This window comes from Vicugna pacos, chromosome 8 (assembly GCF_048564905.1).
Source record: "Vicugna pacos chromosome 8, VicPac4, whole genome shotgun sequence".
Lineage (NCBI taxonomy): Eukaryota > Metazoa > Chordata > Mammalia > Artiodactyla > Camelidae > Vicugna > Vicugna pacos.
In genome coordinates this window covers 79,103,418-79,173,773 of record NC_132994.1, presented here as the reverse complement: position 1 = coordinate 79,173,773, position 70,356 = coordinate 79,103,418, and the positions used below count along the sequence as shown (strand labels likewise).

General features: G+C 42.0%; 3 protein-coding genes across 10 annotated transcripts; 2 read left to right on the top strand and 1 right to left on the bottom strand.

Moving 5' to 3' along the window:
* The first annotated feature begins 20,434 nt into the window (after window positions 1-20,434).
* PDCD2 (programmed cell death 2) lies at window positions 20,435-28,559 on the top strand. Of its 3 annotated transcripts, XM_072966269.1 has the most exons (6): window positions 20,706-21,048; window positions 21,478-21,720; window positions 22,093-22,224; window positions 23,520-23,623; window positions 24,847-24,960; window positions 26,196-28,559. In XM_072966269.1, the coding sequence occupies exons 1-6, from the start codon at window positions 20,766-20,768 to the stop codon at window positions 26,352-26,354; spliced, it is 1,035 nt and encodes a 344-aa protein (XP_072822370.1). In that variant the 5' UTR covers window positions 20,706-20,765; the 3' UTR covers window positions 26,355-28,559. The 3 variants fall into 3 exon arrangements, 2 of the variants coding, with proteins under 2 accessions (XP_072822370.1, XP_072822371.1); XR_012075153.1 differs by lacking the exon at window positions 26,196-28,559 and having other exon boundaries at window positions 20,435-21,048; window positions 21,478-21,716; window positions 24,847-24,905; XM_072966270.1 differs by lacking the exon at window positions 21,478-21,720 and having other exon boundaries at window positions 20,707-21,048.
* Window positions 28,560-30,382: 1,823 nt separating this feature from the next.
* On the bottom strand, window positions 30,383-49,506 carry TBP (TATA-box binding protein). Of its 6 annotated transcripts, XM_072966266.1 has the most exons (9): window positions 47,380-47,717; window positions 45,001-45,055; window positions 44,673-44,891; window positions 41,340-41,716; window positions 38,838-38,925; window positions 34,031-34,122; window positions 33,077-33,244; window positions 31,735-31,829; window positions 30,383-31,048 (listed from the first exon to the last, which is right to left on the bottom strand). In XM_072966266.1, the coding sequence occupies exons 3-9, from the start codon at window positions 44,724-44,726 to the stop codon at window positions 30,969-30,971; spliced, it is 954 nt and encodes a 317-aa protein (XP_072822367.1). In that variant the 5' UTR covers window positions 44,727-44,891; window positions 45,001-45,055; window positions 47,380-47,717; the 3' UTR covers window positions 30,383-30,968. The 6 variants fall into 6 exon arrangements, with proteins under 6 accessions (XP_072822367.1, XP_072822369.1, XP_072822368.1 ...); XM_072966268.1 differs by lacking the exons at window positions 45,001-45,055; window positions 47,380-47,717 and adding an exon at window positions 49,223-49,506 and having other exon boundaries at window positions 44,673-44,878; XM_072966267.1 differs by lacking the exons at window positions 45,001-45,055; window positions 47,380-47,717 and adding an exon at window positions 49,223-49,506 and having other exon boundaries at window positions 44,673-44,875.
* Window positions 49,507-49,554: 48 nt separating this feature from the next.
* Window positions 49,555-64,177, top strand: PSMB1 (proteasome 20S subunit beta 1). The gene is made up of 6 exons (XM_006213789.3): window positions 49,555-49,738; window positions 53,049-53,156; window positions 55,985-56,066; window positions 58,355-58,484; window positions 62,785-62,891; window positions 63,894-64,177. The coding sequence occupies exons 1-6, from the start codon at window positions 49,626-49,628 to the stop codon at window positions 64,077-64,079; spliced, it is 726 nt and encodes a 241-aa protein (XP_006213851.1). The 5' UTR covers window positions 49,555-49,625; the 3' UTR covers window positions 64,080-64,177.
* Window positions 64,178-70,356: the final 6,179 nt, after the last annotated feature.

The following is a 70,356-nucleotide window of genomic DNA, read 5'->3' as shown; positions in this document are numbered from 1 at the left end:
CTCCTAATGGTCAAATGCCAAGAAGACGTAACAAAAACACATTAACTAGCCTATGAAGTAGAATCCTCCACTTTCGTGTATATTACTACTTACCTGAAATTAACAGCACAATACGAATGAGTATGCATCTCCTGCAAATGTCTCCAAAGCAGATAATCCACTTTAAACATTGTAAACCAAGCAATGTCATAAATTATTACATAAAGCTAAGCAATGTGATAAACAACAATTGTACAATACAGAAAAATCACATCATCCCATCCACTTGATTCACCACAGGCTTTAAACAAATTCCACTCCTACTTCATGGCATAAACACTCGTGAAAACAGGACTAGGAACAAATTATTCGGTATGATACAAAGCAGAATAAAAAATGCACAGTCAATGTAAATCATCTGGAACAAGGCCCAGAGATTTCCTTTCACCTCTGTTATTCACTATTGCACAGGAAATTCCAGGCAAATCCAGGATGAAAGAGAATAAACATAAAATTGTTACATTTAAAGGACGTCTATTCACAGACGCAGTTGACATCATTTTACATATACATCTTGAAAGCATGAGCAATTCATTGACTAGCTCAATTTTTAAACTGTGAGCAACTGAAATACTTCAGCAAGTAGACAATACAAAGTATCAATGAATCAAAATTTGTCTACATGGACACATTAACAATGAACAATCTCAAGAATTTAAGAGAATTGCATTTTACATGATGTCAATATTACTAAAATAGTTAACAGTCACTTTAATCAAGGTGCAAGACCAGTAAATGAAAATGGAAATGACACCACTAAAAGAAGTGAAATAAAATCTTAGGAATAAAGAGGAAGCCATCCCATGTTGATAACAAAACTAAATATGGCATGAGTGCCCAAAGCGATCTAGGGAGACAACGTAATTTCTATGACAATTTTGGAACAAACAAAAAAGTTGATTTTAACATTCGTATATAATCTTAGAGACCCCAAAAAGACAAAACAAACTTGAAAAGAGAAAGCCAAAGATAGAGCTTCATGTTTTCAAATTTCATATGAACACAAAGCAATATAAAAATATGATATTGCCATAAAAATATAAATATAGATAAATGGCAGTACATAAGAAGCCCGAACATAATCCCATTCACTTAGGATCAATACATTTTTGACAAGTGTGAATATTTAGGTTTTTTTTTTTTTTTCACTACTCTTTTCCACAAATGGTGCTGGGTAACTGGCTATCCACATGCAGGGGAATAAACCACATATACAATTAACTCAAACTACATACATTGGGATATGGCTGATGGTTTTATATTACTGATTGTAGTTTAAAAAAATTAAAATCACCAAGAATGAAAGAGACACCTCCTAAATACATGGAGGACATGGCTAGGTCGGCAGAGGCTCCTATATGGCCAGACTGCCACCTAGAGGTGGATGTACACATGGTTCAACAAGTGCTGGCACTTATTAAAGGTCAGCAAAGGTTCAAAGTGGTGTCCGTGTGTTAGTATGGGGGTAGATATCCAACTATACTTATCTTTAAATCAAAGTAAAATAATTATAATTACTTTACACATTTAAACAGGATTCAGCCTTTAAAATGAAGGTAATTCTTGACACATGCTACAATGTGGATGAACCTTGAAGTCATTCAAGGGAAACAAAACAAATCAAACCAAAAAAGGACACACATTCTATGATTCTAAGATGAGGTACTCGTGTAAGTCTAATTCAACAACAAGACGTACAATGTACTTGCCAGGGGGTTAGGAGTTGGTGTCTCATGGATACATTCTCACTTGGGGAAACTGAAAAAGTACTGGAGATGAGTGCTGAGAATATTTCTACAACAATGTAAATGTAGTCAATATCCAAAAACTACATGACATGAATGTAATGAAACTGTATACTTAAAGCAGTAAGTGGTCAATGCCATATGGAATAGATTTAATCACAATGAAAAACATGAAGTGCTGATATTTGTTACAACATGGATGAAAAATGAAAACATCCTAAGGAAAAGGCCATCCAGATCATACTCATCGTGTGCCCTTTAATTCGATCAAAGTTGGGGAAATAAGGGAAAGTCTCGAGAACAGTTCCAGGAAAAAACAAAACAAAACAAAACAAAACACTGGATCAGATTGGGAAAACCCATTGCCGTACAGCTGGAGCAGGTGCCAACAGTGGAACTGAGTCTGTGGACTGCGTTATGAAGTGAGAACCATAATGAATCCTCATTTGGATGTTATGTGGTGACACAGAGTGTCTCTACTCAAAGCAAAAACACACTAGAGATTGTCATGAGAAGTGGCATACATGCTACATCAATGATGAGTGAGAAACCTGAGCTTACAGATGAAGAGTACACTGTACTGCTACTGCACACATTCTGTATGTTTAAAATTATTGGAAAGTAATTTTTTTTAAATCAACCATATCAAAATCATAACAGGAAAGCAGAGAAAACGTCAAACTTCACTATAGAGCCCAAGCCTTCTTTCTCCATTTCCAGTTGATCCAAAATGGTTAAGCTAATCACCCTTGCAGGAATCTACATATTATTGAGACACCATAAGATAATTTCATAAGCCACTGTGTCTTGGTTGTTGTGAAGGACTTGGATGTGATAAAAAAAAAAGTGGCAATTTTGAATTCTACTTTTCCACATCAACATACCAAAAAAAACCTGTTAAAAAGTAATAAATAACTTTAGTAAAGTTACATGATACAATATCAATATACAAAAATCAATTGACTTTCTACACAATAATAAAGAAGTTTCAGAAAGATAAATTAATAAAGCAATTCCATTTAACAATTGTACCAAAAATAAAATAAAATAAAACCCAGGAATAAAATGAACCAAGGATGTGAAAGGCCTGCACATGGAAAGTTAGAAAACACTGATAGAGAAATTGAAGAAGACGCACACAAAATAAAAGCTGTGCTCGTGCCCTAGAAGAACATTACTATAACATTCACGAAGCCTAAGCAGTGTACACATTAACTGCAAACTCTACCAAACTCTACCAAATGGCATTTTCTTTCACAGAAACAAAAAACAAGAAATCCTGACATTTGTATGGAACAAAAAAGAACCTGGAATAGCCTAAGCAACCTTGAGAAGGGAGAACTCAGTTGGAGGCGTCTCCCTCCCTGGCTTCACATGATGTTAGGAAGCCACAGTCCCCAGCAGAGATACAGTAAGGTATTGGCACAAAAACAGGCACATGGACCAGAGGAACAGAACAGGGAGCACAGAAATAAACCCATCTTTATGTTGTCAGTTAGTTTATGGCAAAAGAGCCAAGAACACAAAGTGGGAAAAGGACAGTCCCCTCCATAAACGGTGCCAAGAACATGGGACACCATACCCCCAAAAATGACACCAGACACTATCAACACTAGACAAAAAATCAAGTAAATTTGAAAATTTTCCACATTAAGTCCCTCCTCTGCTGGATCTTCTGAAAATGGACCTCCTTAGGTGCAATCACACACAGGAAGCCTCTCCCCACTTTTCCCTCACCTTTTACTCCCACAGTGATGCCTCCTGGTGATTCTTGGAGACGTCTGGCTCCTGTCTGGGTGGACTTGGTTGGTCAAGTGTTGTCCTGAAGCTGAAGCCACAGTGGGTCCTGAAGAGACCCAGCCTCCACCAGCCCCGCAAGGAGCCAAGTTCCCACAGGAGCCAAACCCCCCAGGGAGACACGTGCACCTTGAGGGTCAGAGGACAGGCGTGGTGCCACCCACTGGCGAGCTGGGAACTGCAGGCCACAACCACTCAGGTTTTACCACTCACACCAAAATGTACTCTAAATTGTTCATAGACAATTATAAAATGAACATCTGGGATTATTCTAAAAGAAAACATGTAAGGAAATCGACATAACCTTGTCTAGGTGATGAACTTTTACAAAAATCCCCAAGTCTATCCACAGAAGTAAAATTTATGCCATGGAATTTAAAAAATTAAAAATTTAAACTCTGTTTATGACCTTATTCAGAAAACCTAAAGACAAGACACATACTGAGAAACATAAATTTACAAAACACATAACTGATTAAGGATTTGGACTCAAATTACACCAAGAACTTTACAACAAACAACCCCAATAGAAATAGGTAAAGATCTTAACAAACACCGCTCCAAAGAAAACACAGATAATAAATATGCATACAAAAATGTTCTCAAAAATCATAAACCAGTAGGAAATAGCAAACTAAAACAACGATGATATAACACTGCACACTCATTAGAACCACTAAACTCCAAAATAATGACATTACTTGTGATCGATGGAAGATGAAGAAAACCAGGAACTCTCCCTCACTGCAGGTGGAATGCATGTGTGGCTACTTTGAAAGACAGTTGGGCAGTTTTTTCCAAAGCTACTCAATGCTCACCTGAGAATCCAACATTCCACCTCTAGTATTTAGACAATTGCTTTGATAAAGTGTCCAAACAAAAACTAGCACGCAATTATGCACAGCAACTCTACTCACAATGGCTAAAATCTTTAAAATATGAGAATGTCCTTCCGTGCATGAATACACAAGCATTTTGGGGTACACCCATGGAAAGAGGACAAATGACACCCTAAAATACATCTCTTTGGCATGAAGATTACAATGGGCAGATTTCTTGAAAAAATAAGACACATGAGACTCTATGAAACCCAAGTCAACTTTGCCTTTTGTGAGGCAAATTTACATTTATAAGGGAACTCTCCATTTGAAAAGTAACCTCCCTTTCTGTACCGGGAATAAAAGAAAGACCAAATCTCAAAAAAAAAAAATTATCAATAGAGAAGGCTAAGACTTAAATCTATATGATGAACATAACCTTCCTTTCTCTTGCTGTTAGAGAAAGATGGTATTTCAGGTGAAGTCGTGGGTCATTTCAGGGAATTACTCAATTTCCTGGGCATCTCCCATGCTTCAAGTAGGCACACAAGTTCTTGAACTTGTTCGTACCATTATGTAAAGGTAGTTAATACCACAAAAATGTGTACTTGAAGTGATTTCAGTTAAAAGTGTCATATGTATTTTTAATCACAGTGCAAATCATGTACGGATGTAGAACTGATACAATTTACACCATTACCAAACACTGAAAAGATCCCTAGTGAAAAGAGCCATAAAGAAAAGTTTCCCCAGATCACATGGTCACTGTGTGTGCTTTACACCCATCAAGGCTGTCACAGTGAGAGTCTCAGCAACAAACCCAGAAACAGAGAACAAGCAGCTGGACCAAGTGGTGACAGCTGAAGGGGCCGGCAGGTCACACAATAATGTGGAAGCCACACGGCTTCTTCACTGGTGGGTTATATGACGGCTCCTTGGGAGACTGCCCCTGTTTGGGGTAAAACGCCCTACGGTATTTTGTATAAAGTGGCAACTGTGAGTAGTTTTTACCAGCATAGAAATCACTGGAAAGTCCATCACTTTTCAAAACAACCATATCAATCCCACAGCAGAGAAGTTGATAAGACAGAAATCAAACCTTGCTATAGAAGCCAAGACTCACCCAGACCGAGGTCAGCCAGAGGTGTGATGCTCATTGCCCTTGTCGGAATCCACTTGTTATTAAGAGGCACTGTGGGAGGAGTACACCCGTGGCCAGCAAGTCTTGGATCCTGTGCATGACCTGGGATGCAGGAGAAACAGTGAGATTTTAACATTACAATTTTCCACAACACTTAACAAACAGTTGTTAAAATAAATAAATTCAGTAAAGTTCAATTTGAAATCAATGTACAAAAATCAGCTGCATTTCTATACACTAATAATAACCCATCAGAAGGAAAATTTAAGGAAACAATCACATTTATAATTGTATCAAAAAGAAGAAAATAACTAGGAACAAATTTAACCAAGCATGTGAAAGACCTGTACTCAAAAAACTATATAGCATTGAGTAAAAAGTTAAAGACACAAATAAACAAAAAAATACTCTGTACTCATGGATTGGAAGAATTCCTAGGATTAAATTATTGGTTCTACCCAAAACTAGCAACAAATTCACTGCAACATCAATATAGTGTTCAATGATATGTTTCATTGAAATGGAAATAACAACCCTGCTATTAATACAGAACAACTAAGGACCCTGAACAGCCAGGGAAGTTCTGAGAAAGAAGGACACAGCTGGAGGCTTCTCCCTCCCTAGCATCAAACTGTATCAGGGAGCTGTAGTAACCACAACAGTGAGGAACCAGCACAAACACAGACACACAGACGAGCGTAACAGCATAAAGAGCCCAGAGATAAACCAGCATGACTGTGGTCAGTTAATTCATGAAAATGGGGCCAAGGATATACAAAGAGGGAGGGACACCCCCCTCCATAAACATCGCCAGGAAAATGGGACACCACACACCCAAGAACATCACTGGTCACTGTCTCCACTGCACATAAAACCAACTAAAACCCCACAGCTTTCCCATCAACCTCTTTCTGAGGTTCCTCTGAAGACAGAACTCCCCTGAGCAGTCAGCTGCACACAGGAAGCTTCTCCCCACTTTGTTTTTGTCTGTTTGTTTGTTTGTTTTCACTCTTATGGCACCTTTTCACAGTGATGCCCAAGAAAACTCAGCCCATGATAGCATGGACACAGCCCCACTGTCTAGAAGATGAACCCCTGATGGTCCTGAAGAGACCAAGCCCCAGCCAGCTGTGCAAAGGGCCAAGTTCATGGGGAGAATGCACCTGTGCCCTGTGGGTCAGTGGTGGATCTGGCGCCCCGCTGTAGACCATCAGAAAAGTTCAGGAAATGCTGAGTTCACAAAGCCCAGAGACCTCATCCTGAATGCAGTTCTGCTCTATGTAGTGCCTTTGGAAATCCAAACTGAAACACAGCCAAGTAGCTCACTATGTTGTCTCAAAAACTGGTTAAGGAGCAATTAATTAAAAAACGTATAGAATGAAATGAACATAGACACAAACTTTACCAATGATAGCAAAATTCACTCAAGATTGCCCATAGACAAATGTAAATGAAAAAACTATAAAGATCTTAAAGTGAAAATGGAAAAAATCTATAAGACCTTGGGTCTGGTGATGAGTTTAAACTCACAATAACAAATGCCTATCTACACATCAACACAAAATTAATGACATGGACTTTATAGAACTATAGACATCTACTCTGTGAGAGGTCTTATTCATAAAGGCAAAACGCAAACTAGGAGAAAGTATTTGCAAAATGGGCATCTGATAAAGGATTTATACTCAAATTATACCAATAAAATCTAGAACAAACAACCCCATTAAAAATGCGTGAAGACAGAAGCAAACATCTGGCTGAAGAAGGTACACAGACAGAAAACAATTACACAAAAATATATTCAAGGTCCTAGTGGAAGACAGGTGAGGCCAGCTTTGGAAGACAGTGTGGCAGTTTCTTCCAAAGCTAAATAGTCTCTAAATGTAGAATCCAAAAATATCATCTCTTGAATTTAGTCAACTGCTTTGAAAAACTGTTCCAATAAAAACTAACATCAAGTAATGCACAGGAGGTCTATTCATAATGGCTTAGAAACTCAAGTGGTCAGTGTGCCCATCTGTAGATGAACTCATAAGCAAAGTAGTGCACATTCATGCCACAGGGAGCAGAATGTGCCACCCCCCAAATAGGTCTGTAGCCTAATGACTACTACAAACTGAGTAAGTAAAAAAAAAAAAAAAGACTCTCAGAAAACTGAGTAGAGGTTGCCATTTTGTGAGGGACATTTCCATTTCTTACAGAAATCTTACAGAAAAAAAGTTAATTACGTGATCAAGTAAGTGGTAGTGTCACACGAAGGAATACAGGATGTAACACAGGCTCTGTATTAAAAATGTATGAAAACACTCACTGATGCTGGTGGAGCAAAAGGTGCCAGCCTCAGTAACTGCAGGAATGAATTGAACGTGTAGACTACAGGGAAAGCATACTGCACGTAAACAGTGGGATCTGTCAGATCCATCCCACAGGGGCAGGAGCTAAGAATGCTGAAACCACTTGTCTGGAGTAGAATAAGAAATGAATTGAATGGATGGAAGATGGTGGGAACAGGATTCTACTGCCTGACTGGGAGTTACAGATAAGCAGGGGGCGAGATGTACACTGTCCATATGATAATGGATCAAGTTGGAGGCATCAGTATAAACCCGTCTTCTGCTTAATATGAATACAGACATTTCCACATAGAAATCTTTATAATTAGGAGTGTATACCATTGGGGAGGAGGAAATTTCACTCTCTCTCCCTCTTGACTTCTTGTGGCTGAACTACTAATAAAACTAACACAAGACAGAGCCACAGGAGAAAAAGAAATTTTAATTCCTACACACAAAAGTCTCATAGAATTGAGAAGTAAGAAGTAGTTAAAACAGGGAGAGCTTATACATCTAGAAAACTAAATTTGTTAGGAACTGACAGCATAAAGAAATGTCGCTTTTGGGAATTCAGTGAAGAATCTGAACATAGTTTGGGCTTGGGGTGGTAAATTAAAGAAGCTACAAGTTATGTTTATAAGCACCTCTGAACCTTTCACGTGACAGACTTATTTCCCGCTTTTAGGGAGACAGAGCGGGGGTCAGAGTGTCCCTCTTGCTTTGGCCATTTCTAAGTAACTTAAATTTAAAACACTATGTGGCTGTGGCAGATGGGTAGGGGATGGTGGTCCCTGAGCAACAACAATACACTAAGGTGGGAACATATGCACACATTTCCTTGCATTGTCAGCTGAGAACATTTTCCTTCCATGTGTAAGTTCTTAATACCATTCTCTAATTAAAGGAATCAGGACTCTTTGAAGAAATGGCTTCTACTAGGACTGAGACAGTCAATATATGAGCCAGGATAACCTTGAATCTTGTATCAGAAAGTAAGGAAGTACCAGGGGGGAAAAAAAAACCGAAAATATGGAATGATCTCAAAGGACACAGGAGCCAATGAAAGAGTTCTCAATAGCCAAAGCAGGAATAAACTGAGCAACCAAACCTGTAGTGCTGGATTATAACCAAAGGATTAAAATAAATTTCTAGGTGTCCACAATGGTGAAGTTAAATGATGACATGGTTTTGTTTTGTTTTTAATAAATGGGATTGAATAGAAAACTCCTACGCAGGAGAATTCCTAATAATCCATGACATCCATTAAGGAGGTGGAGCTAAAGCCCCCTATCCTGAAGTGTCCGTTCCACATAGTGACCTCCTCCTGGTTAGGTCAGAAGCAAGAAAAGTCTGAGATCCCACTACTGCGCATGTATCCAGAGCAACACTTTAATGTGAAAAGAAAGACACGTGCACTGACTGATTTTTTACCACAGTGGGCAACATTAAATAGCGGGGGAAATTGTGTTTTCAACAAATGGTGCTAGGCAATTGTCTATCCAGTGAAATTTTTTTCATTTCCAAGAGAAATGAAACTGGATCTTTGCTTCATACCACATGCAAAATCAACTCAAGATACATAAAAAGCTTAAATTTAAAGAGTGTTAAAGTGACAATCAGCCCTCATCTGCTGATTCCACATTTGCAGAATCAGTCACCTTCAGATAAAAAACTAATAATAATTTGAGAAAGTTCCATAAAGAAAAAGTCAAATTTGTGGCATGCCAGAAACGATTTAAATAACGTTCCATTTTCTTCACAATTGTTCATATACCATTTACATTGTATTATTTATTATAAGTGATCTAGAGATGATTTTAAGTATACAGGAAGCTGTGCTTAGATTATTTGCCAATACTACACCACTTTATATAGTGGATTTGAGCACCAACAGATATTTAGTATCCACAGGGCATCCTGGAACCAATACCTCACAGATAGGGAGGGAAGCTGTATAAACTCTCAAAGAAACAACGGGGATGAATCATCATGACCTCGGACTTAGCAATTTTTTTAGATCTGATAGCAAACATAAGCAAGGAAAGAAAATAATTAATTGCTTTTCCTCAAAATTAAAGACATTTATACATTAAAGATGCTATCCAGAAACTGAAAAGACAGCACACAAAATCAAAGAAAATATTTGCACATGATATACTTGAAAAAAAATTTATCAAGAACATATCAAGAACTTTTACAACTCATAAAAAGACAAAACAAACCCAATTTTTAACATGGTAAAAGGACTTAAATACACCCTTCTCTATATGTAAACTAAAAAAAAAAGTACAGTATATTGTATATATGTATTTATATGCAATATAATGTATATGTGCAGTCAAACAGTAATAATCTACCTAATAAAAGTGGAAAAGATGAAAAACCAATAAATAAATAAAATTAAATATTTTTAAATAGACCCTTCTCCAGACAAGATAAATAGTCAACAAGCACATGAAAAAATGTTTAAACTCAGTCATGATGGAAATGTAAATTAATACCATAAAGCCATACCCTTTCAAGCACACTAGAAGCCCTATGATCAAGGGGAAAAAAAAGGCAAAAATGTAGAGAAATTGAAACGTTTAAACATTACTTGAAAATTTGGAAAATGGTACAGCCCATGTTTCCAGTTTGTCGTTTCCTCAAAAAGATAAAAACATACAGTTACCTTATGATTCAACAACTCCACTCCTAGATATAGACCCCAAAACATTAAAAATAGGTGTTCAAACAAAAAAAAGGTACACAAATATTCATAGCAGCACTACTCACAATGGCCCCAAAGATAGAACAATTGAAATGTCCATCAAAGGCTAAATAGATAAACAAGTAGGGTGTATCCATAAACTGCCCTATTATTCTGCCATATAAAGGACTAAAATGGTGCAGTCACGGTGGAGAACCATTCAGGAGTTCCTCAAAAACTTACACATGGAACTGATGTGTGATCCATCAATTCCACTTCAGGATATATCTTCAAAATATTTGAAAGCAGGAACTGGAATAGAAATGGGTACACCCATATCCATGGCAGCACTAATCACAACAGCAAAAGTGGAAATAACTCACCTGTCCACCAACAGATGAATGGATAAACTAAATGTAGTGTATACACAATGGGATACTACACAGCCTTAAAAACTAAGGAAATTATGACTCGCACTGCAATGTGGATAAATCTTGAAGTCAATATGCTAAGTGAAATAAGCCAGACACAGAAGGACAAATATTACATGGGTCCCCTTATACAAGGCATCCAGAGAAGTCAGATGCAGAGACAGAAAGAATGTCACTGCCAGGGGCTGAGGGGAGTCAGTGTTCACTGGACACAGGGCTTCACTTGGGGAAAATGAGTAAGTTCTGGAGATGGATGGTGAGGCATCTGTACAACAATGTGAATCTAGTTAATACCATAGAACTGCATAGTTAAGTGGTTTAAATGGTAAATGTTATGTTCTGTATTTTTAATGACAATGAAAAATGTGAATGAATCACTAATGACTCAAATTGGATAAAGATTGAAAACATTCTAAGTGAAAGGAGACACGCAGAAGATGCCACCCAGATCGTATTCACCTTGTGCGCCTTAAATCCATTAAGATTTTGAAAGAGAGGGAAACTCTCAGTAATAGTTTCAGAAAAAGAAAACTGGCACAGAATGGAAAAAAAGATTTCCATAAGTTGGGGCAAAGGGGAAGGCTGAAGTGGGCCTGTGGATGGGATTACAAGGTGAACCATACAATCTCTTCATCTGGCGTTTATGTGCTGGTTCCCTGGGGGAGTATCCCAGAGTTAGGTAAAACCCACAGGAGTACTTTATGTGAAGTGGCAAATGTGAGTACTGCGAAGTGCTATTTAAAGTATTTTATAAAGAACTTTATAAGAAAACTGTATAAGAAACTTTATTAAAAACTAAATTACTTTTGAAAACAACCATGTCAATACCACACCAAAAAAGCAGAGAAGACATCAGATTTCCTCATAGAGGCCCACCCTTAGATGGGATCCAGTTCACCCAAAGTGCTGATGCTCGTCCCCCTTGCAGGAGTCCACATGTAACTTAGAGGCACTGTGGGACGATTAGGAGCCACGGTGTCTTTAGGTGCTGTGGGAGATCTGGATGGAGTCCAAACAGGGTGAATTCTGATTTTTAGTTTTCCACATCAAACCATCAAAAACCTGTTAGAACTAATAAATCATGTCAGTAAAGCTACAAGGTACAAAATCAATACACAAAAATCAGTTGCCTTTCTATACATTAATAATGAAACACCAGAAAGAGACTTTTTTTAAATTCCCATTTACAATTGCATCCAAAAAAATACCTAGCAATAAATTGAATCAAGGATGTGAAAGACCTGCACACTGAAAATTCTAAGACACTGAGGAAGGAAACTGAACAGATGCAAATAAATGGAAGGATACCCTGTGCTCATGGACAGAAAGAATTAATATTGTTAAAATGTCCGTTCTACCCAAAGCAGTGTTCAAATTCAAAGCAGGCACGTCAAATCACTGTGCCCTACACCAGAAAATAACAGAACATCGTGAATTGACTACAGTTCAATAAAATAAAATAAACTTCAGTGGTATTTTTCACAGAAACAGAACAAACATTCCTAACATTCACGTGGAAACACAAAGGACCCTGAACAGCCAGAGAGATTCTACAAAAGGGAAAAGGGCTGGAGGCATCTCCTTCCCTGACTTCACATGGCATTACAAAAGCACAGTCACCAAAAAGGTGTGGAATTGGCACAACGACAGGGACATGGACCAGAGAGAGTCTGCAAACAAACCTACGGGGATGTGGTCAGTTAACTCACAAGAAAGGAGCCTGGAGCCTGCACCGGGGAAGGACAGTCCCCTCGATGAACAGTGCTGGGGAAACTGGACACCACACGCCAGAGAAGGACATGGCACACTGCACCACACACAGAATCTGACTAAACCCCACCGCGTCCCACATCCAGCCCTTCCTCTCCCAGGGCCTCTGAGGAGGGATTCCCCTCAGCAGTCAGCCCCTCACGGGAAGCTTCTCCTCACTTTCCCTCACTTTTCCTTCCTCCTCACCTTCCCTCAGTGCAGCACCTCCTGTTGGGTCCTGAGGAGACTGGGCATCTGTCAGTGGGGACATAACCCCCTGTTGTCCCGAAGCCCCAGCAGGTCCACAGGAGGTGCGGCTCCAGGCAGCTGCGCAGGACGCCAGATCCTCAGGCAGAACGCACGCGAGTTCCCGCCACAGCTGGGGGAGGCGGGCTCTGGGCCCCGCCAGCCAATGGGAAAGCGCAGGCCCAGCCGCCCTCACAGCCAGCGGAGGCCCCGCCCTGACAGCGGCTCTGCTCAGTCCTTTAAACTGGAAATCCAAACTGAAATAGAGCCAAATATCTGAAACTTCTCCAAATACTTAAGAAACAATTCATTGGAAGCCATATAGAATGAAGTGAACAGAGACAAACTTTAAGCCTTACACCCTTGTTTGCTGAGCTTTCATGATAATCTGCCATAAATGACTTCCTCCCTCCCTTAGGCCTTGTTTTTGTTTTCAGCTGAAGGTTATACTTCAGGTGATGCCTCTGGCCATTTCAGGGAGTGAGTCAGTGTTCCTGGGTGTCTCCCCTGTATACAGGAGGTATACACGTTATTAAACTTGCTTCTTTTTCTCCCTATAATCTGTCTTTTTAGGGGGTGGGGGGTGTCAACCAAGAGCCTAGAAGGGGAGAGGGAGAACTGGTTTTCCTCCCACACACACACACACGCAGTGGAATACTCCTCAGCAATAGAAATTAAACCCTCAACCCGCAGAAAGGCACGGGTAAATCTCACTTGTATGTTACTAAGTGAAGGAATCCAGTCTGAGGAGGCTGCACACAGTCGGACCCTATTTAGGACAGTTGTGGAAAAGGCAAAACTACATACATGAGCAGATCATGGGGTGGCGGTGGGGGTTGAAGTGTTCCATGAGTTACTTTAGCTTGGTGTCACTATGATTGTGTCTAAGCCCATACATTTGCACAGCCCAAAGGTCAATCATAATCTACTCAAATTTAGTGGGTTAGGGTGTAGCAGCATCGCAGGGTGGAACACATAATGTGACAGAACCTAACTGTATTAGAAATGGGTGTAAAAACTCACAGTCTGAGGTGGGCAAGAGGTGCTGACCTAAGTGAACTTTGGAAATGCACAGAGTCGTTCTGCAAAGGCAGAATGGACCACTGTTAAACTGTGGGCTTTGTATTATAAAGTTCTTTCCGGGGTGTAGTGGCTAACGATTCTGAAACCACTGTGAACGAAACCTGGAAAAGACAAATGAGTTGATAAAGGGCAGATGGTGGGATCAAGGCTCCTCGCTGTGGGAATGGGAAGTCACAGATGAGCAAGGGGAGAGCCTTGGTCCTCATATTCCTGGATCTGAGTTTCCTAGTTGGGATGGCATGGGGAGTGGACTGGCCAGGGTAAGGCACAGCTCTTTACCCTGGGAAGGTCCTGCAGATGTAGGAACCTCACACCCCTTCCTTACCCTCATACCTGCTGGAAACATCCAGACCTTTGAAATCAGCCAATGCAGCTTTTCAGACATTCTCACCCTAAGGCAGATAAAGGAGACTGAGGGTCTTGCACTGCTACCTAGCTGTCCCAGAATCCAGGCCCTGGAGGGTGGAGTCAGGACGGGGTACCTGGATCTCTGACCAGCACGTCAGAGCAAGGAAGAAGACCAGTCCTGACAGCAGGGGTCTCCTAAAGTCTGTGAGCCCAGTGCCCTGATGGGGTTCATTCCTTGTGGGGACATTGGCGGGACCTGCAGTGGTTCTGTTTTCCACCTGAGCTCATTGAATGAAGCCAGGGCTGCAATGGGCTCAGGAATCCCCTGGCAGTGTTTCAAACTCTGACACAGTGGCTTTACAAAGGAACAGGAGAGTGAAGCTGAGAACCTGACCGCCAATCCTCTCACTCTGAGCTGCTTCCATCAGGACCAGAGTCCCCTGCATGGAGTCTGCTGTAACTCACCTGCCCCTACCTGGGCTCTCTCCTTCCTCCCTGGACCCATCCCCCAGTTCCGGCCATCTCTCCAAACCCTGCATCCCCCTCTCACCTTAGGGCTAACAGGCCCCTCACAAAACTGTGACCCTGTTCCTCCCCACACCCCAGGAGGCAGCCCCGCCTCCCCTGGTTGCTGAGTCCAGACACCTGGGGCCTCCCAGTCCCCCACTTTCTTTGTGCCCCAGTGACTGTCAGCTCCTCCTCTGGAGTCTATGGCCAGTCCTCACAATAATGGCACTCTACAGCCACAGGCTTGATGGTGGCCCAAACCAATCTTGTGCCCGGCTCCTCCATCAGACCCTGACAAAGCTCCTGCCCTCATGGTGCATCTCACATCCCATCCCAAAGTGGATTTCATAAACCAGAAATGAGACTGTGACTCTCTCCCACCTGTAATTCCCCAAAGATTCCCTCACTTTGGCTGGGCTGTCTTCTGGAAGGGATGTCCGCTGGGGCCCTGAGAGTCCCCAGCACCCTCGCTAGGCTGCTAGCTCCCATTCCTGGGAGGGGCCTGCCCTCATGAGCCCCATGGGCTGCTGGGTGCCTGCCCAGGTGAGCTCCATATCCTGGGAAGGGCCTGCCCACCTAAGCCCCATGCTCTGGGAGGGGTGTGTGAACAAGCGTCCTCTTTTTGCTGCCGGCACAGAGTTGTTTAGCAACTCTCCCATGGGCAGTGCTGGGATGAGGTGAGAACCAGGAGATGCTGCAGGTCCCTGAACCCCGCATGGGCCCACCCAGCAGCTGGGTGCTGGCTGCTGTGCTGTACGAGGGTGACTTCACAGGTACCTCCTGTTTCTTCTACCAGATGCCACAGAGGCCTCCTCAGGACAGAGCAGACAGACTGACTCAGGTGGGTGGGGTTCCTGGTGACCCTGCAGGGGACACAGGAGAGAGGGACCAGGCAGAAAGGGAGTGTGTGCCCAGGCAGAGCCGTGGGTCTTGTGGCCCATGGGGCCCTTTCTGGGCCTGAGCTGGAAGTGGACAAGCAGGTGGTGGGTGTGGGTAGTGACCTAGGAAAGCCTTCCTGGTGAACCCATAACTTTAACCTGAGTGCAGGCTCTGACCACATCCATGCACTTGCCCAATTTCTGTCCAGGGGACAGTCAGCCTCAATTATGCTGGAATAAATTGGGGTTCCTTGGAGGCCCTGAGTGGGCTGTCCAAAGCTGCAGTCCTTGGAATGCAAAGAATCACTTTCCCTCTCATCTTTTTAAAAAAAATTTTTTCATTGAGGTTACTTTGGTTTATAACACCTTATGTCTTCATGTGTACGACACTATAGTTGTACTTTGGTATACACTACAGCGAGCACACCACCAGAAGTATATTTTCCTTCATCAACATTTAGCCCCCTTCACCCATATCTCCTTTTTCCCACCCCTTCCCCTCTGATAACCACTGCTCTGTATCTACCTGTTTGTTTTCATTTGGTTTGGTTTGTTCATTATTTTGTTTGTATTCCACATGTGAGTGAAATCACTCAGTATTTGTCTTTCTCAGTCTGACTTATTTCACTTAGCATAATGTCCTCATGGTCCATTCATGTTGTCACAAATGGAAAGATTTCATTCTTTTTTATGGGTGAATGGTATTCCATTGTGTGTATGTATACATACAACACATCTTTATCAGTTCGTCTATTCATGGGCACTCAGGTTGCTTCCATATCTTGGCTGTTGTACACAATGCTGCAGTGAACATATGGGTACATATATCTTTTCTAGTTAGTGTTATTGTTTTCTTTGGATAAATACTGAGGAGTGGAATTACTGGATGGTATGATAGTTTTATTCTTAAAGTTTTGCGGAATCTCCATACTGTTTTCCGTAGCAGCTGCACCAATTTACATTCCCACCAATAGTGTACGAGGGTTCCCTTTTCTCCACATTCTTACCAATGCTTGTTATTTCTTGTCTCTTTGATAAGAACCATTCTGACAGGTGTGAGGTGATATCTCATTGTGGTTTTGACTTGCATTCCTTAATAATTACTGATGTTAAATGTCTTTTCCTGTGCCTGTTGGCCACATGTATGTCTTCTTTGGGAAAATGTCTATTCAGATCCTCTGCATGTTTTTTAATTGGGTTGTTTGCTTTTTTGTTGTTGAGTTGTATGCATTCTTTTTATTTTAGGTATTAACCCCTTATCAGACATATGACTTGCAAATGTCTTTTCCCATTCTGTAGGTTGTCTTTTCATTTTGTTGATTATTTTCTTTGCTGTGCAGAACTTTTTAGTCTGATGTAGTCCCATTCATTTATTTTTGTTTTTGAAGTGTTGGTTTCCTTCAAAGGCTGAGATTCTACTTTCATTTCTTCTCTTTAGAGGATCTAATCTAAGTTTGTGGATCCCAGTGCACCATCAGACTCGCCTCTCTGGGGTGCTGGTAAGACATTCAGAAGCAAACCGGTAAGTCCAGCTCCATCAGTGATGGGAGGCCCACGTGCTCCTGGAGTGGTGCCCTGTGAGGACCATCTGCATCTAGTGGGTGGGCGTGACAGGCAAGGCCCCAAGTCACAGCACAGTGGGAGTGAGGCCTCCAGAAGGGAGGCCTAAGCTCCTGCTCACAGTGGCTGTGCCTCCTGCTCTGGGTTTCCCCGCCCTCTGCTCCCAGCCTCTCTGCTGATGAGTTCTGCTGGACCTCATTTTCATCTCATTAGGTCCCTCCAGACCCACAGGGTGATTCCAACTGAGGGGTGTGTGGCTCAGAGGTTCAGACACCTGCCCAGCCTGCTGTGGTCCCGGCCGACCAGGGCCCATCCAGCCAGGGTGCTGTAGCCTCGCCTCCCCGCCTATCTGGGGGCTGTCCTCTGCCTGCATGATCCAGCCAATGTGTGATTTCCTGGTGATCGTGCAGGGTTCCTGTGGAGCCTGTGAGATGACACTGAGCTAAGGGAGAGGAGACACTATCCAACCTGCACCCAGCAGCCAGCTCTGCTCTCAGCTGCCTAACACCTGGATCATACCAGCCCTAACCCCTAGCCCTGACCCAAGCCCTGACCCTGACCCTACCCCTAAACCCCTAACACTTAACCCTAACACCCTAACCCTCTAACCCTAACCCTCTAACCATAACCCTGACTCAGCCCCTGACACAAACCCTGAACCCTAAACCGAACCCAAACCTTGAACCCTATCAAACCAGAAACTCGAACCCTATTGAACCAAAATGTCAAACCCTATCAAACCTGAACCCAAACCAGAATCCGAACCCTAGCCCAAGCCCTACCCTGAGACCAATCCCGAACCCTGAACCCTCTAAACCTAACCCTCTAATCCGAACCCTGAACATGACCCTTAACCCTGACCATGATCCTTTACCCTGACCCTTACCCTCACACTGACTCTCACCCTTAACCCTGACCTTAATCCTCACCCTCACCCTTGTCCTCACCCTGACCATGACCATCACATTCACCCTTGTCCTAACCCTGACCCTACCCTAACTCCCACCCTAGCCCTAACCCTATTCCTAACCAAAGCCCTAATGCCAGCACTAACCACAGCCCTAAACCTCAGTCTAACTCTTGCCCTCAACCTATACCTAAACCTAACATTAATGAAAACCCTAACCCTAAATCTAAGCCTAGACCTCCCCCTAGCCATCACTGTAGTCCTAACCCTAAACCTAGCCCTAACCCTAGCTCTCAACCTAGCCCTCACCCAAGCCCTAACCCTAATGCTATTTTTAACCCTAACCCTAAGCTTAAACCTAACCCTAACCTAACCATAGCCTTCCTGCTAGGCCTCACACTAGTCCTCACACTAGTACTCAATCTAACCCTCAACTTAGACCTCACTCTAGCCCTAAACCTAGCCCTAGCCCTTACCCTAACCCTAGTCCTAAACCTAGCCCTAACCCTTGCCCTCACCTTAGCCGCCAACCTAGCCCTCATTGTAGCCGTAGCACTAAGCCTAACCCTCACCCTAACACTAACCCCTGACCCCTCCCCAATTTCTCTGTTTATTAATTTCTTAGTGTGGGACATTTATTACAGCTAAAGCCTGTAATTTGCCTCAGGGTTCAATCCTAGGGTTGTACATACTGTGGGTTTGGACAAATGTTGGTTACATCCACCATTAGTGTCTCACAGAGTCGTTTTGAGATGGGAAGGGTGCAGGGCACAGCCATTCAAGGAATGCTACAGCAATTAACATCAAAATGGTGAAAATATTCAACCCCCAGTAGGTCTTGAGGCTCAAGATGAAGAGAGATTTAACTTCTAGCAGATCTTGAGCTTCATTATACGCCCATTGTTTTCTTTTTTTTTAACATTTTTTATTGATTTATAATCACTTTACAATGTTGTGTCAAATTCCAGTGTTCGGCACAATTTTTCAGTGAGTCATGGACATATACACACTCATTGTCACGTTTTTTTCTCTGTGATTTATCATAACATTTTGTGTATATTTCCCTGTGCTATACAGTGTAATCTTGTATTATACGCCCATTGTAATGTATTAACATGGTGAATAACATGCCCACAGGCACCATGGCAGTCCCAAGGCTAGCCACAAAAGGTCAAAGAGTGGGAAGTGGCCAACTTCCTGGGAATCCCAGCCCCATCCCCAGGCTAGTTAGACTGATCCTTCCACTTATAAGCATATGAAGCCACCAAGCCCATAAAAAACAGCAACATGGCGCCTCGTGGCCGCCCGTCTCTCTCCCTCTTTAGAGAGGCCCACATACTATCTATGGAGTGTGTACCTACTTTTAGTCTGAGCACCCAACCCCCACACCTTGTGGCCTTTCTCTTGCTTTTCAATGTATCTCTCTGAATAAATCTACTTTCACTCAACTGTGGCTTGCTCTTGAATTCTTTCCTGCCCGAAGTCCCAGGGGCTCAACCGAGACCTGGGACACAGCCCTCCTCATGCCCCGCATTTGTTTTCCTGCATCATTTCCATGGGCTTCGGCCAGCTCATGAGTTACTCAGTTTTTCCATTGTTGGCCTGAAACAGATAGCCAGATATTTCTCCAGTAAAGACGGATTTATTCAGGACCTGGAGAAACTCAAAGCTTGTTCTGCAACCATGGCAACCCAGCTGCCAGTCCCCACAGTCAAGGGAAGGCAAATACTTTTTCAGGAAGGAAAAGGAATTTGCGAGGGTTATAGTAAACAAGAGTACACAGCTTTTCATCCGCTGCGTCCTTGCCAGGAAAGAAGAGGAGTCTTTCCACTTACTGTTGGGCTCTGCTATTGCAGCAAGGAATGAGAGCTCCCCTTTATGATCTCCCAATCCTATTCAATTGAGGTTTCTATTAATTTTTACAACTCTAAACTCTTAACCCTCAGCCCCTAGCCCAATCCCTAAGCCCAACCCTAACCCCTAAGCTTATCCCTTCCCCCTCATCCTAAACCCTCTCCCTAACTGTGCCCTTCATGCCACCCGCCACTCACTTCCTGAACCAACTGGGTCAGTGACTTTTAGGAAACCTCAGCATCTCCGCCCTGCTTCTTCCGGCCCCTTACAGCCCCGCCTCCAGAGACCAGACACGGCTGAAATCATCGGCCCATAGATGAGCAGAAGGGTGCTCCCGGGTCAAAAGCGTCCAGAGTGTCCGCAGGACATACCCAGACTGTCCCAACGTCAGAGACCCGGCGGTCCACAGCACTTCGCTCACCTAAACGACCACCCCTGGGAGCCACGCGAGCGCGCGCCCGCGCCCCCACACGCACTACAAGCCGGGACAACGGGTTGGGCCCACGCCAGGCCTTCCCGTGGCCCCGCCCCCTCGGCCCTGCTGTCCAACCATTTCTGGCCCGTCGTCCTCCGCGCTTCAGGCACCGACTTCCGCTTTCGGCGGCGCTTCCGGAGTCCGGGGGCCCCGCTACCTGCGCCCATGGCTGCCGCCAGCGCTGGGCTGGCAGAGCTGGGCTTCGTGGAAGCGGCACCGGCGTGGCGGCTGCGCAGTGAGCAGTTCCCCAGCAAAGTGGGCGGCCGGCCGGCGTGGCTGAGCGCTGCCGGGCTGCCGGGGCCAGCGGAGCTGGCCTGCGCGCTGTGCGGCCGCCCGCTGGCCTTCCTGCTGCAGCTGTACGCGCCGCTGCCAGGCCGCGCCGACGCCTTCCACCGCGGCCTCTTCCTCTTCTGCTGCCGGACGCCGCCGTGCTGCGCCGGCCTGCGCGGTGAGCGGGCCCGGGCCTGCGGGGGTGGGGCGCGCGGTTCCCCCGGGCCGCGTGGTCGCGCAGTCCTAGGCCCCCGTTTATGGTTAACCAGTAGTGTTAGGTACAGCTGGTTACAGTCAGGTAATAAAAATCATCACATATCGGAAAGCCGGGTCCCAACAGATTTTTCATATTTCCGTTGTGTGACTTAAGCTATTACTCTTGTTACTAATTTTAAAAAGCTCTAAGAGCCTACTTAGTTATGTGGACTTGAAAAATTTCTCGTTTTCACCTCCGTTTTTTCCTCCCAGAAAATACACTCTCTAAAAGCAAAAACTTCCTTCTATCTTTTTTAAGAACTGAGCGTCTTTTCGGTCTATGTGAAGGCTCAAATATTTAAATCGCTGTATTGTTTTTTAAGTCATAACGTTTCCCCTCGTCTTCCCTTAGTTTTTAGAAATCAGCTGCCCAGGAGAAATGACTTCTACTCCTATGAGCCACCTTCCGAGGATCCTCCTCCAGAGACAGGAGAATCCGTGTGCCTCCAGCTCAAGTCTGGTGTTCATCTCTGCAGGGTTTGTGGCTGTGTAGGCCCCAAAACATGCTCGCGATGTCACAAGGCACATTACTGCAGTAAGGAGCACCAGACTTTGGACTGGAGATCGGGACATAAGCAGGCTTGTACACAAGTAGGTCAGTCCGTCCTTTTTTTTAAATTTTAAAATCTCAACTCAGTTTCTTAGCGTCTGGCAACCCAAATCTTTCGTTTCGAGGATAAAGGTTAACATTGGAAAAACTGTAATGCTTTTCAAAATCTTGGTTAACTGATAACATGAACACATTCATGAAGGAGGAGCTGTGAGCTCTTGCCCAGCCACGTATGTTCCAGACCTGCTTAATGTAGTCATTTAATTTATGACCCATAACCTAAAATGCCAGAGCTATGTATGTTAGTTTACTGGGGAAAACTGTTATGCCATGGAATACACTTCAGAAACAGGAAATTATTCCACTTTCAGAAACTAAATGATTGCTAATGATGCTAATTACTTTATTTTGTTTCAGATAATTTGGACAGTACAGTTCCAGACCACAACTTCCTTTTTCCAGAATTTGAAATTGTAATAGAAACAGAAGATGAAATTATGCCTGAAGTTGTGGAAAAAGAAGACAAATCAGAGATTATAGGGAGCATGGGTAAGGAGTCAGTTTCAGAACTTCATTAAGTGATTAAATCTAATGCTTCAAAGAAAGGGCTTGATATGTCAAGAAGAGAGGTACTGAGAGGAAAAAGTCAACTCACTTTGGAGGCTGCAGCCTGTACTTTACAAATATTGCCTTATTTGAAAATACCCTTTCTGTACCTCCCTGCCTTAGCATATATAAGGTACGTTCTGGTTCCTATTAAAAATGTGTTAGAGGAAGTATCCAGGCAGGGCTGCCCAAGATGCTGGAAACTTGGAAAGTTCATCGGCCTCCAAGATTTGTTATTCAGATTGAGATGGTATATGTGACAGTGCCTGGCACAGTGTTTGGTGGACGGCAGGGCCCTTTAAAAGTCAGTTTCTGTTTTATCTGGCCAGTTTCAGATAGTGGTTTCATCAGTTACCTCAGGATTTTCACACTCTAGAGCAGTGCCTATTCTGAGAGACTGAGTAGCAGCCAGAATTTATCCAACACTTACTCTGCACCAGGAGCTTTTTTGGGGGCAAGATCTTATTAAAATCTTGACATCCCAACAATATATTAGAAACTGTACCCCATTTTGCAGTGAGGAATTTCAGGTTCTGAGTATAACTTGTTTGGTCATGTAACTGACCAAAGTTGTTAAGTTTTAGAACTGGAGTTTGAGCTCACATCTTACTGACTCTAGAACTTAAGCTCTTAAACAGCACAAAATGTAGATTTTAGAATCTAAGTTAGATTTTAGGTTAGAATGTCAGCTTACTGGTTTAAGTTCACACTCAGGATATCAAAAATCTCCTGAGTTACAAAGACTAAATCCTACTGGAGACAGGTAGCTGGGATTGCAGACGTGTGTGAAGAGTGAGCTGGTAGGTCCACGGTGAGCATGTGGTGATGTACCAGTGGGGAAAGGAAAGAGGAGACACAAAGACGTTTGAGATAAGACGGTTGAAGGACAGTAGTGACCGGAAGGGCTCATGTTTGCTGGCTGTCCCATCATGTGCTGGGCACTGCAGTCCTGAGCCTGAGACTTAGGTCTGGTCTTTTAATTGGAAACTTTAAGGAGAAGCTCTTAAAGTAGGAGCCTGCATAATAATAATGCTTCATGGAGTATCTGGAAATTCAGATGGTCTTTTTAAAGCACAAACATTAATGAATTAAAATAGGGAAATCCTGTGGAAACATCTGGCCTTCACAATCTGATTTAACACTAAGTTGGTTGTTAAAAGCTGGCTTCCCTCAGCATATGTGAATTATCAAGACATGGGGATTATTCCTATTGCCATAACACATTGATGATTTTTCAGATGAAGCACCTGAGGAAGAATTGGACTCCATGGCAAAACATGAGTCTAGGGAAGATAACATTTTCCAGGAATTTAAAGCTAAAGTATCCCTTGAACCGGAACAGGTAAAATAGAACTCATCTATAGCTGCTTCTCGTGTTCTTTTTAGGTGGTGTTTTAGGGGTCTAATCCCTCTGCAGAAGTAAATCTGTATAATAAAAGTAGTCTCATGTTTACAGGAGTCCTTGACACAGATGGTCCGTATGGAAAGGTGTTTCTGAAGTGCTGATCCTTTTAATAGTTGTTGAAAGACTAAAGGTTATACTGTTTATCATATAAGATTCATTTTCTAAAACCATGAGGGATAGAAGAGCAGTAAGATGTTGCCCGTGATATATGGAATCTGGGTGCCAGTGGGGAAAATAAAGAAAAGAAACTTCTGACAGTTTTTCCAACAGGGACCTCTGCTTACGAAACCAACCTAACACTTTAGCACAAAGACCACTGTGGCCTTGTGAAAAGAATTACGGGCTTTGGTGTTATGAAAAATTCTGGATCCTTGAGTTACACAGTGACTTTCTGATGTAATCGTATCTATGGTGCAGAAAAAAAAAAAAAGACGGTGGTTTTAAGGATTAAGGTAGATTACAGGCTCATAGTGAGTATTCAGCAAATGTTTCCCTTCATCTCTGTTCTTTCATTAATATTATTCCCCTTAACTTCCCTCATCATTAACGTAAGTCCATAAAGAAGACTCAGCTAAGTTCCCATAAACCGGTCACTAGATCAGATAAATGTCCAGGAGCTTTATAGGAAGAATAGATTTAGGTCCCAAATACTGAGAAGGTGGTTTTAGCAATGCATATGCTTTTAACAAGATACATCTAGGAAAATCACTCAAGTTGTTATATACGATCTTATTATCATGAAATTTACTTCTGTTGTATTTATCTAAACACTGTGTTTCACTTGGTATTTGTCCCTTTCACAATTTTAAACTAAGGTTCTTTTTTCTGTGTGAAGGTAAGCACAGGCTCTGGGCTGCATTTTAGATGCACAACCTGAAAGAGGATTATTGTTAGTTCCTTTACAAAATACTCATAGCATTCAGATTCTAGCCATATTGTCATCTAAGAAATATAATTTTGACATCCTGAGTCAGATAGGCTGGAAGAATGACTTTGATGACACTGAGGAGGCATTAGTGGTGCCAGGTCTGAGGAGGGAACAGTAAACTGGCTTTCAGATGGCTGTTTCATCAGCTGTAGGAGTATGTATAGAGTTTCTCTAGATGATCCTCAGGTCATGTGAGATTTTGGTGATTTAAACTGACCCTAATTGATTTTAGGTTCTCAGATATGGCAGAGGGATTGCCCCCATCTGGATCTCTGGTGAAAATGTTCCCCAGGAAAAGGATATTCCAGATTGCCCCTGCGGTGCCAAAAGAATGTTTGAATTCCAGGTATGACCTTAAATAAGTACTACTTTAGCATATAATTACCCTGATTTATGGTTTTAAACATTAAAAAACTTAGCCAAAGTAATACATGCGCATAGGCCCTGTGGTAGTATGGAAGGTGCCCTGTAATGAAAATGAGTAGTTTCCAACTTCACCTTAGAGCTTGTTCTTAGGAGGGAATTAATGTTTTACTGGTTTATCTGGTGGTAATTTCTGTCTCTAAATAGCATCCTTTGTCTGAGACTTTTGTCAGTTAACTACTTTTTAGACGTTATCTGCTGACTCACTTCTGCAGTAATGAGGCTTTACACCATCTAGACCATTCCCCACTTCCCAGTGTGGTTTTATCATTATTTCTAGTGCCTCTGTTGTTGACTTTGTAATTTTAAATGACATACCTTCTTTTATAGTCTTTGACTCTGTGAGAGGAGTGTTTTAGAATCCTTGCTCTGTTTAGTCTTGGTTTGTGGATTTGGTAGGAAAACAAATGGATGTAATCATTAAGACAAAATTTTTTTTTCCCCAAAAGAAATAGTATCAGAATCCATTGGGGCTGGGTGGAAATTCTCTTGAATTGTGGATTCTCTAACCTTACAAAGTGGTATTTGTTTCCTAGAATAAATAGGGAATTTTGAGGACTGTACCCGAAACGGATTGGTTCTTAGTGCCAGAGCTCCTGACACCCAAGACCGAGCTAACTGTGTGTGTAAAGCAGTTTCATATGAATGGTGGCAGTGCTGCCTCTTATCTTCCCCAGGAGGCCACTGACTTCTAAGACCTCTTTCTAGTCTGTTCAAATGCATCAGCAGAGTTCCTTTTTGTATTCATTACTACTAGTTAGGGTCTCTTCAGAGTCACAGTAACAGCACCTGGTATTTAGGTTGCCTGAGTAGAAGCCTCAGCTCTGTTTTGTGGCACATTATTAATAAAAATAATTAATCAGGTTAACAGTCAGGCCAAATAGATCAGCTGACCTTATTGCATTTGGGAACTTCTTTCTCAAATGGAAAAGAGAGATACCAGATGAAGTAGAGAGGGGCTTTAAAGAAACACAGACTTGCAGAGTATTTTTAGATTGTTAAGTATGTTAATAGTGTAGTATCTGTAACCTTGCTGGACAATGTGGAGACTGAAAGAACAGGATCCCTGTAAGTGCCGGCAGGGAAGTTCTGGTCCTTTGAAAGCAGACGTGCTCCTCACCTCCCGGCATGGCTCTAACTGTGCCATCCTCTTCTCAGGTCATGCCTCAGCTGCTCAACTACCTGAAGGCTGACAGACTGGGCAGGAGTGTCGACTGGGGTGTCCTGGCTATCTTCACCTGTGCCGAAAGCTGTAGACTGGGCACTGGCTACACAGAGGAATTTGTTTGGAAGCAAGATATAACAGATACAGCTTAAAGGCAACATAATCTCGTAGACCTTGTGATTACATTTCTAGGACTTTATCCTAAGGAAGTCATTGTACCAAAGACATACAAAGATGCTGTTTTAGGTGTTGTTTACATTGTCTAAATATTAGACAAAAATGTCCAGTGACAGGGAATTAAGTAAACTCTGGTGTACCTATCCAGCAGGAGGCTATGTATGCAGTCTTGATACAGACCTACGTGCACATCAAGTAAGACACAGGTAGAACCCAAGATAGCATTAATAGATGGTACTCATATGTGATCGTGTTTTTATAAAAATACTTATACGTGTGTATGTGCACAAAGAAAAAAGATCTCAAAAGATACACACAGAATGTGAACTGGTTAAATGAATGCTGGGACTAAGTGACATGATGTTTCTACTTTTATGCATATTTCTTTCAACAAAAAAAATGGGTTAAGTCCAATTGTCACTCAAGAGCATTTTCCCTCTAAAATTTGCAAAGTTAAAACAAAGAGAAGAAGTATTTGGGTAAAACCCCAAGAGACTCGTCTAATAATCAGGTGACTGTCACGGGCTCCAGTTTACATGGGAAAATACTGAACCCCACTAACTAGTATGGTACATACAATGAATGGGATACCCAGTCATTCTGAAGCAGCAGAGTTGGCAGGATCAAAAAACCTGACTTTGAAGAGAAGCTCTACCTCAAAACTGACCTTGGTCAGCCAGTGGCACTGCTTACAGACCAGAGGCTGAAAGGCAAGAGCAGTGGTCTTCTCTTCTCATCTGCCCATCTTGTACCACTGTCCACACGCAAGTAAACCCAGTAAGGATGCGAGAATCAGCCACTGGAGTTTCCCCAGGTCAGCCCCAGGGACTGCCTGGCCTTAGGGGAGCTGCCAGGTGTGGGATGTTGTTTGTGCTGCCTCTGTTTATACAGATGGGTCCTAAACCTGTGCCAGTAGCTGTGCTACAGCTCCTTCTAGCCCCTAGCCTTTTACACTTGTGATTCTCAGTTCTCTCACCAGCAGTGATGCCTGCCCAGAACCAAGGCAGACCCGAGGAGACACTGCTGTTGATCACTGCTTGAAGACCAACAGCTAATTCTGTAGCATCCCTGTTAACCCTGAAATGCACTGCTACCATAAACACATCTTTTTGGAGGTAACATCACTTAATGTTAGTGACTACCTGGCTATTTCAGGATACTTTCACATCAGAAAGTCTTGGCCTTTCAGTCCATCTCATGTCTGTGATTACAGTTACACGTAGCACCCTATGGGAAACTGCAACATGGAATTGCCATGGGGAGCTTGTTACTGGGCGAATTCTAAATACAAATTTCAAAGAGGGAGGGAATGGCGGTGTCACCTCACTCAAGCTAGGAGTGCTAAATCAGTGAGAATCACCCACAGTTCACGCCCTGTGCCTACGGAGGGAAACATGGCAAGAGCCACACACTTGGTAGGAAGCTCAGTGACTTACAGAAAACTAGACAAGTGGGAACTTCGTACTCCAAACTAAATAACTCAGAAGTAAGTTTTCCAAAGTAGACCACTATCCTGACTGCTAAGGACTTTTCAAGCAAATTCATTGGGGTCTGTCTGGAGACATCCCCAGGTTATGCTGCAAGCACACTGACCAGTCAGGCTGTCCCAGGTGTGTGTCCCTGCCAGGGCCCTTCCCTGTGGAGACACTATTCCAAATCACCAGAATCATAGTACTGACTTGGCAACCGTGTTTAAAAAAATAGAAACTACATTGAAAATAATACAAAATAAGATAACAATTTAGATAAAAAAGCAACTCTGTTGCCTCTAGAAATGTTAATAAAAACAGAAAACACCACCATGTCACCCATGAAATGACGGCCACCTCTCACCCAGCGACTGCTCCTGCAGAGGACAGCTGTCACTGCTGCCCGGCCACATACCCCATCGTTCCCCAGACCTCTGCATGGCTGGCACTGCCTGATCAGGCAGCTCACTCCTCCCTGTTGCAGAGAGCAGTGCATTCACCTCTTCTTTATTTCAGATACCGAGTGCCGGTCTCATCATCCTTTGAAAGTTCAGAGAGCACCGCAAAGAAACAGGTTTCAGTGCTTTTGATAATCATACTGTTGGTAGTATTCTGTTATTAACTTACCATCCCATGTGTCCTTAGAAATTAAGGATTTTCTCAGTGTAAAAGACAATACAGAATTGACCAAATAAAAGCCCTGTAGTCTGATTTTGAATTGGATATATTAGTATGAACTCACAAGGTATTTTATCTTGAAAACTTTTAAAAGGAAAGAAGCATTTATCCTGCTAGATGAAGTATACCACCTCATGAAAAGTATCCCAATGAATAAATGAAAAAGTGATTAGAATTCCATCTTTCACAACCCACTAATGAACTAACGGGTCAGCGAGAAGGCCACCAGACACTGACTCCCAACAAACACCACTGACAGTTTCTGCAAAGTGCAGCACTGCAGGTGCTGGAAGCTCAGGGGACAGACGGGCGTGCTGAGCTGCTCCACTCTGAGTCTGCAAACGGCAAGGCTGAGGAACTACCAGATAAACGGTCTACTGACGTACTGAAAATGGAAGACAGTGGTGTTTAGGTAGTTATTGTACAAGGATAGTGGTTATGGGGGGGGGGCGGGGGGGAGCTGTGGCTGGACTGGAGCCTAAGCTGCTGGGATCTGGCAAGGTTCTGAGTTGTGGTTGCTGGGGTGCCTGCCTCTGAATAATACATTATGCTAAACACTTGTTAGGTTTCCTCTGTACGCTGCATTTTGCAACTATAACCTTAATAATTTAGGTAAGTGGAAATAAATATATCAACCATGACTATAAAGTGCTATGAAAAATTCCATTTATAACAAACTATAAAATACTTAGGAATCAACTTGTATGGAATGTAAAAGTCCTATATGAAAAGAATTATGAAACTTTACTGAAGACTCAAAGGGAAGACCTATGGGGAGACAATTAATGTCTTTCCAATTAATCCATACATTATTGGCATCACTCATGATTGGGAAATGCAAGGCAAGGGCACTCGTGCACCTGGACCACAATCTGGTGTGGAGCTGTCAAAACCTAGAGTGCATACGTACTCTTTAGCACAGCGATTCCTCTTCTAGGGATGTTACTGCAGAAACACTGTACTCATCCACAAATACTCATATAAGGATGTTCCCTGCAGCACTGTTCATAACAGTGAAACACCACAGATAACGTAAGTGACCGTGATTAAGGAAGTGGCTACATACATTAAGGAATATAAGAGATGATGTTACACCATCAGATTCCACGTCGTGGGATTGTTTGTCATGGAGATCTGTGTATGAAAATGACTAAAGAAAGGCTATAGAACCAAACATATGCTTTCCTATTTTTTCCAAAAGTGGTATCAAAAGCACACCCAAAGGAAAGAATCTGCACAGAAGACAGAGATAACCCACCAATCTGGTGCGAACCCAGGGAAACAGGCAAAAGGGAGAGGAAGGAAGAAACTTCCCTTCCTGGTTACACACCTCTGAGTTGTTTGAAAGAATATTTTTACAGTTAAAAAGAAAAACACACACCCAAACAATGGAACCCAAGGACTTACACGTTTACCTGATATTCATGAGAAGAACAAAGACACATACCTCACCAGCCTGTGGACTACCCCAGTGTTCATACTGAAGGCCTTCGGCTCAGAGCTCCTGTTTGCCACGTACCTGCTCGGGAACCTGGGCAGACCCTCAGCTGGGGCCTGCCCGGCCTCACCCACAAAAGAGCAACGAAACAGAACTGCAGGTTCTGTGAGAAATTAAGGCAATGTATCTGGGACACAGGAGGTGCTGCTCAGTATATGGGACATAATAAATACATGTCTTGTGAGCAACTTTAAATTTTCAGGCGGTTCATCCATTTTCATTGCAACAACAATGAAATGTTGATTGAAACAACAAGCAAGCAAGCACACACTGAAACGGCTGCAGGCGTTATATCTAAAATACAACTTTAACAGTATGATCACGTGAATCTTACAAGGTTTCATTTATAACATCAATCTAACACTTTTATAAACAGCATTTATTGTACAGAGTACTCTGAAGGAAGAAAAATATGTACAGCCATTTGTTTGCATTAATACAGTTCTACTCTGTCCTGCAATACTGAAAAGGCGGAATGTGTCTGGCACAAAAATAACCCCGAGGAGTTACAAATTAGAAAACAACACTTTTAAAAAAGATATTTACTTTTCTGGTAGAAATATAAAAACTGTGGTTTATGGGGAAGAAATTAAACAAAATAAAATAGTCCAATCAATTGTTGAGGTGGGTTTAACACTTAAAGTTTTGTCCCTTAAACCAACTTGTCAACAGCAGTAAGTATACAATCTAAGTATAAATAAATGGGCAGCGCTGCCCAGATAGCAGCATAGTACGAGCAACTTACAGCAACGCTTCGGTGTTCTCTGTGCGTCCTGGCATCCCTGCGGGGTACACGGCAGAAGAGCCTCACCTAGTGCCGCAGCCCTCAACGCAGCATCATCCTCACCATGTCGCTGCCCACAACACCACTATTTAAATGTACCAAACTGATTTGTTTTAAGAAAAAACAAGTTGGGGAGGGGGGCAGGAGTACACAACAGGCATTACGTCGTCTTCCTGAAACCCTTTAGAATAGGGTAAATGTTCTCAAACGCTTCATAGATTTCCGCTCTGACTTTAGCACCTATGAAAACAAGTTGGAGTTGAGTCTGAAATGGCATTTTTTGACAAAACAGAACCACAAGCACAATTCTTTCCACACCCACCAAGCCTAAAAGATGCAGGCATTAAAACATTCATGATGGAATTCCTTACCACAGTCCTATTTTTGTTTTTAAAGCAGTGTTTTCTTAAATTGGCTTTTTAAAAAACTACAAAGGCAAGGCCCCAGGTGACTCCTTGTCTGCACCTTGCCCCCTTGACTGGCTTCCTGCAGGTCAGACCGAGCAGGAGAGCAGTGAGAATGGCTGGATCTTATTCTCCCAATTACTGCCTACAACCAAGCTCTTCTGAACCTTCCTTTGTTTTTCTCGCAGTGGTAATACTGATGAATCCCACAGTCTTAGACAAGGGCATTCAACTTAAGATGCCATCTGTCAGGCAATGTAATGCTCACATCCTCCCCACCCCCCACAAAGGCCATGCTTCAGCTGCAGGACCTGCAGCCTGTGGTTGGACTTCCCTGTGCTCACCTCCTCTGTAGGGTCTACCTCCCATCAGAGTTAGGGTGGGAGAAGAGGAAAAAGGAGACAAAGCTTCTCACAAGTCACTAGCCGACTGCCCAACATTGTGACATTATTTCTTAGCACTGAGAAAATGACACTTTTGAAACTTTCAAAACTTCAGACACTACTTCCTGTTACAACTTACCTGTTAATACGACTTTTCCAGAAACAAAAATAAGGAGAACAATTCTCGGTTTGATCATCCTGTAGATTAAACCAGGAAATAACTCCGGCTCATAACTAGAAGGAAAACGGCAAAAACAGTTTAGAAATTAACAGTTGCTCATGCCTTTATTAAAAAAATGAGGACCTGAACAAGGGAAAATACTGAGTAAACGGCAAACTAATCAGGAGGTGAAGCCCAATTCTTCAAGTAGCACCACAGGAGAGAGTACCTGAGGCCAACAAGGCTGACATGTAATTGGCACCTGAAGACCAACTAACTCTATTTCTAATAATCTGGATTTCTAGACATAAGGCTAAGAGCTTTAAAAATGAATTCTTGTTCTCTGACAGTTATCAAGTTTCATTCTGGCCAAGTTTAAGTATATCGACTTATAAGAGCCCAATAATTGTTTCTTTCTAAGATAGTCACACAGTTTACCTTCTAATCATTCACATCTCATCCCTTAAACTGAAATATCCTCTACCTGTTAACTTTGGTCAGGCAATTTAACCAAAGTGATAGAAAAAATACTGGTTGGAGAATGGACCTTTCCCTAACTTTGTTGTCTGATGAAATGCACTATTGGTATGTTTTATTCTACTTGAGTAATCTCATTTTGTTAGTTAGACTGAAAACAGTCAGGATATGTGAGTGTGTTTAGCCTAGTGGAAAATTCAAGACAAGCTTCCCCAAGGAAGAGAAGCTTGGGTGGGTATCTGAAATGCCAGTGGGAGTTTCCCAAGGTGAAAAGTGAAACCAGAGTGTGCCAGGTATAAAAGCAGGTGTGCAAGGGCCCTGGTGCAGGAAGGGCACGAGAAGCCAGGGTGCTGCAGGCAGAGAGGCTGGAGAGGTGGGCAGGCCACCTGCCTCGTAAATCTTCACCAGGAAGAGCAGAGAAAGTCAATGGGAAGAATATTCGTATCAGCTTTACACTTTGCTAGTTGATTTGACATAGTCTTGACTAGAACAGAAGACTCAAACAACTGGGGGAAAAAGTGATACCAGAAGCTGTGGATTTAATTCATGCATTTAAGATGTATTTATTGAGCAACAGAATGATGAAAATTACAGAAGGAGAATCAACTCACCCCAGTAAAGGGGGGTTTTGGGCGTCATCAGGTGAAATGGGAAGTAGGAGGCTGGTAAGAATAGTAGGTATTACCAAAGATGCCAGGAAGAAGCGTCCATAATAAATGCACCTATAAGTGTATCATTTGTTCTTAGACACTAATTACTTTGCATGTGTTTTATCATGAGCAGTGTTTAAGTAGATTATAAATTACTTCCTGCCAAAAGCAATCACAATCCATTTCAGACTTACCTACTGAACTGTTGGTGGGTGAGCACAAGGCCTTCTAACCTAATAGGGAATTTGACATCACAGCTCCCCACCATGTTCTGAATCTTGAAGTCTAAGAACTTAGCTGGAAAACCCAACTTCTGGACAACTCTGGCATATTTTCTTGCTGCTAGTCTGGACTGTTCTTCACTAGGGAAAGAACAAGTAAGATACGCATACTCAAAGGCAGCTAAAATAATTTTTAGGCGAATAACTTAATAAAAAGTCCAAATTAGGAAAGTTATTTAAAATAAGTGTCAACTAGTCACCCCCTTCCAGTAAAGATCAATAAACATTAACAGTTTTATTTATAAAGTATTCCCATGTCCTTGATTAAAATGAAACTTTTCAGTTCACCACATCATCGCTGAGCCCGAGATGTCACAGACGTGAAGCACAGCATCACCACCACCATCAATACTGTTGTATTTCAGCCCACAAACTTCTACTGAGATGAAAGCTCACTACTTTAACAGGAAAATACTGATGAGATTTATGCTTGAAGAATGCACACACTAATTTCTCTTTTATGCCAAGTCTTCCTTTATCCACTCCTATAACCCATCTGTTGGATAAAACCATGACTGAGCAGTGGCTTAGCAAGACAGGGCTTATGTAACAAAAGCAGGATGAAAGCGACAGTGACTTCACCAACAGGAGGCCCTCAAGTACAGGGTCAGGAGTGACAAAAGTCAAGTGCACATACATGCTGAACTGTATGAGAAAAAGATGGTAGTAACACACATCCTGAACTCATGCCCGATTTTAAGAAAATGAAATCACTACTGTCTCAAGTGATGAGAATCAACCATTTTAACAAGAAAGCAGTAATAACAGTTTATTAAAGTATTAGCCTAACACCTAAAAACCACGAGACACAGCCATTTCTTTCATAACATACATACAGACCAGGACGGTGAACTCCGCTGAACCCACCTCTTGGCTCCCGTGCACACCATCTTCCCAGAACTGAATATCAGCGCCGTGGTCCGGGGCTCTCGTATTCTCATGATTACAGCAGCAAACCGCTGAAACAGTCAGAGACAGCCTTAATGAGGCCATGCCAGCCTGCTGACTTCCCGTAGGAGAACTAGACACGGACAGAGAGCACCAGGTAGGAAGGAAGACCTGGGACTCGCACAGTTATCAAGACTTCTGACTGCTTCTACACAGGACTCCCTCACACCGCCACGTGGCACGTGTGCATTCGCACAGGGAGCACACAAGTGAACTGACTACTGAGGCAGCGAGACCGAGATCTGTGTATTCCGCCACATGTCCCAACAAGTGGAGCAAAGTGGTATTTGCAAAAAATTTCTCCTTTAGGTTTTTGTTTCATTAATGACTTTTTAGGCAAATCAACCAATAAACCTTTCCCACCTCCAGAAGGAATGAACAAATCAGATTGCAAACACATCAACGCATAGTGAAGTGACCTGCTTTCAACAGGCCTTTAGCAATAGTATTAATCTATTGGCATTTATATAAATGCAATGGCCTCAGCTCTAGGTTATATGATATAAAGCAAAAAATTACTTTCAAATAACTCTAAAATTTTAATATTTGATATTTAATTACATATGAGAAGAGCATATAATATTTCTAACCATGATGACTCTGACAAAATAGATTGCTGTAACAATTTGTTTAAAAAATGCTTTTTGTGATAAAATTCAACATCTAGTAATGATACAAATGCTCAATAAAGTTGGCATAGAGGGAAAAACAACTGCTACATGTCTTCCCTCCGATTTTACCACCACGTAAAAATGCTACCATGACATTCTAGTTTATACAAGTCCCAGGAAATGCCTAATTATTTTGCGTTTCCTAAACTCCCTCTATCAGTTTGATTGGTTGGATAACTGATATTTCATTAGAGACTATAAAACTGTAAAATTATATATTCAACTTAATAAAATTATGATAGATAAAAGATTAATTTTTATAATGCTACACTCATATGGACTTGCCATGGTGGTTAAATGGTGACTTCCAGACCTTAGTTACCTTGGAATTTTAGACAAACACTTAAATAAAATTTAATATTTAGGTAATTTCTTAACAAAAAGGTAAAACCATTTGCCAACAGATTTTATTTGCCATTTACTCTCATGTTCACATTACATAATGACCACTCTATTAATTGGTGAAAGGATTATGCCACTGTAAACAACTATAAAAGGAACTTGAATGTACACTGAAGGATGGAGAGCTAGGTATTTCTTGGTTATCTGCCTTCTAGTTTTCCTTGTGTTTGGAGGAAACTATTGGACTGTTTTGGCTAAAGGTAATAACTAATATGAATGGTTGACATTATACCAGGTACAAAAATTAATACAAAATATTTCCTTATTAAGGAAACTGCTTATTAATATCATGAATTCACCATGATGTACGCTTACAATATACTGATACTATATTTTAAAGTCAAAGGTAAAATGCTTAAATAATGAAAAATTTCAATAGTTCTGACAAGTCTTTCTTAAATTCTCACTCTAAATTCAAAATAATAGAACTGTTTTTATACCAAATCTTTGTGGTTTCCTAAATGGCCACTGAGTAACCATGAAAGTTTATTCTCTCACTGTAAAAAAGAAGGGATTCTAAAATAATTAGGAATATTTGATGTTCTCTATATTTTAATTACTTCACCAAGCTGACCAAAAAGTCTCAAAAGCTAAATGAGCCATTTTCTTTCTTAGCCATTTATTAGAGCAACTCTAACTTTGGGTATTTATACCTAGGCTAAGTCTTTCTAACTTGCACATAAAAGACAAGGTTATGTTTTAGAGTTTTAGAAACTCATTTTCATTTTCCTCTCTCTACCTGTATCTTTTGTCTGTTTACCATGTAACTATTAAATCCTACTCCAGTCTCATCTTTACTTCCTTTCTTTAAGAAAAAGTAAACAAAGATCTCTTGATTACCAAAATGAATCTAAACCTGCCTCATTCTCACTGATATTTTGCTCCAACGATGAACCCTAATGGTCAGTAAATAATGCTGCATCTATTTGAAATGATCAAGGTGTACTTTTATGTTGATACAGTATAACTTCTAACTAGAGCTATAAAACATTCTGTTACCAACAGCTCATCCTACTAAGACAGCCATCTTATTAGCGGTTCATGAGTAAATATTACTAGTTGATACACGTTTGGGTTTCTGTCATTATGAAAATAAAAGAATTTTCTTTCTTCTTTGGTTATTTCCAATTAAAACATTAAATAAATTAATGATCCACTAGAGGAAATCAAACATTTGAAGGAAATGTCAATTTTAAGAGTACAGCCCATTCTAAGGAAAGTGGCTCCTCTAACTCATGTAGACAGCAGCTCCTTACTAGGTTTAGCCACCTCTAACACCACAAAGATAAACTTTTTTTCAGACCGAGTAGGTAGCAGAAACTTAGTCATCATCTTTTCTCTTCACTTTATTTAAATATCGCAAAGTGGCTCGGTCACTCTAAGTCATCTTCAAATACTAATACGTATGCAAGTGCACACAGTTACAACAAAAAGCAACCACCACCAAACAAAAAAAAAAAAAGACAGAGACAAATACATACATTGACTCAAACTTTACAGAAATACTGGTGGGGATACTTCACTTGAGAAGGTTAAGGGGCTTCATGTCTTCAGTTATTACAAGGCAGAGAAACTGAAATGGGTGGCAGGGTTCTGGGCTCCACTTAGCTTTCATTCAGCGCCCAAATCAAAGAGCTTAGATATGCCTAATAATAGTATGTAAGTTGTTTTTCTGTTGATTGAAACTTCATTTTGTTAAAAGGCCAAGTTTCCAAAAATAGTTTTATTTTCCTTGGCCTAAAGTTTTAGCATCGATGAACTCCAAATCCTACAAATTCTTACCCTACGAAACTCTTCCTGAAAAACCTATAAGGATTGGCCTGGCTCCCCTCAATAGCCCCCACCTTCTTATATACTGACCTCGTCTAGTACCATCCAACCAATGTTCTGTACACTGTCATATGCCCAACTGGGTAAGCTACATTTTCAAAGCAATCACCACCCACATGTCTGGACATGATATACAGGCAGCAGACAGTAAGATGGCAAAGACACCAATGGAGGTGAGCCTTCAAACTGCCTAGAAGGAAGCACTTGAGACTCTCCTAACTAAAGTACTGTTTTCAGGCATCCATACAGATGCATGGATACCTTCCCCAGTTGGCATGTACTTAGAATCCAACTGGATAGATCCTGCCTGAAGACTGACCCCAAATCTACTAAAAGGTGATGACCCCTGAAAATACATCTTCCTTCCAAGACCTCTAAACCAAGACCCAGGACAGGACAAAGGACTTAAGTTTTATTATTTACTGCCTCTTCTTTCTCTCCCTTCTTTTCCTTAGTATTAATCCTTTCTTGCCGTTTGCTCAACCAATAATTTTATCTGGCTTTTCCAAGCATTCGAAACAAAAACCTCAGGTACTACATCTTATTAAGATGCCAAATGAAAAAAAAAAAAAGATGCCAAGAGTCACTTATCAAAAGAGGTACAAGAACATGATTTCACTGTTTGTACTAGATTTGTGTCCTAGATTAGACTTCTTGAACTAAAACACGTGACCCGAATTGTGGCTCAAGGAACAAATGAAACAACTCACCCAATGAACTCTCATAAATCCACTGGCTAAACCAGAGCCAGAACATAGAACCGTTCTCACGATGCACTGGCCAGCCAAGTGGTGCCTGTACAACCACTAATACATCTTTTAACACTTGGTAAATATTTTGGGGGTGGGGGGAGGGGAAGGAGAGCAGAACAATTTATCACTCAATTAAGAGAAAATACTTTGTTCCTAAAATTGATCAAGCCGATCCTTATGAGTTAATTCTTCTGGTGAGGCATAAGCAAATGAAAATCTGGGCATGAAGTGAGTTCCACATACTTCTTATAACACTTAAGATTATTATATTCGTTTGCCCTTCTCCGTGATCCAGTATCTGGGCACTCAGGTGCTGATACATGGTATTGTTTCAAGATGACTTTAAAGTAAACAGCATTTCTTTGAGTTACTTGCTGATAGGTGCTCGCACTTGGAGGGAGCTGTTCTCTGCAAGGCCCTTCAACCCCATCATCTTCCAGACTCAGATGCCTGGCTTCTGCCCAGCCCTCTAAAAAGGTCCACTCATTTCTGAATGCAAACATTTACTAGTTTTTTAAAAACAGCTTTTCTACTAGTGCAGGGACTAAAGCCTTAATATGCATTAGGCTGCTATCTTAAAGGTAGAAAACTTATAGTTATTTTCCCCTAATCTTTTTATTATAAAAAAATGCGACAGTTAAAGGTAGAAAAAATATTATAATATTCCTTGTACTTATCATCCAACTTTAATAATTATTAACTCGTGGCTGATCTTGTTTCATCCATGTGCCCCCCTCCCAAGTACTCCAACTGGGTTGTTCTGAAGTAAAATCCAGGTAGCATGGCGTTCTATTCTACATAGTTTTCAACACATAAGTAGGCTCATGCTATGCATTGTCCTCTAACTCCACATGGCCCCCATCACACGGGATATAAAACTGCATCTTGCAGAAGGCTGCATTCCCAGAGTCTCTCACTCAGCAGCTACTCAACAAAAATGATACACATTTTGCTTTAGATTCTTGTTTTGCTGGTGACAAACTTAAACACGACACATTCTTTTTGATGGAGAGACCTTTAGAAGAAAAACCTTGTATTATTTTAGTTTGAATACATTAAATTTGCTCTGACCTTCGGATTGTATTCAGCATTTCGGGCACGAAGTGCAATGGTCTTTAGGTCAAGTTTACAACCAAGATTCACTGTGGATACGATATTTCTGCAAGAAATGTGAAAAGAAAACATTATTTCTTTAACTATCAGTATTAGATGATTACCTAGAAATTGGATTCTTTCACTAGAACTAATTTAAACTAATTTAATTTTTTAAATTAAAACTTCAAAAAATGCTGACATCTATTAAATGTTTAACAAGTACCACACACCATAGCGAACATTTTACATAGATTATCCCACTTAACACTTACAGTGCACTATGAAGTAATAACTATTAACTTCTGATGAAGAAGCTGAAGCTTAAAAGGCGGTGGGGGTGGGTGGGGCGAGGTGTTGTGTAACTTGCTCCGAATACACGTGGTCCCTAAGTGGTAGGCAGAGCTGGGATTTGAGTCTGCCTATCTCCAGAGCCAAGCAAGCCTAACCTTTCTCCTCTACTGACTCAGCTCACCTATGAGCTCTGAAACAGTGCCACCACCACTCCCCCTAATCCTCAAAATTACTTCTTTTAAATAAAGTACGCAGGTGCGATTTTCTCACTTCTCTCAAAGTAAGTATCTTTTGAAACAAGAATTCAATTATGTTTGACAAAGGAAGAAAACCTGCTTTTTCTTCTGATTAACCTTCAGTAAATCAAGGAAAAAAAGACATCGCCGTTTATTATCTGGGTCCATGAACCCCTTTCATTTTTCAGTATTCTTATATAATTTTATGAATAATTTATAAATAAGTTGTACCATCACTGTCCTGTGAATACTGACCCCAGATTGCAAATATATCTCCATCCAGCTAGCTCATGGCTATCTCTGGTTTTCTTACACTGTCAAATGCAATACCTTTGAAAACTTAATGATTCACAACTTGGTGAAAAGAGGTTGGGTGTCTTCTTTAATACACAACTGTAATGCCAATTAGGATGATCAATTCAGTGTTTTCATTTCTACACCATCTATTTCCTTCCAGTCAATTTTATAGACACAAATTCATAGTATACTCTCTTATAATCTTTCTTATTTCTTATTTCGGTAGTAACAGTCCCACTTTCACTTGATTTCAGTAATTTGAGTCTTCACTTTTTCTGTTGATCCAGTAACTAAAAGTTTGTTGATTTTTTCCAGAGAACTTTTTGTTTCGTTGATTTAATCAACCATTTTTCTTTTCTGTTTCATTTCTCTGCTCTAATCTTCATTATTCCCTTCCTTCTGCTAGCTTTCGGTTTAGTTTGTTCTTTTTCTAGTTCCCTAAGTTGTAATGTTAAGTTATTGGTTTGAAATATTTCTTTTTTAATGTGAACATTTTTAGTTATAAATTTCACCCTTAGCACCGCATTCACTGCATCCTGTATGTTCTGGCATGTTATATTTTCATTTTCATTTGTCTCTAAGTTATTTTCTAACTGCTCTTGTGACCTTTGATCCACTGACTCTTTAAAAGTATGTTATTTAATTTCCACAATTTTACAAATTTTCTGGGACACTTTGTGAAATACCAGAAATATAAGGTGCTGGTAAGAAACAAACGCCGCATCTGAACTGGTTACATTTTTATGATTTAAACCAGAGGTACAGACTTAAATGCTCATGGGAGCCAGATAAGTGTGCAAGGCAATAGAGTATGGTATTTATAAAGATAAACTAACAAGTGCTTATCTTTCTAAATCATTAAGAGCAAAATTATTTTGTTTTTCAAACTGTGTCAGATCAAACACCCAAGGCAAGATTTAGGTCCCTGGGTAACAGTCAGGTTCCATGATTAAACATTACTTAGTTCTAAAACTGATTAGAAATGGCTTATAAGAAAACTGGGTAATGCAGCTGTTGCAAATACTCCTTCCATTTGGCCATAAGGTTCCTAAAGGCAAAAGCTACATACTTCTCATTGACAGAGATATGAGAGTATCTGCCTGTTTTTCAGGAAGGACAAATTCTATCCCCCCACTTCCCACCCCCAATTCTGTTACATACAGCACCCACTGCAACTAGGCAGAAAAATCCAGTTAGGGAAGAAAAGCCATCCCCAGCTTGTGGGAAGGATTTACATGCAGTGCTTATAATAACCAACGGAGAAAGACAAGGACCACTATGAGAGATAAATTCTGTGACTAAGTAATTAATCTTTCCAAAGACTTAAAATATCACAAGGGAAGGAGGCTACATAGGCCTGATTTGGTAAGCCAACTACAGAGAAACGCCTATAATAACAACAATGAAATCCAAGTTGGACTTCATTGGCCCAAGTGTATAAGCACAAGCTACTAAATTTCTGAAGATGTTATGCGAGCCTTTTACTAAGGGCACTGACTCACTAAGACAGCTCTGCTTCCCTTTCCAAGTGAGACACATGATCACCATTAGTGACACACAGTGAGATAAACCAATCCATCTGAAAACAAAGACAGCGGTGCAGCTCCAGGGACATGTGCAGGGCAGGGGAAAAGGACACCACCCAAGTACTCACTGCAGCTGTGGCACGATCCCAGAGCTCTCCGAGGCTGGCGTGGCGGGGGTGATGGGGGTCATGGGCGTCATAGGGGAGGGATACAGGGGCGTGGTGCCCGGCAAGGGTGCCGTCGTAAGAGTCTGTGAGTGGAAGAGCTGTGGGGTCTGGCCAGAGGCCCCCTGCGCTGCCTGCTGGGATGGCGACTGCTGGACGGTGGCCACCGCCTGCTGCTGCTGCTGCTGCTGCTGCTGCTGCTGCTGCTGCTGCTGCTGCTGCTGCCGCTGCTGCTCCTCCAAGATGGACAGGCTGTTGGTGTTCTGAATAGGCTGCGGAGTCAGTCCTGTGCCATAAGGCATCATTGGACTAAAGATAGGAATCCCAGGAGTCATAGCACCCTGTGGAAAGTCAGGAGAGAAAAGGGTTAGGCTGACTGGGGCTGAGCGTTTGCAGGACCTCCCTCGTAGATGAGCAGGTGAGATGCATAGACAGGCGCCGTCCGAGCATAAACGGGGTTACTGAGCATGAAGAGGGAGGGACTTGCTGCTTTTAAACACACCAGTAATATAGCAGGTAAGAGCTCAGGATCTGGAAGTAGACCTGAAATCCAACTCTGGATTATACTTATAACATGAGAACCTGAGGAAGCTGCTTAACCCTTCAGACGTATCCAGAGGACAACAATGCGCAAAGACCTCTAGAGAGAATAAAGGACATAACTGGAGTGACCACACACCATCTGAACTAGTATCCACTTCACTCTCAAAGCCTCTGTCCCAGCGTCGATGATAAAGTGTATGGTTACCCCAGAACCAGCCAATTAAAGCGTTTAACATGACGGCGGTACAGAGAAAATGCTGACAAGTGCTAGAACACTACTGAATAAAAAACATCAGAACACTGCTCAAAAAGGTCGGTCGTTTGCTCTCCCACAGTGCACATCAATAAAACCCAATGCGTCTATCAGAATGCTATCCATTCACTTTTCTACACTGTTTCTGAATTTTTCCAGACATTATTACATTTATTAATTCATCTGAGTCTCACAGCAGCCCTTTAGAAAAGGCAAAATGGATGCTGTTCTTCCCACATTAAGGAGAAGAAAACTGACACCAACAGAAGTTAAGGGTTTTGCCCAAGGCCACAGATGTCAGAGGTGAGACAGGACCACAGCCAAGCTCCCCTGAGCCCCAGTGCCAAGCCTTCCCACAACACCAGAACTCATGCAGCCCATGGAGCCTGCAGAGCTTGTGACAGGCTGTCTGAACCTCTTAAAATTTACCCAGCGTTTCTACAGAGAAATCCATAGTTTTCACTATATTCTCAAATGGGTGTAAAACTCCAAAAGAGAGCCACAGTCCTTTCTGACTTCCACCACTTTATTTAGAAGAAAATATAAACTAAAAATGTCTAAGATATTTCTGTTAAATTGTTTCACCAACATATTGGCAGAAAAAAAACAAAAGGACCAAATTTATACAATAGTCCTAACAGTACAGGAATTATTCTATTGCATTTATTACTTATTTCTATAAAAATACTGCTAGAAAAAAAAATCAGCTTACACTAACCTAAAAGGGCTAACACTAAAGTTTTGGAAAGTCTGCATTTCTTTATGTCATATATAAAAGTGGACCACAGACATACAAAAGCTAAAACTATTAGAAGAAAATCCTTAAGGTTTTGGGTAGGCAAAGACTTTTTAGACAGGATACAAATGCATTAACCATAAAGTAAACCTGACAAATAAACTTCAGAAAAATTAATAATTCCTACTCTTTGAAAGATACCATTAAGAAAATTAAAAATTAAGCCACAGATTAGTAGAAAACATCTAGCATACAGTATGTCAGAGAAAGAACAATCAAGGTATATATAAAATAGTTAAATAAGTTTATACTGTTTAGCACAGGGAACTATATTCAATATCTTGTAGTAACTTACGGTGAAAAAGAATATGAAAACGAGTATGTGTATATTCATGTATGACTGAAGCATTGTGCTATGCACCAGAAACTGACACAACATTGTAAACTGACTATACTTCAATTAAAAAAAGTAAAAGAGAAAAAAGAAAAATACTCTGCAGAACTTATTATTAAAAAAATTTTGGCATCTTGTATGTCCTTTCTACACCCTCTTCTCCCAAAGCAATAAATCCATGATTTTCTCTAAGAAACAAAAAAATCAATAAAAGATGAACAAACAGACCAATAAAGAATGGGCAAAAGATGTGAAGGTCATTTTTTCAAATGAAGATACATAAATGGCTAATAAGCACTTGACAAGATGCTCAAGATCATAAGTCAACAGGAAAATGCAAATTAAAACCACAAAGAAATACTCCTAGGCAACCACTAGAATGAATGGCTAATATAAAAAAAAACCCCAAGTGTTGGTGAGGATGTGGAGCAACTAGAACTTTCACTTCACTTTCTTTACACTGCTAGTGCAACTTTAGGATATGCCTGGCACTTTCTTATAACATTAAACATACACTCGCATACTGACTTAGCAATCCCACTCATACTTATCCAAGAGAAATAAAAACATAGTAGACATGAACACTGTACACAAATACACAGCACCTTTATTCATAATGGCCCCAACCAGGAGACACCCCTAATGTAGAATGGACAAGCTGTGGTACATCCAAACAACAGAGTGCTACTTGGCAATACAAAGGAATTTGCTGATATACAAATATGACGTTAGGAAAAGAAGACAGACACACAAACATCATATACTGCCATGATTCTACTTGCATGCTGATCTAGACAAGGCAAAGCCTTCTCTAACTCTGGAAAGCAGGTAAGTAGTTGCATGAGGCTAGGGGCGTGACAGCACAGGGGCAGGAGAGGATTTTTAGGGTAAATGAAATATTCCATAACTGACACAGGTATACACAATTATCAAAACATACACTTAAAATGAGTGTTCTTATTTAAGCATGTAAATTATATCCCAACAGAAGTTATTTAAAAAATTTAAAAACAGACATGTTATCTGGAACTTTAAACATAAAAAGGAAAAGATAAAAACAGAAAATAATTTGGCTAGAGTTACTCTCAAAATCAAACACCCTATAATCACTTGGACCACTTTCATAAGTGTTTATCAAAAGATTAGGTTTCATAGACAAATACACATTTTAGCTTTTACATAAACTCCCCCAGTTAAACACTACTGTACCTATTCAAAGCCTAACAGAACTTCTCAACAAAATAAGGGAGGCTTAAAGAAAATCCAAACCCATTTTCAACCAAGAGATTGTTCAGTTCCCTTCCTTCCCTTTTACACAGTGTCTAACAACTCAGGCTCTGCCCTGCCTGCACCCCACCTCCAGCTGCATACCTGAGGGGAGGCCAAGCCCTGAGCATAAGGTGGGAGGCTGTTGTTCTGATCCATGGTGTTCACTTTCCTCTTGGCAAATCCAAAACTTCTGGACTGGAAACCACCTCAGCATTCAGTCTTTTCCTAGAGCACACCAGCACACTCTTCTCAGCGACGTCCTCACCTCTCTGGGTGATCTTCATGCACACCAAGAAACAGCAACGCTGCTTTGAAAAGAGTCTGAGGTTTAATGCAACAACACAGGTAAGCTGTACAGTCTTATAAGCCAGTGTCATGGTTATACAAAAAACGAACAATGAAGCCATTTTGAAACGCATTTCTTTTTTACCTCATAAAGCTGAAATCTTACTCCTTTATGTTTCCAGTGACTTCGTGCAAAATTGCTAACAGAACAAAAATTGTTTTGTTATGTGTTTAAATATTCTTATAATGTTAAAATTAAGGTACATAATAAGCATTAAAAACTTTTGGGAAAAACACCCAGGGAAAATGAATTACTATAGGAACTGTCGTATCTGAGTAGAAATATACATTAAGCACTGTGCACACAATGCTATTAGGCTAAGTTCAACTTTTTAAATTTTCCGTTCAGCTTTATATCCTCCACAATGTCTTGGGCATTAAGTTTAATAAATACTGAATTGGATCCAATACATTTCAGTGTGATCATTTATTGAGCTACTACTTGTAATGAAACACTGGAATAGAAGCTAGACATCCATAAAAAATAAAACATCATGTTTTTATATATGTAGTAACTCTACCTCTTCAGCACACATAAATACAAACTGTGCCCACATCTGGTTTTTCTTAAGTTATCACTTTACTGGCTACACATTTAAAATTCCTTTTAGACAAAAGAACTAAGTGACTGCTGAGAGACCTTTTGCTCAGCTTACTTCAGACAGACCCTTAACATGCTCAGGGATGCTGTGAGGACGGACTGACTGATTAACACACCAAGAACAACATCTGGTTACCAGACAGGAGGCACAGGATAAAGGTTAGCTGTTATCATTAGCTTTTAGTGTAAACATTATCATCTAATAGATATTCTCACACAGAACTTAGAAGTCTCAAAGTTACAAGTTGCATGTCAAAGAGACACATGCACCTCAAGCTTGTACTGGTATAAAGTAAGAACTCAGACTGTTTGGATGAATGAAAGAATCTCACAGTGACTTTGAAAGGACAAAGAACCCTAAAAACTATGTATCTTACATACTCATCAATGAAAAACATCAAAAAAAAAAAAAAAGAGAAAAGTCAGCTTCAGAAAACGTCAGAGATATAAGAAAATTACACTCTTTGACAGTTATCCTATTCTAACAATAGAGGTGCTGCAAATATAAAAATGAAGAGGATATAGCCCCTGGCATCAAAAAGTTCAATTTGAAGGATATGCTAATATTCACTGCAAAACTTCAGTGCTAGAATAGCACATACGCACTATGCTAAGCCCCTAGAGTGCAGAAATCAGCATGCATGCCTTTGCAATCCCTGTACTTAGTACAGTGCCTGGCATATAGTAGGTGGTCCTGAATGAATGCATACACACTACAGAAAAAGAAGACAATATAACTGCCAAGTGTTCTGAAGAGTGTATTCACAAAGTAAGGACCATTTGACTTGGGTCTAGCAAACTCAGTAGGAATTTACAAATCAGCACTTCAGGCAGAAGAAAGATCAAGTACAAAGAGACAGAGATTGAGAGAGCATGCAGTATGCAAGCAACAAACTCAGCAGGACTGCATGGAGTGTCCCTGCAGTGGATGATATGGCAAGTAAAGTGGGGCCACACTATCAGGAGTCTAAGTCATTATTACATAAGCAATAAGCACAGTGACAAGGCTTTGAAGTGTACCAGGAGTAGATGTACTTTGGCAAGAGTGTGGATGGATTTCCAAGAGATAAAACTGGAGGCTGGCAGTTCCGTTTAAGAGTCGCTGCTAGAGTTGAGGCAAGAGTTAATAAGGGCAGGATTTAAACTGCTCATATACATGACTACAGATTCATCCCGAAAGTGGTGGCTCCAGACCTGCTTTTGCAAACTAAGTCTACAGAAGAAATCTGAGGAACCAGCTGGAGACCAAATGTTACCAAAGTTTAGAGCTCACCTCTCAGTACTGGTGATGGCACTGACCAACTTTCCTCACCTGTGTCATTAAAACTGCACAGCTATTACTGCACTAACTTATCCTTAGAGAAGAGAGCTGTTTGCAGAATGTCCCCATCTTTTGGTACTTGAAGCACCAAACTCGATACTTTCGGAGACAATTACTGATAAGGGACTAGAATCAATTAACTCTGCACAGCCTCCTACTGTCTGCATAACTCAGTCAAGGATAGTCTTTTCAGAGAAGCCTATCTAGAGCTTTCAATGAGAAAACCACACTGTCCAGGGCCTAGACAGGGAGGCCTTGTAAATAAAGTGGTGTGTAGGTGGGGTTCTTTTTCCTCATCTCACTTCTTATTTTAAGCAGCACAATCTGCAACTTTCAAAATGAACGTTGTTCTTATGAACTCTGTATTGCTGACATTCATAAAGCAGAATGCAAACTCTTGATTCATTATTATATAAACAACCTTCGAGTAAGTCTACATATTGTTTAAATTTCCTCTACAGAAATTGAATGAATTAAAGTCAACATCTATACATCGTTGTCTTTCTCACCGTCACAGGCATGTATACTAAAGTGGTGCATACTTGTATCCTACACTCTATCGTGCCTGAAGTCTCCTGCCTCTGAAAAACGTTAAAAGGTCTCAAGAGCAACTTTATCATAAAACCACCCCTGCTGGCTGCAAAACAAGTGGACACAGGCCAGGGTGAATCTGCCTTCCAATATCGAAAAGAAGAAACGGATGGCAGGACATAAAGACTCCGGGTCTAGGAAACGCGAGGCTGTCCTCTACCAGGCCCCTCCCGGCACCCCGCACCCCACACTAGTATAACTGGAAGCCTCTTTCGAACCACGGCACAGGAGCGCACGGGCGGGATCGGCGGCCGGTACAGGCCAGAGCTGCGGCAGCACGAGCCGGAGGAACGCTCCCCGCGCGGCCTCCCGTCCACTCCGCCCCTCCTCCCGCCGCCGCCCCAGGGCCTCTCTACAGTGGTTGCTTCTGCACGAATCCTCAGAGAAGAAAGGAGCTAAAAAGGTTTTACCTGGAGTCACTACTGAGACCGCTACCGGCCCGCGAAAACGAAGTGAAGCAGCAAGCGGCCCAGACGCCCGCCACGGCGACCCTTCCCGACCCTACAGAACTCCCGGCGCGCGTTGATAATGTCACTTCCGCCAGTTCCGCCCTCGGCTTCCACAGGTAGCTCAAGCTGGAGCGGCGGCCATGGGAAGTGCGGGTATGCGTCACTTCCTGTGTTTCCTTGGGAACTCGGCTTATGGGAAACAAGGGGCGGGGCGGAGTTCTTCAGGCTTCCTGGTGAGGCCACCCAGCCAGAGCATTTTGTGATTGGTCGTTGCTAGACGTAGGCAAGATAATGATTTTTAAATGTTGACTGTTTAAATTGACTAGCAGTGTGACATTTAGCAAGCTACCAGACCTCTCCGCCTCAGTTTCTTCGTCTGTAGGATGGAGTAATAATAGCACTTGTCCTCTAAGGACATTGTGAGATGAATTAAGGAAATGCACGAACAGTGCTTGACACATGGTAAGCACTCAGTGCATGTTAGCTTTTCTCAAACGTGTAGAATGGTAAGAAAAACAAAAACAGCCTTGTTTACAGATTTGATTGTATTTTAATTCTGCTGCTACCATCTTATGCAGTCTTTTCACATTTGTCACAAAGAGATTATAAGTAGTTGGACTTCAGAGTACCTCTCCTATGGTTCATTTAGGCACAATCACATGTTGTAATGCTTGTTAATTTACTTCCTTGGTATTTCATATAGTCAATGAGGTGGTGAGTTCCTTAAGGATAGGAAATATTTTATACATTTTTTGGTATCCAGTACAGTACCTGAATAAGTACAATACTTCTCTGTTCATAACCATCAAAGAAAATCCTTTGTTTTATCCTTTGTTTGTTTACAGTAAAATATGGGGAAAGTTTTAATTTAAAAAGTACTTTTCAAAAATCTTTTCTGCTTCCAGGATTGCATGTATATATCAGGTAGGCCATCCTATATTAGCCAATAGCTTGCTTGGTTTTTTAAAATAACATTTTAAAACTGTAAAATATATTCATATAAAGAAGTACCTAAACACATGTATAGATTAACAGATAGTATTAAATCAGGTGAAGAAACCCAGTATTGCCAGCACTGGAACCCCCAATCCATGCCCAGCCAAACAGGCCCTTCCTGCTGTGTAATCCTAAAGTATCAAGTACGTATTCTTTCGCTCAACGTTATAATCCATGTTAACGTGCCTCCCCTCTAGCTGAAGTGGGTTCATTTTCTTTGCTGTGACATACTCCTCTGTTGCTTTATCCATTCTGCTCTTACGGACATTTGGCTCATTTCCAATTTGGGGCCATCAGGAACAATGCTTTATGAACATTCTTGCACATGTGTTTCTGCCAGGGTACATACCTCGACGTGGAACTGCTGGGTCATAAAGTGTGAATTTTCAACCATGCCAAGTGACGCTAATCCGTCTTGGAAATGTGGCTGTATCAATCTCCATTCCAATAGAGTATTCCAGTTTCCGTTGCTCCATAGTTTTGCCAATTTCCTTGTAAGGTCAGACTTTAAAATTCTTGTTCATCAGGAGTGATTTCGAATGTTCTGAGGGGAGAGAAAGTCTTTACCTGTCAGCTCCCTCGGAAGAGCGGGCGCCGGTTACCGACAGGTAGGCGAGGGCGCTGGCCTCCAGGAGCCGCGACGTGGGCGAGATAGAGCGGCCGGAGGCAGTCTGCGGAAGCCGGACGTGACGCAACTTCCGCCCGGCCGGGCCGCCATTCTCGTCGTGAGACAGCAGGAGCGGAGCCGTGCGATGCTGTCCGCCGCCGCCGCGTACTCGGGACCTGGCAGAGACCTGGCCATGGAGCCTCACGGCGTCGCGGGCCCTTTGCAGCTGCGCTTTTCGCCCTACGCTTTCAACGGAGGGTAAAGCCCTGCGGGCGCTGCTTCCTCTTCGCCCCCTGCGTCCCTGCCCAAGCTTTTGGCGCGGCCGCCCGGCGCTGCGCCGCCGCCCGCAGGCCTCCCTCTCCGCGGTGGCTCGTTCGGTCTTGTTCCTCAGGGCTTAGCCTTCCAGGCCGTTCACCGGTCTCGATGTGGACCGTCGAGTGTGCGTACCCTGCTCTTCGCTGCAGTGAGACAGTAGATTGGCGCGGAGACCTGGCATCTGCTCTAGAGGAGCTTTAAACATGGGCCTAGCCTTTCCTTAGTGCCTGGACGAGTTTCTCGCGCCAGCAGGCGAGGGGCAGTTTGAGTATCTGAGATTAAAGAGTTAGGATTGATTGGCCGTGTCGTTAGATGTGGTTGTGTCTGTGGCTGAAAGAGCTGATCCACAACTTAATCTTTTCTCTTATTTTAAATAGCAGGGAGGATTAGTTGGCCGGACTTAGTTTCATAGATCAGTGCTTGTTTTTAAGGGTTAGCGGAAGTTTAGAGGGGAAAAAAATACTCAGAAAGGGGACCTTTGAATACGTATATTCTTGAGTGTTGCATTCAGGTTGTCTTCCTTTTTACTTACCGGCTTTATCTTAAATGATGCTTGTCCTTGATAGTACACTAAAAGAATGAGAGTTGTGGAAAGACACTGTGTTTAGGGCTCCTAACAAGGAAAAACTTTATATTTAAGGAGTGTTTATAGTTTACCAACCAGACTTTGTGCATTAAAACATATCCAATTAGAACAAACAGTTGATCCTTTATGATAACCAGGTTAATTAATCAGGTCCTTATGGTTTTGAAATTTTAATGTAGGTTTTTGGTTGCAAAGAGAGTGGAAGGCTGTGATTTTAGCCTTGTTTCTGCCACTAAAGGGCAGTGTGATCTTTGGGTACCTCTCAGCTTCTAGAATCCAAATTTCCTTATTTTCCTTAACTGCCCATAGTTTGGGAGAGAATCAAAAAGAAGCATTTTGTAAATTGAAAGCAGTTATCTTTTTTAATCCTCATGATAACTGAATGCTAGGTGGTATATGCCTCAGTTTTACAAATGAACCTGGGCCCTTAGAAATTTCATTAGTCACGGAGCTGGTGTGAAGTTGAGCCCCAGGACTTGACTCTATAGCTCATTTGCCACTGACTTTATGTATGCTTTTACGATTGCTCTTTTAAATATTTCCTGTGACAGCTAATGAAGTAGTTATATCATAAGTTGGGTTTTTAAACGCATTTCATGAGTTCTGTATAAGACTTGTAAGGTGTTCAGTATTCAGTACTCATTACTTTGATATTTATTGCTGCTGGCTCTTGGGCAGCCTTTGCTTCCACAAAATAAGACTTAGTCCTGTATCTTTTCCTGTTCAGACTAAATGTGGTTAAACTCCAAGTGACTGGCCTCCACATTTATCACTGAGCACTCTCACATGTCTCATTTATGGGATGATATTCCCAAATCTGTTTCTCCAGTTTTCCCCTCGATTCTGGCTTTTTAAATAAAACATTTGCACCTGGGTTTTCTGCTCTCACCGTAACTCAGGGTGTTAAAACAGACAGCAGGCTAAGTATTCCTCTCAGTCACTTCTTTGACTCCTTACGATTGTGCCTTCATGCTGCTCCTCACAGTTTAAAACCTTGGTTGTCAAAATTGGCTCTTCCACCTTCTAACACATTTTGATAATTACAATTTGTGTGTTTCTGGCTTTTGGATTTACCTGTTTCTTCCTGTTCACGTTGCTGCCTTCCTATTGCATTAGTCTTAATGGAACACTTTCCCCCTATTTCACATGTAGTTCATACATTGTTACTGCTGCAGTGGTCTCCCTGAAACTGCTTTGCCAGTGGAACTTCTTTCAGTCTTGCTCATATAACCTTTATGGTTCCTCACAGGAATTCCAAAATCTTTACTTTTACCTTTGGGATTTCCTACAGTTGGATTTCTACCCATCACATAAGCCTTATGTCACACCACTTGTGTACACAGAAAGGGACACCTGAGTTAAGTTGTTGGACTAATAACTTTTCCTTTATTCACTGTTCATGTTATTTAGAATGCCATCCTTTTCTCCTTGGGAGCTGTAGTGCCATCCCACCTCAGAAAAAATTACAGCTAAAGTTTTCTGAGTGGTTACATTCTGTGAGGCATGGCGCTGGGTGCTTTATGTGGATTACGTCACTTAACTCGGTCACCTGGTAACACAAGAACTGCTAATGTCATCGATTTGAACTTGGATAGTTTGTTCAAGGTCACAGAGCTGTTAACTGGCAAGGACAGGTCTCAGGTAACTCCAGAGCCCAGATTCTCAGTGATCACATGCTGCTACACCCTGCTGCCTCATACGTGTGCCACAGGATCAAGCTAACTTTTACTGGAGGACCAATTATGTTTCAGGCACTAGTACAAGGGCTTAACAATTATTAACTCATTTAATTCATGTAACACCCTAATAAGGTAACTACTGTTGTGATCTCTGACCTACATAAGAGGACATTGAGGCCTTGGAAAATTAAGCAGTGTACCTGCAGCCTCTCGCTAAGCAGCAGACCCATACCCAGAGCCCAGACAGTCTGCTTTTAGAGCTGGTGCTCTAGGCCTCCAGGGACTGCTTGCGTGAGTCGTACAACCACAGAGAGAAACGTTTGTTCTTTGTTGGTCCATTTTCCAGCAGATTTGGGTGTCTCCTGAGTGCTGAGGGCTTGGATATAAAGAAATGGAAAACACTGAATCCCTCTTCCCTGAGCTCAGATAGCTTGTGTTGTGGTACCACTGCCTACACCTGACCTCATGGGCAGGGCCATGGCCTTCGGCTGTTTTATAGTATCAGTAGATGTTTAATTAAAAAAATATTTTTAAAGTTTTTCTAAAATTTTTTTCTTTTTGGGGGGGAGGTAGTTAGGTTTGTTTACTTATTTATTTAATTACTTATTTTTAATAGAGGTGCTGAGGATTGAACTCTGGACCTTGTGTATGCTAAGCACATGCTCTACCACTGAGCTATTACTTCCCCCCAGATGTTTAATTTTTGATGACTGGTGATCATTCAGTGGTTTTTCCGTTAACTTCTGCTAAGAGAACTTTGCTCTGATTCAGGCTTGTCTTTTAGGGAGCACTTAATATTTTTTTTCCAGACGACTTGTGGCCCAGGGATCTTTTCCCCCGAACTTTCCTTTTCCATCTGGACCTTGCACTCGCGTACATGTAGTAGATTTTATCTTAGGATATGCTGTGGAGCATTCTCATGTTGGGAGAGGTGTTATTACCACCCAGAAGCATTCATTTTTTTTTTTTGTCTCTCTTTTTCCCTCAGTACTGTACTGGCAATTGCTGGAGAAGATTTTTCAATTGTTGCTTCTGACACTCGCTTGAGTGAAGGGTTTTCCATTCACACACGGGACAGCCCCAAATGCTACAAATTGTAAGTAAATATTTCTAAAAAAATGTTTCTCAGCACCTTGTGATGATTTAATGCTGCAAGAGATTCAACTCCTAAATAGTTTGTTCCATGAATTTTCAGATTGCTTGTTTGGAGCTTAGCTTGCATTTTTGTTTGGAAATAATAATGTAGGAAATTGTTTTCTAATAATTCAGTATGTAGTCTGAATGACATTTGCAATACTTAGGAACCAACAGTGCTTTTGGTAGCTTAAATATTTTTTACCTCAAATCTTATGAAAAATTTCAATTATACAACAAAGATAGAGTAATTTTGTGACAAACACTCATATATTATCACCTAGATTTTCTTAGCATTTCATTGTTATTACTTTATCGTGTATCTTTTCATCCTTCTGTGCATCCATTATCTTAAATTTTTAAAAATTTTTTTAAGTTTTATTTTTTATTGAAGAGTAGTTGATTCACAATGTTAGTTTCAGGTGTATAGCAAAGCGGTTCAGTTATACATATGCATAAACTTTTTTTCAGATTCTTTTCCATTATAGCACATTGCAAGGAATTAAATACAGTTTCCTGTGCTATATAGTAGGTCCTTGTTTAATTGTTTTTTTTAATCTGCACTTTTTTAAAAAAATAACCTGAAACATTGTTTATCCATATCCTAAGCATTTATATCCATGAACTCACAGTTTTAATGGGCTAGCTGTGTTTTTTTCTAAAATATAAGAAAATAAAGTCATGTATACTGGAAAAAAAAAAGTCTGCATAAATTATGTAAGTGCACCTTCAGGTTAGCAATGGTTCGTATTTAACATTTTTGGACACAGTTTAAAATGGTGGCTAATTCCTAGGTTAGTTCACAAGAGCCTGTTAAACCTGAATTGTAATAGGAATGGACTGATGAGGCTCGGGTCCTCTAGACGGGGCCTTGTGGTGATGCAGGGAGCAGGTAAAGGAGAGAGCTCTGTCTTTTTCCCTGGCCCAGGGCTGGTGCACATCGTAACCTAAAGAACAATTGAGCTTTGTCTTTATCATCCCAGTTCCCTTTCTGTCCACTTCCGTCTTTTGATGCCCCTTTGTCTTCTCTGATTCATGGCGCACACACCCTACCTTTTTTCTTCTTCTGAGGTGTAACCTTTATAATTTGAAAGTAGTAAATGTCATAAATAAAATTTTAAAACAATTTTATAGACACCATCCATGTGCAAGATTCTGCTCATCTTTGTAGTGTTCTATTTTAGTTTGTAATGAAATACTTTAGGTTTAGAAATAGAGACAACATTAGAGATGCCTGTGTTCCTGTCATGCATCTTAAGCGCTAGGCCATATACGCAGTGGCACTGCCTGCCTGCCCCGATCATGTGCCATTGGGGCTGACTTGGAGCCAAGCCTGCCTCTTCCACCTGTTTGAAACTTACATTTACTCTTTATTCTTTGCATGAAAGATCCTTTTCATTTCTATACCTGGATAGTTGACAGAAGCATTTTGAAACTGATTTTGTCCTACCCTGTTGGTATTGTCAGCACATCTCAGTAGCAAAGGCAGTGAAGCCTTACAGAAGATTGGAGGTCTTTAACTCAGTGCAGTGAAGCTGGTTGTAGGGTGGATCAGGACATGCTGGTGATGCCCCTAGATGCGTCAGTGGTCCCAGTAGTTGGACAAGTATGATTTGTGTGTCATTCGTACATTTCTGAAAGTAAGGGTGTCACATGGCCTTTGCTGAATATTTCTTGATGAGATTGGTGTACGTTTCCTTATAGATACCGAAGTTTAGGAATTAATTTTTGAAACGTGGATATACCGAAATTTAATCAGTGATTTTAATTTTGGAGAGCCATACAAATAATGTGTATACTTACATGCAAGAGAACGTAGAGCATATCTTTGCAAACTCGCATGGATAGATTGATTGTATACATTTCTAGCGGTGAAATTATTGAGTGAAAGTGATGTGCATGTAAGTTTTTACTAGATACCACCAAATGGCCCTCTTAAAAAGTTAGATCATGTACACTGTCTCTTAGTATCTGAGAGTACCCATTTTCTACAACCTCACCAGCATTAGGCATTATTAGTCTAATAGGTTGAGATCATCTCTTGCTTAGATTTGAATTCCTGAGTGAGTTTTTAAATATGTTTATGGTGATTTGTGTCTCTTTTTATGACTTTCAAATAACTTACCCATCTTTCCATCGTGTGTTTTTTTTTAATTGGAGTACAATTGCCATATAACATAATAGTTTCAGGAGTTGAGCATATGACTACGTATTGGTATATATTGCAGAATGATCACCACAATTAGTGTGGTTAATATTTATCACCACAGCCAGTTACAACATTTTTTTCTTGTGATGAGAACTTTTAAGATCTGTTCTCTTAGCAATTTATAAATATGCAGTACAGTGTTAGTAACTGTAGTCACCATACTGAGCATCACATCCCATGACCCACTGTGTTGTTAATGCTTTCCACATTTGTAGGGCTCATTTGTAGAATGAGGAAATTAAAATTAGACTTTGGTCATGTGTACTACAAATGTATTTTCTTAGTTCTTTTTTAAAAACCTTTGTTCATTATATTTTAATAACAGTTTAAATTTTTTTATGTGGTCAATTCATGAAACTTTACTGTGTGCACATTGGGTTGTATCGTATTTAAATCAGCTACCCTCATTTGAGGTAAGGTGTGAGATGTCAGCATACAGACCACTCCCCCCACCCCCTGCAAAGGGCTAACTGGTTGTCCCATTACAGTAATGGGAATGGGAGTTTTACCCCCATTACCCAAGATGTGTTTTGCTTCACTTGTCAGACCAAGTAGTTTCCTGAAATGTGTTTTTTTTACAGAACAGACAGAACAGTCATTGGATGCAGTGGTTTTCATGGAGACTGTCTCACCCTGACAAAGATTATTGAAGCAAGACTGAAGGTAAATTCTTTTGTACCTACATCGTGACTCTTGCTTCAAAAGCTGGAGAAGAACTAGTTTAGCAGGTGGAATTATACCCTGTCCTAGAAATGAGATGGTGTTGGTATACAGCATCGTCAAAATAGGATAGTGTGAAACTACAGCAGGTCCCAATTGTTAAAATACAGGTACAATGTAGAGGGTTCTCTACCCTTTATGAGGTAGACTGGGAGGGTTTCTGCTGAAGATAATGCTTCCCTGTAAAACAAATCAGTTTCTGCAGAGAAGGCAAGCTTTTAGACTGGAGCTTGGTTCTGAATGCGATGAGCTGACACGCTGTCCCTTTTCACAGCACTGCACTCTTAGCGTGAGTGAGAATAGGAAGGAACAAGCCAGCGGTCTGGACTAGAGGGTCAATCTAACCCCGCAGCAGGCTGTAGCTGATAGCCAGCTGAGGAAGGAGAGTGGACACGGGGTGGATGGGGTGAGAGAGCAAAGGGGTACAGTCAGGAAGCAGAGAGAGTTAGACTAACCTGTTTTGCAGTTTCGCGGGGCTGACACTGTCACTGTCTGCATGTCTTGTGGGAGCTGGGGAGGCATAAGGAACTAGGATCACTGACTTGATTAAAACAGAGGCATGTCTGGAGTTCTGTTACCACCTGTCCATGTTAAGCTGTGTTTGCTTCAGATAGTTTCCAGGAGAATAGACTAGGAGTAACTTGGACTGTATTGAAGTGGGTTTTACCTGTAATACAACCAGTGACTACACTCTTCTTAGTTGGTGACAGTATAGGATCGGAGTAGGATTCTCAGTCACCGTACGTCAATATTCAGAAACGTAGCTCTGTTTCTTAAACAGCTTTAGCCTAGTGAAATTTTTTTGATTTACTTTTGATGGTATTCAACAGTATCGACATTATGTGCCCTAAGTTTACTTATTTAATTTTGTAGGGTGTTGGTTAAGTCCAGCTGGTACATAGCAAAGTTAGAAGGGTTGGTCACGGTCTGTTTTGCCTATTTGTGAATAACCCTTAAGATCATTTATACTTAAGAGTGATCTCACTGGAGTATATAGTGAATTTGTTTAACTGGTAAGTCTTTATTTATGTTGAAAGCTTGAGTGACTTGCATTTATTGGCATTTTTATATGACTCCTAATGCATATTTTATTAGTGGACTTTAGAGGACGAAAATAAACATGACGTGAACAGTAATGTTTTGTTAATAAAATAAAACAAGTAAAAGTGAGTTCAACTCAATGCACAATCCTTGAAATTTTTCTTTCATACATTATTGTATAAATGATGAGTTGAGTAATGTTGGTGCTTGGTTTTAAAATGAAATGAAATTAAGAATTTTTTTTAAAACCTTGGTAAAAAATGTTTCTATATACCTATTTGTCCAAGTAGCTCATTTCTAATCTTAATTCAGTATTTTAATTGTCATGTTTGATTTTATAGTACTTCTTAGGCTTCTCTTTAGAGATGTTTGCTATGTGACTGACAAAGAAATTGGTGACCTTAAATTTATTTTATTGGATAATTTAGGATTCCCGAGGATGTAGTAAATCTGGTATTGGAAATCACCATGTAAGATTCTATCTTGGACACCATGTTCTTCAGTGTAGATGCTTCAAGGAGCAGGACCACTGCCTTATACTAGATCCGTGCAGAGTGAGGGTGCTGAGCTCACCTGTTCTGTTCTCACAGACCCCTACTCTGCAGAATAGTGAGAGGGACTTATATCTGAGTCTAATCAGGGGTCAGGATAGGAAACATTTTCAGCTTTATGGACCGTTTGATCCAGGGCAGCTATTCATCTTCACCTTTGTAATGCAAAAGCAGACATAGACAATATGGAATGAGGGAACAGGGCTGTGTCTCAATAAAACTGTATCTTTAGAAACAAGTGATGGGTTGACTTTGACCCACGGGCTGTACTTTGCTGAACACAGTCTAGATGCACAGTGGAGAGCTGGATTTGGAACATCCTGTCCAGGGTGCCTCATGTGCCATTTGTGTATTTGCTCTTGAATTTGCAGTGCCTGAGATAAGGATGACATGGAAAATAGTCTTTAAACCAGAGAGCTGAAGGCAGACTTAGCATTCTTTCCCTTAGAGATGTTTGTAGCCCCCACAATGATAGTACATAGTAAACTATCGTTTTATTTTAGTAGTGTTGTGCGTGTGGTTGAAGGAAACAGGCATCCTTTCCCATTTCATCAAGACAGGCTTTTCTTTTTACTTTACTGTTCAGTGTTGTAGTATATTCGGCCTCTGTGTGCCTGTTGTTTTCGTTGCTCGTTGCAGATGTATCAGCATTCCAATAACAAGGCCATGACCACCGGGGCAATCGCTGCAATGCTGTCCACAATCCTCTACTCAAGGCGCTTCTTTCCGTACTATGTTTACAACATCATCGGGGGGCTCGACGAAGAAGGTAGAATTGATTTTTTCTGGGAAATGAAGGGGGTGGCATCTTGGGGATGTTGTGTTTCTTCTGGAGTTGGAAAGAACCACAGATACCCTTCTGCCCAACAGCCTCATTTTCTCACAATTAAAGCAGTGATGAAACTGAAGCTAAAAGGGAAATAAAGTATCATCCAAAGACACAGCAAGGGGTGCATTAGGCTTTAATAGTGAATGAGCAGTCATTTTATTCTTTTCTCAAGATCTTGCATGAGTTCAACAGTGGATAACTAGCATTTTAATCTTATAGAAAGAAATCTGACTTGGAGAAGTTTGACCTAAGTATGATTCTAAGTAGTAACAAATCTATTAACAAATATATTTGACTTCAGAGGTTTTTGGTTTTTTTTTTTAAAATACTGTGTTAGAAGAAATGCATTTCCACCAGTGTTTTTGGAACGTTTTTGAAACACCGCTTGGATTTTCTGTCAGAGTCAGACCAGGAGGTCTAAGAAAATCAGTCTTACTACTTGATGTTTCCGTCCTGGTTTTGATCCAAAGCTGTGTTACCCAGCAAGGGCAGCAATGTTTTTCACCAGGTCTGATTTAAGTTGACTTCTGGTTGCTTCCAAAAACCAAATACAATCTCCTAGGACAGATTTGTGCCACCAGTTAGAATAGTCCATTGTAAAAAAGTTACAGAAAAGTCTGGGTGAGGACAACGTTTAAGTAAGTCTATCTTTTTGAAAGGGAAGATTTCCGGGTAGGAAGGAATCGGGTTCTTTTCATCTCCTCTCTTTAGTTTTTACTCCTGTCCATTTCTGTCCCATGGGTTTGTTTGTTTGCTCTCCCTCCCTTTCAACTGCGACCCCTGTATGTGACCTCTGGGAGTATTCAGATCATTTTACCTGCTATGGTTTATGTGTACACAAATTAGGTTGACACAGTTTTCTCAGACTTCAAACTTGAAAACTAAGAGAAAATATAAAAGCACAGAAATGATGAATAGAAATTAACTACCCTTAATCCAGATAATTACATTCTAGCCACAGATTAGCTTGCCAAACCCAGCATGTTTGGACGCTTCCAGTGCCTGTTTTGACTTCAGTTATGTCTGACTTTAATGTCAGGTTAATAAATTCAGATTTGAGCACCATTCATAATAGCTACCAGTGAATTTCAGCAGGCCAGGCAATGTCCTTTGAGTTTTTCTGAGAGATTGATTTTGGAAACCTCACATGCACTAAATGACAGAGCTAATAAGGTTTGGGTTCAGATCTGTTTGACTGCAGAGCTCTGTTCTTTGATTTCCACGTGATGACATTGTTGCTTGTTCTGGTGGTTTTCTCTCTCAGGTGTTTCTAACCGTCTTTTCTGATTTTGTCTGGTTTGCTTTGATTGTTCTTTAAGTTAGTATTTCTTGGAGAAATTTATGTATGTAATAAAGCAGTCCTGTCTGCTTTTTCTGTTCCCCAAGGTGGTCTTCAGCTCTTTCATCCACACTATCCTCTTTCTTGGTTTATTTCTTTGGTGGTGTGCATCTCCTGAGAAATTTCTGGAAAAAAGAAATCAGGAGACCTTTTCGGAGACTTTGCCTTTAGAATGTTTTCTTTATCCTGGTGTTCTGAACGGTTACAGGGAAACTCTTCATCCAAACTCTTACTTACTTTCTCTTTCTCCACCTTCTTGCCTCTCCTCCTCCTTGCCCAGCCCCCACCTTCTCCACAACCACCTGGGTTATAATCCTGTAGTTTCTGATTCTTCTCCCTACATACTGTCCACTTGTTGGTTTTTTGTTCTGCTCTGAAGATGTCCTCAACTTTAGTGCCTTGTTTACTGAATTCTTTCCATTTATGCCATCATTAATTTCCAAGAGCTTTTTCTTATTTTCTAGCATCCTTATTTTTTTCTTAACTTTCCTGTTATTGTTAGATTTTTTTTGTGCTTCCTTTGAAATGTTCCTGTGTTCTCTGCATTTTATCAGATTACTTTTTTTGTCTTGTTTATTTATTTCTGGCTGTCACCTTCTATGGTTGGAGGCTTCCTTCAGATTTCATTTGATTTTTGGCTAACCATTCATATTGAAGAGTGATGTATCAAAATCTGATCATAAAGGTCTGCCCTGGAGTAGCATATCAACTTCCCATCCAACACTTGTGTTTTTGTGCCTGCCTTTTCCCCATGCCTGAGCCTGGTGCCTCCAAGTCCTGAGCCTCTGCTGATGTCTTTTGTGTTGGTGGGGTGGTCTGTGCTCCTCATTGAGACCTTCGGGGCGCTGGATCAGCAGCTGTCTGCTTTGACCTTTGACTCTCCAGTGGCAGTCATGTCCTCTTAAAATTTTTTTCCCCCAAGTTAATAGTGGCTTTAGTTTTTCTGTAATGAAAACAATAATACTTGTAGGAGTGTCGAATAGTATTAGAAGATACAAAGATAAAAGATCCCCCCAAACCCTGTCCTAGAAGTAATTACTGTTAAACGTCTGGTGAACATGCTTTCAGATAACTGCTTTTCACACGTACTTGTGCACTACCTGAGTGCGCGCATTTCTCCAGGATCGTACGGTGGGTGTGTTGGCATGGAGACGGGCTTGTGCTCGTGAATAGACGCACAGCGGACGGTTAGATGTAGCTGCCCCATACTTTGCCCACGGTCCTCTGGGGTCATTCAGGCTCCTGCCAAGTTTTCCTGATGTAAACAAGATGATGAACATCCTTACACACCCACTCTTGTGTGCTTATCTCCCTGGAGGACATTCTCAGAAGTTGAGTTTCTGGGTCAGAGAACATCATCTGTTTAGCATTCACCACGTCCTCATCCTTCATAAAGGGTGGTCCTGCACCCTTCCAGCAGGGGTGCAAGCACCTCTGTTTGTTTTGCATCCTAACCGGTATCAGTATTTTAACACACTTAAAGGTCTTTGCCCAGTAAATACTTCGTTGTTTTAGTTTGAATGTGTTTTTTGCTTATGGAGGTTGGGCATCTTCATGTTTACTGCCCTTTTCATTTCTCCTCTGGAGGTTGCCCCGTGTGTTAACTTTGCTTATTGCCTCATTTGCAGGTTAGTCTCTCTCTTACTGATCTGTGAGAACAGCTGTGTCAGCCCTCTAAAACACATGTGGTAGGTACCTCCCGAGGGTGTTGTTGGTCTCTTGCATTTTGGGAGGTATCTTTGGCTACACAGAAGTTCTGAGTTTCGTACAAACCTGTCAGTCGTGTCCTTATGGCATTGATGTCTGACTTTGTTATGAAGGCCTCCCCCTTCCAAGGCTTACCTGTTTTTTTCTAGGACTTGTCTGGTTTTATTTTATTTTTCATTTTGACATCATTGCACTTTTTAAGAATTATTTTGATGAAGAAAATAATTTTATCTATTAAGATTCATGCCATTTACTGATCTTTTCACTCTTTGTGTACTTATATAAACGTGTGTACTGTTTACTTAGTGCCTTTACATGAAAACGAGATTGTGCTGTACATAGTACAGAGCTCTTTTATTTTACATTGTCCTGTGAGTGTCCCCTGGTCCCACCTTCCTCTTCCTAGGCTGTACATTGCTGTGTGGATTTACTATTTTCTGTTAATGGATTTTAGATTGCTTGTAAATAGTTTCTCTTGTAAGAGCTATAGAAATGATCTTGTATATACTGCTTGGTGTGTTTATGTAAGCGTTCTTATAGGTAAATCTTAATTCTGCAAGTGAAATCATTACTAGGTCACAGGGTACGTACTTTTACCTTTTGATAGATCCTGCCACCAGATTGCTTATCAGAAAGTGGCATGACAGTCTGCTCACTTCAGGAGAGCCTGTGTGCCCATTTATCCATCTGCTGACAGTTGTTTGTAACTGCCATGTTAAGAATGAGTGGGCTCAGATTTTGTTTTTCTTACCCACAAAAATACAATAATTCTTCATCCTGGTAGTGCAGAGCAGATTTTTAGGCAAAACTAATTTATTACATGTGACATTTGTGGTAAAACTAATCTTTTACATGTGACATTTGTGTTTCTCTGTAATTTCTCCTTCATTAAACTGATATTTTATGGTGCTGATGGTAAGAAGTGTGCCTACTGCTAGTTTGAAAACACAGGAAGCTTTTCTGCAACGTCTCATGTTTAACACTTAGGAAAGTCTTAAACTCGTGTCTGTACTAGAAGTTTTTAGGAATGTTGTGGAGTTTGGTGCAGAACTTGGAGCAGGACTTGTGAGGCCACGTGCATACTGGGAGCCACAGGTGGTAGTCGGTGGTGCTGGCTTGAAGGGAGCATGAAGCTCCTCTGGGAAGACACTGTGATGCGGACACATCCTTATGGGGACTGTTCTCTTTTTTAAGGGAAGGGAGCCGTGTACAGCTTTGATCCAGTGGGGTCCTACCAGAGAGACTCCTTCAAGGCTGGAGGCTCAGCCAGTGCCATGCTGCAGCCCCTGCTCGACAACCAGGTAACAAGACTGCGTCCCGGTGCCGGCGGCGTGAACGCGAAGTGCTTCCCTCCACGTTCTCCTCATTGACTGAGGGGAGCCAAGAGATCAGGGCTTTCCCGGGAGCCACAGCAGAGTTTGCTTGGCTGATTTGCCCCACCGAGACCTCCTTGTCTCTGTTCTGCTGTGACCACTCACCCCCATGGCTCCGGCTTCTTCCTTGTTCTTACGACTCCGGGTTGCTTCTCTCTGCAGTGGTTGGTCCGTGTTTGCACATCTCCTCTTGCCGTTTTTACCTGAATATCATGAAAATACACTTCTCCCCAATCTCAACATTTCTGTGTCACCTGATTTTGTATTCTAACTTCCAAGTATATTTTTAATTTGCCCCCTTTTTCGTTACTGCTGGCTACATTCAGACCTGCGTGGAATCTTGCCTGGATGGATCATTGTGTTTATTTCCTAACATCCTTTTTGCTTACAAGCTTACTTCTTGAATCCATCCTCCTTGCTTTTCTAAACTGTGTTGTATGCAGTCTGTCTCCTGTCTTCCTGTGTTCCACCCAGACCCTTGATGTGCTGGGCCTGCCCATCTCCGTGCTGTTGGACATACCACAGCCCCCGCCTGGAGTGTCATTCCATCCTTGACTCCAGCTTACCCTTCAGCAGTCGTCTACGCCAGTGGTTTCTGCCGAAGTCTTTTTCCTGGGAGATTTAGTTACGATAGCCTGGGGCTCTCCTGGCTCTTTTTCTTAGTTACAGCGCATTCTGTAAGGATACTCTGCTCACATATATTCACTCTCCATTATGTGCTCCTCAGGAGCGGGGCTTTGTCTCAGTGGGTGTTTGTCAGGTGTTAGGTATGTGGAATTCAGCAAAGTCTGGAAGTGTTTCAGTTGAGGGACATTTTAAATTTATGTGATGTATTCATTCTGAATCCTGAGACATGTGAAAGTATTGGGGGAGACTGAACCACCTCTGTATGGTCACATGATGCCTCATCCAAGTTTCTTGTCCCACTAGGTTGGTTTTAAGAACATGCAGAACGTGGAGCATGTCCCACTGTCCTTAGACAGAGCCATGCGGCTCGTGAAAGACGTCTTCATTTCTGCTGCCGAGAGGGACGTGTACACTGGTGATGCGCTCAGGATCTGCATCGTGACCAAGGAGGGCATCCGGGAGGAGACCGTTCCTCTGAGGAAGGACTGATTTCTGTGTTCTTAACATTGATCGGTTCAAAAGTGGCTAACTTTGTAGCTTGGAACTGTTGGACTTTGTTTTATTAAAAAATAAAACTCAGAGCACTCGTTTTGTTATAACTTGTCTTCTTCCAGGACAGAACAAGGAAGTAGAATTTCCTCTTTGTTTCATGTTCGTTCTTCCCGTATTTTTCTATTATCTAGAGCTATTTTCGTATTTTAAAGATACAAACTCTTTTAGTTTACATCTATGAGCAAGAAATTTATCTGGAAAAGTTGACTTCTTTGATCAGCTTATCATCTTACGATTGCCCATGTTATGAAGAGGGTTCTTTGAAATGTATTTACTTGACTCAACTTGCTTTGAAGGGCAGATTACCTTTAAACCATCTCTGTTTTATTAGGAAATTAATGGGTTTGAATAGAATGTTAAGACTTAACATTCCTGGGATTGTTAAGCAATCTGGAATGACTGTTTTGGAGGAAAATCTTTAAATCAACCAGAATAGATGAAAACTGTAAAAGCAAATAGCCTTTAAATTGGCCTTAGCCAGAAATCTGGGATAATTTTTATAAACACTTTAGGAATTTCAAATAGAGACCTAAATTTTGATAGAGCCAAAGTTGTTGTCTTGGAAGCATTAGATACGGTTTAACTCCAGTGCATGGAATACTGGAGCAATTTTCTTGATGTTGAACAAGTCAAATTATATATTATCTAGGGGTATGATTTGTGTCCTAACAAAAATGGAATTTGACTCTTGGCCTTCTGTTAAGAATTTGAATGATCAAAACCCCTTAGTAGATACACATTTTAAACTTTGTTCTACAAAAACTTATTGACTACTGTCACAGGCGCCCAGGACACAATGGTGAGATCTCATTCATATTTCTCTTATAGCATCATATCTGGAAACTAGACTATCCCATTGCTGCATCCAGCGCAGCTCGGGACCGTGTCTGAGGACAGGCAATGCAAGACTTAAGAAACAAAGAGACAAAGTAAAGAGCAAAGATGGGACCAGGGGACTCAAGATCTCATGGATCTAGAGCCCCGAAAGCCTGGTTGACATCATATTTATTAGGAGTATACAGCTCAGAAAAAATGGAATCAAAGAGGTGGGGCTTTAGATATTCCATGCGATAAGCACTAAGTTCTGCTTGCTGGTTAACTGATTAATTTCAGGCTCATCCCTTCCAGGAACAATCACCCTCCTGGGAGTATGCAAAATTTCTGAGTCTATCCTATTATTGCCTCTGGGACATCTCAAGATAGCAAATACTTCCCCTGGGTTCAACAGCATGGTTTCATGCCAGAACAAAGTTCTGTTAATGGACAGCTGGCTTCCCAAGACCATCCATTGTTTCACCCTAAGGAATTATCTGCCCTCCTTCTTGCCCTCATGGTCAATGTCAGGATTGCTCACCACACATTTTCTTTAGCGTAATACGTGCTATAGATCATCTACTGTGCAAAACATTAAAGCAAGCATATGCATTTTAAGCAAGCAAGTGTGAATGTAATATTTTAAGCTCATGGAAATTTAGGAGTGGCTTCTTTTCTAGCTGCTTGTCTAGCAGCTTGTTTTCCAGCAGCTTGTTTCCCAGCATCCCATCCAAAATACACGTCTGCCATCTTCATTGCATCAGTTCTCCAGAGAAACATAATAGGATATAGAGAGATTTATTGGGAGTAGCTGACTCACGTGACTGGGGGCTGACAAGTCCTATTACCTGTCGTCAGCAACCTCGAGACCCGGGAAAGGCAGTGGTGTAAACTCCAGTCCAAGTGCGAAGGCCTGGGACCAGGAGAACCAGCGGTGGGAGGCCCTGTCCCCAAGGACAGGAGGAGACTGCTGTCCAAGCCCAACAGGGAGAGAACAAGTGGTCCATTCTGCTGCTGGTTCTCTCAGGCCCCCAACAGACTGGGTGATGCCCACCCACGGGAGGGCAGCCTCCTTACTCAGACCAGTTCAAGTGCTGATCTCACCCAGAAACCACAGACACCCAGAAATAAGATTTAGCCAAATACTTGGGCATCTTGGGGTCCAGTCAAGTTGATGTGAAATTAACCATTATGATCATATAAGCTATAGATATCTTTTTTTTTCCAAAGGATTTTCGTTGATTGGGTTTCAATTTTCACTACTTAAAATGATATAAATTGTTTGTCTAAAATTTTCTGTAAATTTGCTTCCCAAGGTTTCTAGGGAATTCTACAGCATGATTTTTCCCCCACTTTCAGGTACAAACTGTTTAAATCTAATATTCCTCTTGACCTTGAATGTGGTCTCCTCTGAGGCCTGTGTCCACACCACCTTGTCCAGAGGTGCTGGGTGTGGGTCCGTCTAGAGCTACCTCTGACTCCAGGAGTTGGGGTGGCTTTTATAAACGGTTCAGTCACAGTCCTCACCTGGAGAAGATAGCCTTTTTGCACTTGATAGGTTAGAAGTATAATTTGCTTTTACAGTTAGCCAGCCTTTAAGGTTCTGATTAGAAAGCTGCCGTTATGCTGACACTTTCTGAATAGATTTGATTGACATCCTGCCTGCAGCACAGGATGAAAGGAATTGAAGGGATCTGACAGTATTAGAAACTTGGGGAAGAGTGCCTACACTTTGTCGGTGTCACACACTGAGTTGGAAGGCTGTGTAGATGTTTGTGTTTCCTCTAACAGCACAAATGCTTCTCTGCAGTCTGCTCGGTGGGGCTGCCGAAGGGTTGTGCTGGCTCAGCTGAGCCTGGGCCTCCCTCCGTGTTTCACACACAGCCGCATGCCCTGCTCTCACTAGGGACAGGCAAATCAGGCTGAGACAGTGACTGCGCAAGCCTACTTGGAGGAATATGAACAATTTAGTAGGAAAATGGTCTATTACCGAAACGTCTGTTATTACCCTGACAGCTTCCCCCTGCTTTTCTGTGCCTGTTACCTGGGAAAGCCTTTCAAAGACAGGCTTTCTGACTCCAGGGTCTCCTAGTCCCTCTATTTGTGACTTTCAAAGGGACTGGGGGGATCCCCTACATCAGAATTACGCAGAGTACTTGTTAAAACTAACTCCTGGGCTCACCTCAGGTATACTGTCCTAGTTTTGGGGCTGGGACATGAACCTTGCATTAAAAAGAAATACCCAGGTGACACACACAATTTGAAAACTCCCTTAACTCCTCTTCAGACAGGCTCAATCAGAGGAACAATCCCTAGGAGACATAATGAGGGATTTATTGTAGTTCTGACCTCATGTAACTAAGAGGAGTTAGTTAGCTGGTCTGTGTGTGTTTGGTGCTGGAGCCGAGAATCCACAGTGCAGCCCTGGCAGTTGTGAAGTGGGGACACAGACAGACAGAACCTGTGAACTGGGGTGTGAGGACTTGGACACCAGACCTCCCACTTCAGTGATGTGCAAGGGGCTGAGCCAAGCACTCACACACAGCAGCTGTGGAGAAGCCACAGAGGGTCTGGCAGGAGCTGGAGACACCACCAGCCCACCAGTTGGGCACAAAGCAAAACGGCCGCCTCACTTCCACCTGCCAGTCCCTTCCTGAGCTGGCAGCTGCAGCCCACACTTAGATGTGGGAAGGTGGCAGCTGTGTCCACGGATAGTTTGGCCTGTAGGGGAGCCCAGAGGCAGGCAGAGCAGGGGTACAAGAGCCTCCTCCTCACCTCCTGCCTACTGAGGGTATGAGACAACTGTCTGCCGGGGGGTGTCTGTTGACACCTGGGGCTTGTTTTCTTTCCTGGGCAGGGAGGGGCTCACGATATCTGTGGTGACTCTGGGTGCATCCAGCGGAGGGAGAGGCCCTGCTTACCCCTGCATTCATCACCCTCCAAGCAGATGCCAGCTTCTGTCCTGAAGGCCTCTGTTCCTCTCTCTCCTGCGCCACAAGACTAGCTCTCCCTGGTCTGAGTGGCTCCTTGGAGCTTGTAATCGTCTTTGAAAAAGATTTTTTCTAAGCAGGGAAATCTCCATTCAATGAATGACACGGGGCATGGGTTGGTATCTACAGGGCTGACTTGGGAAGAGGAGGAGGTGACCTGGAGTGTGGTCGCACCCCCTCTGTCCTGGAGCAGACCTACATCCTATGTCTGCTCTGCAGTGAGACACCACAGGAGAGGCTCTGCTGGGAGCTGTGGGTCTGGAAGAGGAGCCGGCTGCGGTCCAGGGAGCCATGGCTGTCAGATCTGCAGGCCCCTCTTTCCGAGGCCACCGGATGGCAGTGTTGGCTTGTCTAGCCAGCCATCCTGCAGCTGGGGATCTGGTGTTCCGTAAAGAAGGAGGTTGCTGGCCAAGTCCTCCCTGAGCACCTTGCTGAGCTCCTGAGAGTGAGCCCTGAGACTAAAGGCAAACCCTGTTTCTTAACCTGGAAGGAGGGTTGCCTTGCTACACTCTAAGTCTCAGTTTATCCTCATGTCAAAGTGGAAAGAACAGGAGATAAACCCAGCAAAACTGGTCCTAATCTATACTGGCAGAGATATACCAAAAAATTGTAATCTATAGTGGAGTTCCTGGGTGTGTAGGGGTGGAGCAGGGGAGAAAGAAAGAGAACAGAAGAGAGACAGGACTGGTCGCGGTTTGGGGAGAAAAACATCAAAATACAGAATTTCTTTGGAAATGGAGAAACTTGTAGGGTTTGTCCAGGCAGCCGACTTCTGGCAGAACTGGGATTAAGAATCAGTATTCAGGCAGAAGGGACCAAGATGGTGGAGTAGAAGGACACTCTTAGCTCACCCTCTCCCACAAATACACCAAAACTCATATCCACAGACCCACCCAGCCAACCAGAGCACCTGCTGAACCCCAACAGAACATTGCCCTCTTCAAAACACAAAGATGCAACGAATCTGGTAGGGGAAAAGGAAAAAAGAAAGAAGAAATAGCAAAACAGTGCAGGAACGGTCCCGCGGGGAGGGGGCAGCAAAGGAGGACTAGCGCTCGTTCACTGGGTCTCCCCTTCTCCAATGGAGAGGTCAGCGGGATGGAGGGGGAGCCTCTGAGGCTCTGATCTGTATGGAACACCCTTTGACCGACAGAACAAAGTTAAACGGGCACAAAGTGTCCCTGCGACACCCAGCCCGAGATGCGAGCCAGCAGCTGGGGCCGGGACAGGCCATCCAAGCTGGGTGGAGGACGGGGGCAGCTGCACTGAGGCAGCCCCAGGGGACTATAGGGTGCTGCGCATCGTGGCTGGGAGGATACAGAGCAGAAAAACCTGGGCCCCCCATAAATTACAGGAAAAAAAAAAAGCAAAGCAACACTGCTGGTGTGCCCTGGAGGGAGGGGCGCCGTAGCCTTTGTCTCCTCAGACCCACGGTGCCATTACTGGCATTTCTCAGGAAGACAGGCGGGGCACAGCCACAGCCTCCATGTCCTCCTGTGCTCAGAGCCCGGGCAGGGCGGGGCCAAGACCTGAATCCACACCTGGGGCTCCACAACCTCCTAGGCAGGACTGAAACTTGTTTACAGCCCCAGGCAGATAGGATCTTTCCGCCCTGGTACCTCAGAGAACCTGCACCGCCAAGACAAATAAGGAGCTGAGTTTTGGCAGGGAGCAGGGGTGGGGCTGTTCTGCAGTCTTCCCCAAGCCCACCTACGCAGCGCCAACCCAAGGCGGAGTGGGCAGCTGTACAGAGCAGGGGAGCAACTGGTGCTGGGAGAGGGCAGGTGGCCACCCACCTTCCTGGCAGGAGCATAGCACCTGACTGTGGTGCTGAGAGGGGTTGCGATCTGCCTACCTACCTCACCAGAGCAGCATCTGACTGTGGCATTGGGAGGGGGAGTGACCCACCCGCCCACCGCAAAGGAGAGCAGCACCTGACCGCAGTGTTGGAAGGGGGTGTGATCTGCTTGCCGACAGGCACTGGGAGCAGCACAGAAGAGGTCACCAACGGAGGGCCTCTGGAAACAGCAAGCTGAGTCCACGAAACAGGGTGAAGACAGACTTCTTTTTTTTTTTAACATTTTTTATTGATTTATAATCATTTTACAATGTTGTGTCAAATTCCAGTGTTCAGCACAATTTTTCAGTCATACATGGACATATACACACTCATTGTCACATTTTTTTCTCTGTTAGTTACCATAATGTTTTGTCTAAATTTCCCGGTACTATACAGTACAATCTTGTTTATCTATTCTACAATTTTGAAATCCCAGTCTATCCCTTCCCACCCTCCACCCCCCTGGCAACCACAAGTCTGTATAAGACAGAGACTTCTTGATAAAATCATTAAGAGTGCACAGTCTCCAGGAGAACACATCCCTTTTTTTAAAAAGTCTTTTTTATATCTG

Coding starts and splice junctions, on each gene's coding strand:
- PDCD2 (XM_072966269.1), top strand. CDS start 20,766: ATGGCTGCCGCCAGCGCTGGGCTGGCAGAGCTGGGCTTCGTGGAAGCG. Junction 21,721..22,092: donor GCAGGCTTGTACACAAGTAG/GTCAGTCCGTCC, acceptor ATTTTGTTTCAG/ATAATTTGGACAGTACAGTT. Junction 22,225..23,519: donor AGAGATTATAGGGAGCATGG/GTAAGGAGTCAG, acceptor ATGATTTTTCAG/ATGAAGCACCTGAGGAAGAA.
- TBP (XM_072966268.1), bottom strand. CDS start 44,726: ATGGATCAGAACAACAGCCTCCCACCTTATGCTCAGGGCTTGGCCTCC. Junction 41,717..44,672: donor AGGGCTTGGCCTCCCCTCAG/GTATGCAGCTGG, acceptor GACTTTCCACAG/GGTGCTATGACTCCTGGGAT. Junction 31,830..33,076: donor ACCCACCAACAGTTCAGTAG/GTAAGTCTGAAA, acceptor TTTTCCTTCTAG/TTATGAGCCGGAGTTATTTC.
- PSMB1 (XM_006213789.3), top strand. CDS start 49,626: ATGCTGTCCGCCGCCGCCGCGTACTCGGGACCTGGCAGAGACCTGGCC. Junction 53,157..55,984: donor AGCCCCAAATGCTACAAATT/GTAAGTAAATAT, acceptor TTTTTTTTACAG/AACAGACAGAACAGTCATTG. Junction 58,485..62,784: donor CGGGGGGCTCGACGAAGAAG/GTAGAATTGATT, acceptor CTCTTTTTTAAG/GGAAGGGAGCCGTGTACAGC.